The 72,089-nt window shown below is 33.0% G+C and overlaps 3 protein-coding genes across 3 annotated transcripts in view; all 3 read right to left on the bottom strand.

Annotated features, from left to right (window-relative positions):
- Positions 1–24,010: 24,010 nt before the first annotated feature.
- Positions 24,011–33,703, bottom strand: LOC128981921 (uncharacterized). Its single transcript, XM_054400915.1, has 5 exons — positions 33,634–33,703; positions 28,124–28,372; positions 27,338–27,585; positions 25,225–25,464; positions 24,011–24,145 (listed from the first exon to the last, which is right to left on the bottom strand). Exons 1-5 carry the CDS (start codon positions 33,640–33,642, stop codon positions 24,064–24,066), a joined length of 828 nt encoding a protein of 275 aa, XP_054256890.1. The 5' UTR covers positions 33,643–33,703; the 3' UTR covers positions 24,011–24,063.
- A 5,596-nt stretch (positions 33,704–39,299) lies between these two features.
- On the bottom strand, positions 39,300–46,845 carry LOC128981922 (endocuticle structural glycoprotein SgAbd-2-like). The gene is made up of 4 exons (XM_054400916.1): positions 46,766–46,845; positions 44,145–44,281; positions 40,726–40,841; positions 39,300–39,835 (listed from the first exon to the last, which is right to left on the bottom strand). Exons 1-4 carry the CDS (start codon positions 46,775–46,777, stop codon positions 39,675–39,677), a joined length of 426 nt encoding a protein of 141 aa, XP_054256891.1. The 5' UTR covers positions 46,778–46,845; the 3' UTR covers positions 39,300–39,674.
- A 22,840-nt stretch (positions 46,846–69,685) lies between these two features.
- The window catches only part of LOC128981923 (endocuticle structural glycoprotein SgAbd-9-like), an 8,342-nt gene continuing 5,938 nt past the window's right edge, over positions 69,686–72,089 (bottom strand). Inside the window, exons 3-4 of the mRNA XM_054400917.1 lie at positions 70,842–70,921; positions 69,686–70,015 (exon numbers count right to left, since the gene is read on the bottom strand). Coding sequence (XP_054256892.1) covers positions 69,846–70,015; positions 70,842–70,921 — 250 coding nt within the window. The 3' untranslated portion in view covers positions 69,686–69,845. The remainder of the gene's footprint in view (positions 70,016–70,841; positions 70,922–72,089) is intronic.

The raw sequence follows: 72,089 nt of genomic DNA on the forward strand, positions 1-72,089 counted from the left end.
ATACCGCAAATCTGAGCTCAAAAGAACAACTGTGTAAAAAATGACAGCCATTCACAATTGCTGATTCAAGAAATCTTTGAACGGCTGCCATTTTTGACTCCATCCATTTTAGGTCCGGTTTGCGGCATTGTATTTGGTTCAACAACACCTTTAATTCAACCTATGCTTACCTTTATGATTTTCAAATCACTTCCTATGGGCCGTCCCCCATAGGTGACATCCGATCACGAAGTACCGAGAAGAAGAAAAGCTTAAAGAAGCTTACCATTACCAGTAACGATATGTCAAATTTGAATGTGATATATTTTTATTGTGAAAGTTATAAAGTCTTAATTTTAACCCTGTATATTAATAGATTTGTTAACTGTGCTCCTGTCCCTTTGATATTCTCCCCCAACTTTCTCTGAATGAGAGAATAATATAAACGTTTTTATTTACATTAATTTTTAAAGTGCATAAAATGCGTACTTCACTGTGGACTAACAATTGACACAACGTAATTCAGAGCGAAATATCTGTTTGTATGAAAATACATAGTATCTGAGGTTTCCCGTTAGTTCCAATGTTACAATTGTATAACAAGCAATGACCCGATACTGAACGATCCATCTTAAATTGATTTAATTGCAGCGCTGGTCCATGCTCAGCTATTGGATCATTGGAATCGTGATCCATTCAGTTCACTCGTACTTCGTTCAAACGAGGAAGTTGTTAATCTCGTTACCTAATGAAACCATGCAAAACTACAAGTGGGCTTTCCTCCTTTTATGTCAAGTAAGTCTATAGAAAACAAACTACAACGTTTTCGATATTAAAAATAGTTATACCGTTGGTCGTAAAAAGGATTGTTCCTAGTTATTAGAAAAAAGTAACAATTTAAATGGCGATACAAATTTTAAAATCCTGTTAAAATTTAATGTGGCATCACTGTATAGTACATTACGTACCTAAGGCCAAAAATGAGGTTTTGCCGGTTCAAGATATTTTTAATATTTTTATTTTTTTATTGATTTTTTTATCCGGAGGCTAACAACTCTTAAAAATAATATTTTTTAAGTTCAAGACGAAGTCGAACTTTAAGAAAATAAACTTCTTTATGTCATAAAGAAACTCCTTAAGGTTTCTTTATTATAAAAGCAAAATAAATAGACCCAATAAACGGAGAAAAAGAGATATAACCGAAACTATATACAATTGTATACCGTATCCATGACCACATTTCCTAAGCCTTTGAAAACGTTCATCTAATGTTTATGCAACGTAATTTCATAACGTACTTCTCAGGTTTCTCAGTCCGATTCCTTCGAGCCAAGTTGATTTATTGCATCGTCCAAATATGGCAGCCTCAATTTGTCAGAACAGGTCTTCTTCTGGCATACCAGCGATTAGGACTATCCAGCCTAAGGACGAGCAGGTTGTACTAGATACATAGGTCTACATATTCAACTGTAATGATCGAGAAATTAGGCTTGGTAATCATTAGTTGCAACCCACTTTTAATTCGGGTCTTTTTGACCGAAATGGAAATGTTTACTTGGTTGGAATGGTCTTAGTAAAATGTGTGTAACGATATTTAGTTACGAAAGTGCCATAGGGATGGACAAAACTAGGGGTTAGAACTCAAAGTCTTTCTACTAGAGATCCTTGTTGTACCATGGTTTAGGGGTTTAATCCTCTCTTTTTGGAAGTTCACCTAGTATCTATAAATGGAAAGGATTAGAGTTGCAGATGAAGAATTTTCTCTAAACCACAGAACCTTCGAGAGCCACACAATATGTAACTACAACTACAACACTTTTGTTAAAAGTGCTTGTTTTTCCAACCGTGCGCATACAGAAACCTGTGAAAATTGTATAGATCAAATTAATATTGAACAGCATAAGTTTTAACTCTTTTAGCGAATTTCCCTATAGGGAAGTAGCTATTACCGTAGGTCTCATGGTAAGACCTAGGCCCGGGACCGATTTACTTTTTCATTTTGTTGTCCCCAGAGGCCAAAAACACCATTCGTTCAAATTTGTATATATATATCCGCACGATAACTTGAGTAATTTTTGTCCGATTTTGATAAAATTTGGTTTGAAGGTGTAAGGCGGGATAAACTTGAACGAGTTCGCAAACCAGCATGATCGGACTATGGGAACGGGGGTTTACGGGGGGTTTTATGGGGTGAAAATAGGTTTTTCCCATTTTTGACTCAAAAACATAAAATTTTGCAATTTCTCTCCAAACCATTTTGTAGAGCTTAAAAAAACAAATAATTTAGTATTATTTGGTTATGGAGAAAATTCCAAAAAAATGTAAATTATAAATTCCCATGTTATTCTTATGGAGAACAAGTAAACTGTTGTAGTTTGCTTGTTTACTAACATATTTTGATTAAATTTGGAAATTTTTTTTATTTCTTACTAACTATTAACATAAAAAAAGCAGTTTTACCCTCCCTGATGCAGCAAACCTAAGTACCTGTCAAACTAATTATATTTAAATCTTACTAATATTATAAATGTGAAAGTTTGTGTGTTTGTTTGTTTGTTTGTTTGTTTGTTTGTTTGAAGGTCAATCACGCTTTAACTACTGGACGGATTGGGCTGAAATTTGGCATGATGATAGCTCATATTCCCGATTAACATATAGGCATATTCTTATCTCAAAAATCCTTTCGGGCTCCGCCCCAGTGGCTCTGTAGTTTCCCATGTTAACCGTATGAGTATTCATATTTAAAGGGAATTAAATAATTTAGTCAGCTGTTTCAACTAAAAAAGTTGGTTCTATGATATGCAAAAGTATTAAAAAGTTTTAAGATTTACCAACAGGGTGCAGCACTATCATTTTTTTGCATTTATGAAAACACCTAATTTGAACTAAGCAGCAACAAAAAACTGTAATAGGCTATGAGATCTGTCAAAGTAGGATTGTTTACAGCTATGTTTATGTTTATACATAATTGCATGAAAAATTTGTGATATTTTGCGAATTATTAATAGTTTATTTTTCTATATTGTTTAGGCGAAGTGGTAGAACATTATGACTATAATAGATACTGTAAATTTAAAGAAGCAAATTTTATCAAACTTTTTCCTCCCCCCATCGCAAAGGCTAAGTTGGAGTATAACTGCAATAAGCATTTTACACTTATATGCCAACCCCTTACGAAGGACGGGTACTCTGCTAGTAGGTTATAAATGTTAAATTTTTAAGTAGACATTTTAGTGTAAATCCAAACAGGCAAATGGAAATTCGCTTAGTCTACGGTTTGCCGCGGCGGGGGTATTTTTATATAAAGTAACATACCTTGTAATTCATACGCCATAAATTCCTATTTAACAGTAAAATAAAGCTAGTGCCTGTAGGTATAGTGTTCTATACTTAGTATTAAATTACAAATACTTGAAGAAAGAGTTCAGGTTAATATTTAGGTTTTCCACATTAATCAGTTTCTGTGTGTTATTGGTTTGAATAGCTTATTTACAATTCATGCACGATGAAATGTAAAACCTATTTTCATCAATTACATTATCCCCAACCCAAAATGTCCTACAGCAGCTTCTATTAAGACTGAACCAAGACTATAAAATTGCAATCCTCCACGACCAGTTTAATCAATCTTCATTGTAAAAGTGTTTACTCTGTGTTCTCAGTACCAATTACCAGATCAGAATAGAGAAATGTGAAGAGATGTTCGTGCAAACTTCTCCAGTAATATAATCTTCACGATCACAATTTGTCATAGTTATACACAGGGTTTATACACTGAACATAATTTAAGATAGATTCTCTAGAGTTTCAAACTGTTTTTTTATCCATGCATAATTCACGTGTTTTCTTCTTCATAGACCACTTATTTTAGCAAATAACACTGGAGGAAGAGTAAAATTGATAAAAGTTTACTCATTCACGGCTGGTATCTCTTTATTAAATAATAGCTTACGTACATGACTAGCCGGATATAAAAACAATATCTATGGAAAACATCTAAACAGAATAACTCCTCCTTACCGATACCTGTTATTCACAATAAAAATCAAACACATAAGAAAACTACAAAAGGAAAGGAACTGAACAATAATTAGACAAGTTAAAAAAAAAAACTATTTTTGTAGTTTTTTGTACTTTTATTTGAAAGAAAATTACGCAAAACCATTGTAATTTATTTGCACATGATTCGTTTGCGTTGGATTTAACTGCAACTTCACGTAAGTCAGAGTAATTCGCAAGACGAAGTGGTGTCCCTAATTAGGTTTATCTAGACATTAGCCTAAAAGAGCAGCAATCTGCAGCTGGTCCAAGGGTGTTCGCGGTGCATTGAAGGTGACATCCGGAGAGAATCCCGCGGATGTCTTTTGTGGCGAGGTGCTTATGACGTCATAATCGTTACAGGACTCTCATTGGAGCAAATAGTTATGTCTCTGTTGGCCTAGACCTCATCTCCACCTTTCTTCAAGCTTGTTGCCTAACTGTGGTTTTAATCTTGCTACTGTAGATTTGTGCTTTTTTTATATTTTCATTTCACATCCATGTCTTATATCGGAAAAAAGATAATAATTTAAATGTCATTACGTTAACAAAGGTTTACTTCAAACTGATTTGTTCTCTAATTATCAGTGGAATTTAGAATTTATGGTTGCATCCATCCAAGATCAAGACTGCAACTCCATTAATCTCTCTTGAAACCACAAGCCTCTACAGGTTAAATCACATATTACTGCCGACACCGTTAATTTTCTGTTTTGGTGATGCAATAATGTTAGCCACTAGGCATTTCTAAGAGATTTTCAGAGGTTACGATTGTGGATGACTATATACGGTATGTGTTTGTTTAGCAGTTGATAATGCTGTTAAGTAATACTTAATTAACGTTTTTTACATTGTCTTATATAAATATTAAATATTAAAAATCATAAAAGCTATACCATACATTTTTATTATATGGATAAGCTATAAAACCCAGAAAATCATTTCCAAAATAGCATATGCCCCCATTGAAAATTACTATGATACCGAAAGTAATTAGATTATCCAACTAATTTTACAATAGTGACAAAGAAGGAAGAAGTACGATTTCGTAAATATTTATTGACAATACTCCCATAGTACTTTACAGTAACAGTCCTTGGTAATTATACGTTTGGCTGAGTGCATGCCTGAGGATATCGAATGTATTACATTTATGTTTTTGATCTTTGAATGCATAATAAAAATATTGTATCCATAATACGATGAGAACTACACATTCAAAACAGAAGTTTATTCTTCTCTCGGCAATGAGTTCCAATATTTTTAAAATCAGATTCTGTCCGTATATTCACTATTACTTGTTAAGGATGCATCTATTTAGTAATTTCTAAGGACTTCGTTCTTCTGTAAATAAAAATATTTGATTTGATAATATCCACTAACGCAACGTATAAATACTGTTACATAATAAATTGCTTCTAAATAAAACGTTTAAGAAAACATGTGTAAAAAAATTATGTATAAAAAACACAATTTTGGATTGAAATAAAAATCATTATATAATTTTTCCAGAGTAAATCAGTGATTGTGCTTTAGCTGAAAGGATGTATAGTAGAGTTCTGACATAATGTATAGTAGTGAGCTGCCGGTTCAGATATGGGGGAATACAGTAGCTTCTTGTGTTTTGATCTGATCCCAGCAGTTCTTGACATTTGGTCTTCCAAGGTTAAACTATTGAACTAAACAGTATAAAATAGGTGACTTGGGTAGTATATAAGTAAAAATCCACGGTTGTTCTCACAAACGATGTACTTGTCTTCTGTGCCTTCGAGGTGTTTTCGAATACTAAATTTTCAGAGGTTGGTATTGAAGTTATCAATCACCAGGTGTAATTAAATTGTGTAGGCACTACACAAGCCATCCCTTCTGAACTAAGGACTAAGGATTATGACTAGTTTTTGTAGTGTCCACAACAGTACCTGATTATGAAGGCCTACACATTCCCTGAAATGGAATCAAAATACAGCTCAATAACACGTTAACCCAAGACAAGTTAAATAGCATTTAAGACGTTTACCGTTTAATTAAAGTTCCATAACATTCTTTATAAATTCCCATGCCGTTTCCTAGAACTTCTGCGCTCTGCCCACGCAGACGCAGTAGATGGCTGCGGATAGCAGTGGTTTATGCGGGAGTTTGCCCTTCTGCGCAGGCGTAGTGCACTGCGCAGACGTACAGCGGCCACAGTGTTATCAGCCCATAAACAACGAGAGCGTCTCGTGTGACCCCAGACCTGCGCTCGTGAGCTCATAAACTAGCTTGGAGCTCTCGATGAGCTAATGTCCGTGAGCTGACGTCTGCGAGACGCATCTGTTACTCTAGGGCGGTGTCAGAAGAAAATTGAGTGTAATAGTTTGAAGATGAAAAATGTTTTAGCTGAACTTAACAGCAATAGTGTACATGAATTATGAAACATCAATATACATCAAGGTACTAAAGCGTTTCATTATTTTCTGTTTTATTTTTATTTTGTTACACCAAAAAAATTTAAATGTGTTAGATTTTTTCATACGATAAAGATTATACTTGTAGTCTCCAAAGATAATGAAATGATATTGATTAACAAATTTACCAAGTATTTATGTTTGCTCAACAGGTTAGTAATAAAAGATGTGAGGGTGTTCAAATAGATACGTCTAGATTGTCTTATAAGCCAAAGTGGAATAAAAATACATATTGTTGTAAAATAGCTAAAGTGTTGAATAATAATGGCGGTGGGCATAGTTAGATGACGTTTGATATAGTTTTAAAATTTCACTAGTTTTTACTGCAATCCATGTAATGATAATCATCGAATTTATCTATTTACTAAAGCACTCAGGTATGCTCAGTGTATTGGTATATTTTATTGTTGATGTTCAATCTTTTACTGTTTGTTTTAAAGAATATAAATATCATCAAGTGTCAAATTCTATCCCATCGTTGTCTTGAAACGATTTAAGATCTCTGTTCATGCTTAGATGGTGAGTTGACTTGCCTTCTTAAGCTTGGACAAGTAAAGGTCAATCAAATCAACAAGTAATATTTACATTAATAAAGAACTGTTTGATAACAATTTGAAAATCCACACAACAGTTAGTATTGAATCTCCATGTATGGTGCGATGCATTCCATCTTTCAAAATTGGCTTTCTCAATCATGAGTAACTGCAGCTAACATTGCAAAAATGACTGACTGTGGGATCATAAAAACAATTAAGGATATCTAATCAAATTTTGTTTTCATAAAGCTATATGTTTGAAGGTCGCCAATTACCAGAGGTTTTGAAACCTACTTTGAGAAAACAGACTGAAACTATGCTGTAGGGATCGCCACTCTATTATTTTCCAACGGATAACTGACCTTTGTACACTTACACTCCCTGTTCTGTTTACATACTTGGCACACTACCGGGTGTATCTATAATAGAACACTGCATATGACTCAAACTATATTACCTGTATGATGTTATGAAAAAGTCATATCACTAAAATAGAAGGCTATATTTCTAGGCAATGTAACTAGGACATGGAGTAAAATTAATAAGCTTTTACTGCAGTTTACAGAAATGAGAAATGTGCAATGGAACTTGAAGAATAGTCATAGAAGTTATGATTGATGAGTTGATTGTTTTAATAAGTAGATTCTCACGCATTCTACCTAATAAGCTTACGCAATATCCATTAGATTTGACTGTGTTTCTTGTTAACTGAGACAAGGCAATGCATTACAAAATTTAACAGAATACATTACGCAATTGATGAGTAATATCATGAAATGAGAAACAAGACGTACGTCCATGGAATAAAATCAATAAAATAATTTCCTTTTGTACGAAATTGTAACAATGAAAGCCCAGGGGACATAGTCCTACGTGATCGTAAAAAAAATTAAAAAACTATCAAGGCAAAAAAGGAACTAATTTTTTTTATTAGATTAAAGTTTTTAATGCATATAGGTAAATGACGGTAAAGCTTTTATTTATTTTGCTGCATGCAGCGGTATATATAATTTTCAATGAAAGCATCCTTATACTGTGCATTTTAAAGGCCACCGGTTGTATTCTGTGAAAAGTCTGCTGTCTTTTAATGTTCAAAACTTAAGTAAGCCAGCCATGATCATTTAAATGCTCTTAGCTAACTGTTTTTAGTCAGGAAAAAGCTAAATTCATATTTAACTTTAAAAAATAACCTGTTGTATCGCGCTCCTAAAGAACCCACTAAACATGATTTTAAAAATCAACCATCTCTAGCCATCCTGTAAACCTAATAAAATTGTTAAAGCTAAATATGAATAATTTGTAAAGAAAAATATGCAAAACATAAGAAACCCATATGGTTCCACTCCATATAGTATTGCAAAACTAAATGTAAGATTACAGGTGTATGGTGAGTGTAGGTGGTACAATGAAGTCATTCAGTTCGTGTCGCTTGTGGCAGTTAACATAACCGGGTGTAGGTGGGTCTCTGGTCAGCTGTTGGATCTGTAAACCTTTGTACCTCGAGCGACGTGGTGACATCGGCTAATCAGCTGGTTATATCATCATATAATCATATGACTGCTTTTATAAAGTGGATAACTACTCTAACAGCTGTTCGTAGTGTATTAGGTGTTGTATTAATTATAGGCCAGGGACCACTTACATTTCGGCTTGATGTGTTAGTTTGATGTGATATTATTGTGGTCTTAACCGTGTTTTGCAACAGATAGAAAATTTAACTCATTTAAGCTAATAAAGGAAAAGAGTTACGAATTACAACAAATTTCATATCAAATTGATAAACCCAGACCCGAGGGGTCAGAAACCTCGGAACTTGCTTGGCATACCCAGATATGGACTGGTCCATTAATGCGAGTATCAAGCAAGTTACGAATACCCAGATTTGAATTATACAGGGTTAGGCAAAAGTCTGGAACCCCCCAGTTAACTTTTTAACGCGTTGCAGTAGGAAAACCAAACTTGGCACATATTTACAACATAAGAATTTCCCCAGAGCCCAAAATGGGGTATTTTGGGGGCAGCCCTAAATTTTCAAATGCAAACACCTATCATGTGACGCCTCATTTTCAAGGGTTTATCAAGGGAAATTGAATGGCGCAAACTAGAGGTCAATATCGCATCACTGTTCAAAATGGCAGCCATTTCAATTATTTAAGATGAACAAGCAAGATAAAGTCTGGACACCCCCAGTTACCCTAAAAAATTTAATATTTTAATACTGACCAAAATGTGAGTTATCTTTTTTTATAAAGGTATGGTGAGTTTAGTTTTCCTCCTATAACCTGTTAAAAAAATAATAGGGGATATTTAAAAATGACTGCCATTTTGATTAGAGGTGCGATATTGACCTCTAGTTTGCGCCATTTAATTTCTCTTGATAAACCCTTTAAAATGAGGGGTCACATGATAGGTGTTTACATTTGAAAATTTGGGGCTACTCCCAAAATACCCCATTTTGGGGGCCGGGTAACTTACAAGTTCTAACTAAAATGAAAAAGTTTATTTTTAAATTTTGTAAACATGTGCCGAGTTTGGTTTTCCCACTGCCACACGTTATAAAGTTAACTGGATGTGTCCAGACTTTATCTTGCTTGCTCATCTTAAATTAAAATGGCTGCCATTTTGATTAGGGGTGTAATCTTGACCTCTGGTTTGCGCCATTCAATTTCTCTTGATAAACCCTTTAAAATGAGGGGTCACATGATAGGTGTTTACTTTTGAAAATTTGGAGCTGCCCCCAAAATACCCCATTTTGGGGGCTGGGACAGAGTTATAACTTTGACGAAAAAGTGCAGTTTTATTATGTTGTAAATATGTGCCGAGTTTGGTTTTCCTACTGCAACGCGTTGAAAAGTTAACTGGGGGTTCCAGACTTTTGCCTAACACTGTATGACAAGAACTGGTCTGGATCTGTCAAACTTTATCGAAAGAGAAGTTGTTTGTGGTTAATGATATCTGTAGAGCCAAATAAACGCGTATTATTTTAAAACGATTGTATCTCAATTATTTTGAGTCAGGATGTGTGAAGTGTAATATCGTGTAATATTTTGATTGAGATATAGTTTTTATGAAATTTCTCTTTGAAATAATTGTTAAATTCAAAAACACATTTTGTTTGTTTTAATTATCTCTTTCATTTGGACCATAAAATAATTTCCTAGAGTTTTAGATAGGCCTATACATTTTATATAAACTGGTAGACACGTATGGAACCTTCTTTATTATTTCACAAGGTTTGTGTAGGGATGCTGCATGTGCACGGCATTGCAGTGAGTAGTGTCATAACTCATGCAGCAAGATGCATGGAACCTCCCGTCAGATAAGGGCATTAGTTAGCATAATCACAGCGCCTCACGGAGAAAACAACATTCTTGTGACCAGATGTAACTGTTACCAGGCCACGAAACTGTTACAAGTGCTACAACGTTGCAACAATAATGCCCAAAATTTCTGTAACTGGTTATTTGATCGGTCGCATAGCATTTAAGGAGCCAGCGTAACCGTTACAATGCTCCGAGTAACTAAGACAAGTGTTTCTATGTTTCTATGCTCCGATAGTGATCCACTGTCATATTGAAACTAGTACTTAAGCGGTTGGACGAAATGCAGGTGAAGCGGTGCCTGGGTATAAGTAACTGTTACAAACCAGTTATATGTGATAAGGTATAGAAAAATATGTTCACCTTGGTAAGAAATTGTTATATAGTGAATGTTTAAGATAGTGGCTTTTAAATGTTGTAAGGAAGGGTGCCCATAACTGTTTAACATTGATTTATTTTAGATTACGCCATTAATTAATCAGTAGGCCTAACCAAATACTGTAGCAGATGTCACCTGGGCTCATCGTCTTCACATTGGATCGGACTTGTGACCCTAAGGCTTAAGGGTGGGAATACAAGTACTCAGACGATTTGAGAATAATTTAGAGGTAAATGTTGGAAAGCTGTAAAAATATCGCAGCCATTGGACCATAACAAGCTTTACTATTCTCTAACATTACTTCTTCTCAGGACTTGTAAACCTCCTCCTTGAGCTGTTCCTTGTAAGGTAAAGTAATCAGGATTGTAGCCTCTGACCTTACTGTGTTACAAAGGCTTGAAATAAAACTGGACAACTTTAAATGTAACATAACACGACGTTTTTGACCAACGAAGGGCCTAAGGCAATGCCAAGTAGGGATAGTTCAGACGGGAATGGTACAGGGATGTCATTACAGTATCAACTATTTTATGAAATTAATCTAATTTTTAATGAGTCAAAATCTGATTTCAATGAACAAAAAATTTGCTATTATAAATTCTACTTACATCTTATTATATCTATTCAAGCTGTCCTTTGTTTGAAGTTTATTTTAGGTGTAAGTTTACTTTAGTAGTGAGTACTATGAGTGATTGTTAAACGATTTTTAAAATACAAGTTTCGTGGTGTTTCTGGGTGATTTAAGACTCATTGGGGGACGTTCTCAATTAAATACGTAAATAAAACATAGTAAGTTATGTACAGAACCACAGCCAAAGCTTATGGGAATATATTTCTTTACACCACAAGTATATTTCCTGTTTTAGATAAGCTACATGAACATGAATTAAATTTTACTTTCCAATTATGAAATGTTAAAAATTGTAAATAAATCGACATCCAACCTATACTCTAATGAAGCAAAGTCTGTTTGTCTGTATGTCTGTAATATATATCTCGAAATCCAGCAGACGGATTTTGACTAAATCTTGGAATTAGAGACTTGAATACATGGACTTGGAATATAGAGCATGTCAGTGTTTCGTGTTGATACAATTTGAGTGCACTGGTGTCAACTCAATGTTTATGCAGTCTTTTTTTTACATAGTTTTGACTGCTGAATTCATAATAATTTTAAATTCCACCAAAACTTGTATAATGAAATCCTAAATTAGTCGTAAAATACGTAGGATTCTTTTATATTTCGTTTACAACCGAAATGAGCTATACCGAGCAATGACTAGGTCCCCTGGTACTTCAGTATAATTTGCTTGGACCAAGAAGAAGTATGATTATCTAAAACAAACATGTTATAAATATACTCTTACAAACAGATAACCGCTTTATGTCCGGTAATAACACACCGTAACTTAAACCAACGGTTCCAAACCTGAAACACTTTCCTAACGCACCGCAAATGCTATCACCGAACCATAACAACTCTGATCGACCAAAAATTTATTACTCAATACAAATTCCTCATTACGCCAATATTTGCCCCTCGGCACAACAGGTCCCGCCGGGGGTCAGAGGGCATAACGCCGCTTATATAACCGAACGTCGGGCGATTTGTAAATGGATCTGGGTTTTGGAGGGCGCTGTTAATGGACCCAGAATTACCGCGAATGGTTGCGTCACGCAGGTAAATGATGCACCGAGAAACCGGTCCAGAATGAAAGTGACCGAAGATGTCCCACATATCAAGGTCACCCGACAAGGTCATTGGGTAATGTGGCTGCTAAGTATACGCCTTTGTGTGTGTCTACGTCATCGCCCTACATTTGTAAACAAAGAGACTGAGGATTTGAAAAAGACTAATTTGGCAATTAGGATTTTCAGTTTGGTTCAGAGCAATGGCATTGAGCAGAGTTGTTTATTATTCAAACATTCAAAATAACACAACATTCAGGATCATTTGGTTATTTGAAATGTTAAAATCACATTTATTAGCTTTTTGCACATTTTTTAACAAACGTAAATACGCAATTTTGCTAAAAATATACGTCGATATTGAAATTACGTACAAACAACTAGTATACCTGTAAAACATCAGATCGGATAGGTAAAATATCCCGAAATTTAAGGTGAATCTTGCTTGTTAAGAAAATTATAAGATAAAATTAATGAAAGTAATCTAAAGTTGTAAAATGTTGCTTCTAATTTGATTGCCTAGTTGGGTATAATTCTTCGGGATCATCTGCTATTTTGTTCCGTAGTGTTAGGAATTTTTGTTTGGTTTAGGTCTTGACTTGAGTCAAATTTCAAACAGTTTTGTCATTGAAATTCACTCATGAATAAATAAATCATGTTGCCTTAGAAACGTTATCCAACATACTAACAACTCGTCATGAAACTGACTTAGACATTTCTCTGAAAATTTACTTGATGTTTGTAAAACCGCTTCAAGAATACCCTTGTTCAAGTAAAATTTTTACAAAAGGATGAATTTGATAATTTAATAGGCTATATAACGAGTTAGCCTATTTAAATACAGTGCATTATGTTTTATAGAAATACAAAGAAAAACAGTTAGCCAAATAGGTATTACTATTATATTAACTTTATATTCGTTTCAAAAATTTAAATAACAACTTTTTAATCACCATTAATAATAAATCTCTATCAATTTCGCAGCCCAGGATACATAACATCCTCCAACCTCCATTACCAATATTGGACTCTCGTTCAGGCCCACGATCTAATCAGTTTATACTTTCCCACTCATTTGCAGCCAGTCAAAACGTGTCACGTTTCCCTCCAATTCTCCCATCGCCAGTTAGGCACATCTGGATCAGCTGACTACTTGCCATCAGCTGATCACCTCTCCCGCGCCTTGGCGGCAAACGTATCAATTAGCATTGCGTCATTTGCAATTTCAGTTGCAGGAATGCACCTCTCTAAAAATCTCAGTTGCACCATTATTCAACCGATTCGCCTACTCTATATTTAGCACGGACGGGTAACTGTGCATGTACGGGAATCACAACAATTAGAAGCTGCAGTAAATTTAAATATAGAGAGGAATAATTGTAAGAAGAGATGTCCTTACAACGGTCGTACAAGAACTGGTCCTATATGAAAGCTGGATATAACAAGTAAAAAGCTACACATGGATGTAAACTCTATATACGCTCATAATTCGCCCAAATTTGTTAAACATTTGATAAAATCCTAGTCACGTTTCACTTCTTATCCGTTAGAAATTTAGACCAGGTTATGTTACGGTTGTAATTTTATGTTGTGTATGTATTTAAGTAAACGTTTCTATTTATGAATGAACCTGGCAGAACTCAAACGAAAACTTGAAGTTAGTTCTAGTACAAATTACAGTACCTTTTAACCATTGATAGCGAAAAGCTTATTTTTCCATTCACAGTTAGGCATTATCCATAGTGAATATGATGGTTGTATAAACATCTCGCTGTACCTTTTCTGCAGATTTTAGTAAGATTATATTGTCATGTATAATATAATTATTTACATTAAATTGTGCAAGTAGATTGTACACCCGATTATTTGTCAAATCTGGAGCCTGGTATGCGGGTTTTATGTGATTTTAGAGTACTCTAATGTCGATAAAATGTTTTCTCCCCTATTTTATGCAGGTTCCAGGATTTAAATTCGACTTTTAAGTTACAATAAATTAATGACAAATAGAACGTCATATGAAATTTAACTCTTAAAAAATAGACCCAGAAATAAATCATAAAAAACAAACCACCCTCTAGATAGACTGGACGGTACTAGTTTTAACATTGTGTGCTGCTAATCGGGGAGATTACTTATAAAGATGAGGGATTTTAAAGGAATGTTTATTCTATGGCATAGTATATCTGGTGAGAGAAAATGCACGATACAAGAAAAGTCTTTCTCAATTATAGATTTTACCACTTTACAATCTAATAATGCATTGGAAATGTGTTATACCCAATACCTGATCGTTACACACCCCATGCAGGAGAGTGTCTGAATTATTTATGACCAAACCACCAGTTGCTGCCAATCCCCCTAATAGCAGCAGACCTCCGCGCTTCTCATTGTAGTGATTGGGCGTTCGATCACAAATTTGATTTCTGCAATTCGTTCCATCCGGTTTGGCCTTGGACAAAGGATCATTGGGCCAAATGCGTGTTTTGTGGCCCACTTTGGATTTAGGTTTACCTCGTGGGATTATTACTTATGGATAAAAAATAATCGTTCTATCTCTCTTGTTCAAATACAGTGTGTACTTAGATACACATCATTAATATTATAAGTTAAGCACAGTTTATAGAACAGAGAGTAGTGTAACAAATTCCGGAATTTGATTGTTTTAATAATTAGGGTTAACCCAAATGTTGTTCTGAAGTTTTTTCTACTTATATATTGTAAGAGCACCATTATAAAAAAAATTGTATAGATTTTTATACAACGGTTAATTAAAATAAAATGACAAATATATGTGACCAACAGTGACATTGCCGGTGGTAAAACTAGTCATTGTACCGTATAAAATAACTATATTACAAACACAATGTCACACTAAGTTAAAATCAGGTTTTAAAATGTATAACCATTATATCATTAACTATATAATTAAACTATCTTTTTTGTTATCCTTTATGTCATAAAATAAATGTTCAGAAAATATAAGTTTCTTATGACGGGTTTAATATAATCAATGCTAACAGCATTATTGATGTTAGAAACTGAAAAAATATAAATAAACCTAAAAAATAATAATAAGTAGTAGAAGAAAAATCTGTGTGTTAAATGCAATACTGTATTCGTATTATATTTATCTGTGCATTTACACCAATTAACAAAAAATCTAATTTTTTGACTCCGAGGGGTCAACCGACTCCCCTTGTCCATGCATTATTCCTTGCTTACCTTTCTCTTACATCTTTAACACACATTTCCCGTTGGATTTATCTTCTAAGCATTCCTCTGCCATTTATACAAGTGATATGCTGCAGGATAGGGCAGTACAACAGACCTTACAAGTTTTTCCACAGTTTTGTACCAATTAGCTAGCAGTTCCCTGGTTCTTGCCACGGCCGCTAGAGGCGCTCTTGTCACGATGTCACTTTTTCACACAGTTTCGTCACTGGGAAGTCACGCCGTGTTTATGACTACTTGTGTGTTTTGTCTCTTATGTGAACTTTGACCCCGCTCTGTTCTGTTGACCTCATGGGTCATCTTCCACTCGTGGACCGTCGCAGAGGTATCTGATCATGTCATGGTTGCTAACTAAAAAATGTACCAAAAATAAATTTTGTAAAACATAACTGGTTAATTTCTACGAAGTTCAGGATATGCAATGCTATTCAAAGTGCACTCTATAGTTTTAAACTGGAAAATTCAATTCTTTACGTAAGTTCAAGTTCATAACCATGGCTGTTCCTGTTTAACAGTGACCTTTTTTAAATACCGGTACATAATTTTGAGCTATTTATGACCAGGCCTTAGAAGTAATGAGGTTTGTCTATGTGTTGAGTTGCTGGAAATCGAGCGGAATATGAATAAGCTGTTGTGAGTATAAAGAGATATACGCGCATCACTTTTCATGCAAAAGGGTTAAGAAGAAATACGTAACTCACTTTGGACTTTGGAACAGATCAATTCGATTTTCGATTTATTTTTTTGTTATATGGCTGAAATGCAACTCACAGATCTGGGACCAAGGAAAGATTACGTGGTTTATAGAATGTTGTAATATACAGATCTTCATATGGTGTATTATTAACTTTGTATAATGCGATATATTATATTTTTCAGAGTCAAACAGTGAAATGAAATACCTTATTTTTATATTTTAATTACTCAATACAAGAACAATCGATTTTAAACTTTACACCCAATCAAAAATAAATATACTTACAAATTTAAATTTCACTACGTCAATATACTATAATATTATTAGTAACAAAAACCCCAATACCAAAACCAAAATGATAACAGAAAATTGGGTCACATACTGTTAAGAGTTACTTGAAAACTCTATTCAAATCCTAGGTGTTTAGTAGTTTAATCATAACAACTGTTACTTTTTACGTGGCGGATGATAACTTCAGGAAGCAAACAAAGTTTACACCTTTCTATCAGCCTCTAAACACCACCTTGAGATCTAAGAATGTAAAGCCAATCAAGGGAATAGGAATGTAAAGATAATTGTGTCCTTGCAGGACACACAATGATTTATTTATCAAACCTTCTTCAATACAATTATTATATAACAGGGTTTAAAGAAACAATAGCTAAACAATGATGAAATTGTCAAGTAAAAAGACAACGAGACATAAAAAGCTATATAGCTTTTTGATGAATCTGTAGAAATTCACATAGCATTAATAATATTCAACTGATGATTAGGACAGATCAAATTAATAAACACACATTTAAAATGTACATAGAGTATACATACTTTATTCAGTAGGACATAACTAATTTTTCATTGGGTTATTAAGGTGTATGAGTTTATGTAGAGCTCTGCTCACTTCTGGAAATTTACCAATAACTACAATCTGCAAGGTAATGCTTTGACTGAGGAGTCCAGACAACGGCAAAAGAGATAAGTCTCTGTGGCAAATGGCACTTATTTTTTTTATTAGGAGATATTTCTACTCTTCCAGATATTCCAAAATAAGAAGCAAATCTGTACTGATTATGACCAATTTATTGTTACCTCATATTTGAAACTTAAACTTACAATTATTAGAATTATCGGGATTTTAAGTTATGCTTATGCTCCCAAGGAAGAAGTGCATGTTAAACATCCAGTCAATATATTGTAATGATAGATTGGTCTTGAAAACATTATTAAAAATAATAACACAATATACAATTATGTACCAATAAGTATTTTCACTACAATATCTATAAATTAATGTCTTAATTTTTAAGGATACAAAAAACAACGATAAATGATGTTAGTACTCTCTTACAAAAATATTTAGGCGATTCTTATTGTCCTGCAATCACAATAATGCATCATATCTTACATCTTTTCAATGCTAGTTGTGTTACTTGATTGTAGGCTGCCCAAGAGTTATACCATTTTCAATGGAGAAGTTACGCACTTTACAAATTGAATTATTCTTACTACCATGTATAATTGAAAGAAGATATAACATCAAGAGTTATATTTGAGATTCTTTTGATAAAAAGCAATACATTAGTTCTTGGCAGCTAAAAGGCTTCCACTATTATACCTCGCAAAAATACATATGTCCGTTCATTTTAAAACGTTTTTATTAGCTCGCTTTCTTGTCCAGTACAAATTTTGCAATCAATTTTAAACTAACTTCCCGATGAGCCAGAGACTTGAAACATAAAACATAGCTCACAAACGGATGACAATGCAATATTATATCATTTTATTTTCATATTTCCCTTGGGCTAAGCCCCATGGGCTTCCTAATTTTCCATGTTTACATTTCGGAAGAATGTAAATATTTCATTTGAAGTCAGCTGTAAATACTTAAATTTGATAGTTAAGAGCAGAGACTAAGAGGCACAGGTTCTGCTCCTGAGAGATTCTAAATATAAAACAAGCATTTCAATGTAAAGATAAATCATCTGATTACAGATAATAAGGTTTTGGTTATATATTAACAGGCCATATACACATATTTACACATTAAAGCCTAAAAAGTAAAAAATAATTTATAAATAAAAAGTATTTTTTTTTATTAATAACTATATCCTTCACTAATAACAATGAGTATTTACGTGTATACTCAATATCTTACTAATATTATAAATGTGAAAGTTTGTTCTTATCTCAAAAATCCTTTCAGAATCCGCCCCAGTGGCTCTGTAGTTTCCCATGTTAACCTTTTGCGGATTCATATTTAAAAGGGAATTAAAGAATTTAGTCAGCTGTTTCAACTAAAAAATTTGGTTCTATGATATGCAAAAGCATCAAAAGTTATAAGATTTACCAACAGGGTGCAGCACTAATTTGCTAATTTTGAACTAAGCAGCAACAAAAAATTGTGATACGCAATGAGAACTGTTAAAGTAGGATTGTACAATTATGTTTATGTTTAAATTTCATGAATAATTTGTGATATTTTGAGAATATTTAATCATTTTTTCTGTATGGTTTAGGTGAAGTGGTAAAACATTATTGCTACGGTAGATGTGTAATACTAAGAGTATACCGTAAATTTAAAGAAGCAAATTTTATCAAACTGTGTCCTCCCCCATTGCAAACGCAAAGATTGAGTATAACTATGCAATAAGCATATTATTGCCGTACGAAGGACTGGTAATCTGCTAGTTATAATTATAAGTTTGAGAGGTGATGTAACAGTAAGTAGTGGATTACAACTAAACCACCACAGTCTTTTTAAATAATATGATAATTCTTTTAAGTTCATACAACCAAAAACTGTTACGCATATTCAACATTTAAAATCACGAATAGATCTATGAGCTACACAATTATCAGCTTGCGAAAAGCAAATATCTTACCTGTTTGCTATGAAAATATTGTATAATACTACCAACCATAGATTTAAAATCCATTTTATATCAGTGTTTAATGAGGTAGGGGTGATCCCCCTACCTCAAAAAAAAAACTACTTTCAGGTAATAATTTGTTTTTAAGAAGAATGTTACAAATTATATGCCTTCAAAAAAGCGTCTACTTTACCAAAAAAGAAATAAATGAAATTTTCTGAGTTGGTAAAAACATTAGGGAAATATTTTTCTTATGTTATGATCGGGTTAAAACTAAGTTTTTCGACATTGAAGCTAGAAGTACTTTCGTATAATTTATAGTGAACATGTATTTTATATAATGTACTAGAACATAATTATGTTTTAGTACCTACTATATGATTTAATAAGGGAATTGATAGGAGTTATTGTAATATTGTAATACTAAAATAAAAAATCTTGATTAAATAGAAACTAAGTTTATTTTTATCTTTTGAGTATACAATTATTTTAATAGTGCTGAAGCTAGTGACCTGATCGTTTTGTTTGTATTCCACGCAATTTTATATTTTTGTATATACATATATACACATTAAGATATATTTTACCAGATAGGATTTCCGTTGATTTGTTGTCTACAAAAAAGTTGTTAAGAAATTCATAGAAATATGGACAGTAAAAAAATATTAATAACTTTGGAATCTATTGGAAAGTTTAAATTAAAACAAAACTGTAGCTAGTAATCATTTTTTCGTATTTAAACTTTATTTACTTGTATACGTAATTAAATCTGAGACATTTTACAACACTGGAAGGCCAACTACTTGGTGTCAAAAATATATTGGTTTACAATTTTAGAGACGGAAAATACTTATAATAAATAACTTGAAAATCACACAACAAAAATTAAATAAAAGTACCTATTGTAAAATTAAAGCAATATCAACATTTGAAAATTATCAAACTGCAAATAAAAATCGCAAACAAAAGATTTTAAACGCAAAAATTATGAAAGGTAAAAGGTGAGAGTCTCCCCATAGTGGTATGTAGGTCTTTACTGGGGTGATGGAAGGCAGGTATTTCCGTTTTGGTATCTAAACTGCGCGCCTTTTAGTATCCATATCGGTATATCCCTCCAAACCCCTCACCCCAATGCGGACAGTTCCCCCTGGACGTCACAGGGAGAACACCCACGCTAGCACCACAGGGATCCAAACACCCGGCCTCCAAGTAGCTGGATTACAGGACTACGCCACGAGTCCCGGCCGATAATGTGACGCAAAACAGATGTTCATAAGTTGTCAGTTGATCGATTTGTTACTAGAAGGCGCTAGATGTAAACCATTGGAACTCGTTCGTTACTCTGTTCAAATGTCCATTATGAGAGAAAAGAAATTGTTTTACGAAAACAAATTGCGGTCAGTTGGAATGGTTTAAATATTTTTAGTGTAATTGTTTAAAATCCCAATTACGTGATTTAAATAATTGGTTATCTTAGAAATTACTTTAAACATTCTAAGAGGAACTAAATTGTATTCCATTTCAGTTACCTATAACTATGGTAGAAAACTTGTTGGTGCTTCAATATAAAACTATGAATCAAAGCCAAAGATAAACAAATAAATGAATGATAATTTGTCAGCGCAATTGTGTTGAGTAACTAAGTTCTGTCAAGTACCTTATATAATCTAGAGTTACTTAAAGCTAATATTTTATTACAGTAATTATTGCAGACATTACCTATCAAGCATCGGTGAATCAACTAAATTCACGTACCTGAACCTGAACCTGACCTCAAATAAATGAAATTGCCTCAATCAAAAACATTTGTTTATTTTTGCGACTTTGCACATCCCTTCTACATGTTGCTTGTTTTCATTTCTGGTCGTTGTCAGAATTTGCTTGACGGACACGTGACCTTAGTCTCGGTTAATCCATTATCTTGACCTGAAATGACCAATGATTAATGGGTTCACCTATAGGTTCGCCTATAGTTTAATGCCTTATTTAAACATTTTTTTCTTATTTTGAAAACTTAACAAATCTCTTCATTATTTTTATTTTGTTATTTTCCTGCTTTGGCTGGGATCGTGTCTTGCTACTTTGAGGTGCTTTCTCATCTGAGGAATTAAATGGTTTTTTTTTTTACATTAATATATGTTTTAGTATCTCCTGAACTTGTAATATTGACTAACTGGTTTTACACTACCTGTTATCAGTTCCAAATTGTACCATTGATAGAGTTAAATGTTACGGTGAGCTGTCATTTTAAAACCGCTTGAATAGCTACGCTAATGGCTTAAACACACGACATATAAATAAATCATTTTCGTTAGATAGGCTACACACAGGTACATTGGTGGTACGCCTGGTTTTTGGCAAACCGTTTTCAACTTCTTTTAATCTATGCTAATACTTTGTCCCTGTGTACATAGAGACAGACACTAAGGCAAACACTAAAGCACTAAGGCAACACGTCTTAGCTTTGACATTCTTACTTTGTCAAAGCGTAGATGAAAATAAAAATTGTTATGTGGTCATTTTAAATGCTTACAAACGTAATTTATGTGGTTATTTTGTCACTTATAGATTTTATGTTCATTTACCAACAACTGTATTTTTATATAACCGATAGTTTTTATTCCTCACATACCTTTGGCTTAAACGATGTTAAATAAACCTGTTTTAAAACTAAAAAAATAAAGTGAATACCAAATAATAATAAAATTAAACTTGTGTCAGTGGTCTTAATATGATTTTCCTGGTGCCTTCAGTACATGAAATGCATGCATCGTCCATCCAAGTACTGTAAACGTATTAACTAAGCTTTGAAGGCGAAGCACAATAATATTAAATACAAAGTAAATACCAAGCCAAGGCTATTCAAATATAAACAGCTAACAAATTCCACTACTTATTTCTATAGACAAAAAGATTAAATTTTATAACACATAACTTACGATGCTAGTGGATTTTTTCGTCATACTAGTAATTAATTATTATTAGATTCCGGAAATCAAGAATAATTTGCATCAATAATGGTTATGATCACAAAGTGTTTTTTCTTGTTAGGTTTATGTATCGTATAATAAATCCATTGTTTACTAATATTTTAGCTTTTAATTTTTTTATTAAGTAATGTTTTATAATTTGGGAGAGTCTATAATACAACCAAAAATAAAACAATAGTGCGTAAGTGGTAACGTTAAAAACTTCTGATGGGACACCCCATGCCTATGGCAAGATATGAAGCCCGACTTCCCAATTAACAGCGTTGACAGTATAAAAATGTCAGGTTTGAAATGTTGTTGAAATATTTCGCAAGTAAGCCTTAAACAGGCAAATTATTTTGTGAAGGCATTTTTACATTTTATGACATGTTTTTTTTTATCTAATTAACAGTTCGTCAGTCTTATGCGAGGTTGTTTAATTTTTAGTTCGTACCCAAAATTTTTATGAGGCATGAGTTTTCAGTTCCTTGAGGCTTTTTTAGTTTCTTTTTATGATTATTAAGTATTAAGTAGAAAATGCTATGTATTCGAACGCAAATAACGATATTCAGTGTGTGGATTCCACACTCAGTGTTAATAAACTAATGGAATTTTATAAAATGTGAATGTAACGTAAAACATTTCAGATAAAAGTACTTTGCTAATGATAATATTGATTAATTTTCCCCCAAGCATTACCAGCTAGCAGTTTCAGCTAAAAATGAAATCATTAAATTTATTAAAAGTTATGGTTTTAACTTAAATTACTGATTATTAGTTTTGTGCCTTCATAGTTTAGGTTTTTAACGAGATTTAGGATTACTATACAAGATTGCCAGAAAAGGTTCACTTTAACAAGCTTTTATCTTTCTATCCCCAAGCTTATTTCCGTGTGAATAAACGAATTTTATGTGGATTTGAAAGCTCCTTACCTCTCCGACCGCAACACTGCGTACCCAACTGTACGTTACAAACATTCTTGGTTACAAGGCGCTCTTGACAAAACCATGAATTAAAATTAATTGTTTGCTAAACTCTTTCCTGTAATACTTAAAAAGTAAAATTATATGGCAAGCTAGACAATTGTACAGTAATATTTTGTCTACATATACACTGTGTATATGGATTTCCACATTTAATAACTACTTAAAAGGGTGATAAAGAATTCAATTGAGCTAAGGAAGTGTACTGAAGTTGAATAATCTCTTTCACACAAACCAACTTGTTAACTTCACAAAATATGCAATCTTTTGATAGGTATACATTTTGTAATGGCCCAATCCAGTATCAGTAAGAAGAAAAGGTTTTGGTCCACATAGATGGATTGTCAAATTCAATAAATTTAAGTGAATGGCAGTAGGTAGATTTTTAACTTAATACTACTGTGCTGTATTCTGTTGTTTTTTATATTTTTTGTAAGAATTATTATTTATAAAGTTATTTTTGATTTAGTATTGTTTTGTGTTTATCAAATTCCGAATTCAACTTGTTTGTCGTGATAAAATTGGTTTGCAAGTAAGACATTAGAATGTACACACATTTTGTTTCGCCGATATGTTCTAAACAACATTTATTTTACGTTTAAACTTTTTTAATCAATATGAATAAGTATTCATTTTACCATTATACTATTAGAATATTGCTTAATATTATATAGTGAGTATCTGCCAATTATTTTTTACTTAAAATTTTAATTATTTTTAAACAGTTTTATAATTAATGACAAATTCTTTTACAGCTTAATTTTGGTACTTAACCAATTGCAAAAAACACAACCAATCTTCAAGCCGGGTTTGTAATGCTACGTAATGATAGCTTGATATTAAGGTAGGATTAAAAGATGTTGAAAAAAGATGGATTTAATGATAAATATAGGTACAAAAGTATAAATTAAATGTTTGAACTGTGAGATCATGAAGAGAGGTTCCGGTAAAGTTCTGGATGATATTGTCCGTCGTCTTCGTAACCTGCAGCACCGGCGGGCTGGGAGGCTCTGTAACAACATGAACAAGTTTAATTTTTATAAAACGAAAATACCATCGTTGCAGCAAACCTGCTATCAAAGTCAATTTCTGGTGGCTATATTAGTATGTATATAACATCATATATATATTCAAATCATAACATGCTATAAAATATATGTACTGAACGATTAGACCGACCCTCAACATAGTTAACATTGTGCCTAAAGAAATTTGGGTTTTTGTTCTAGAATACTTTTTTATTACTGCAAATATTGTGTTCATTTCTTTATTAAGAAGAAGTTACTCGTAGAACCTCGTCTACTAGCAAAGCTCGTCCATCAATACTATTTACATTGTTCTGAACCCTCACAACCTTGACTTTCATCTATTCGTTTTGTTTCTTGACCTTTGTGACCTGCTGTAATTAAAGTGAGAGGAATCCTGAGAAAAGAATATCATCGTGTCGAGCTGAGATCCATGTTCTAGAATAAATGTTTTGTTAACAAAGGATGGTTGAGTGATGGCCCTGACAGTTGGCCGAGAGATGCAATTAAACTCACGATTTATATTGTGCACAAAACACTAAAGTAACTAGTTCATCTGATTGTAACCTTTGAAGTGCTTTCTACAAGGTATTGTGACTGTTCCACTCTCGTTTTGCTTGTCACAAATTTTAAACAGCTATTTAACCCGTATGTTAAATTTGACTATTTTATTGTGAGTTAACGGGTAGGCCTATAATTTACTAGTATGGTCGGTGCAATACAATCAGACATATTAAATTCGATCTGAACGTGAAAATGTGAGAAATTCTTGAATTATTGAAAAGTTTAATTAAACCAATTATTATTTTTGGGTAATGAAATGCTGTAAAACTCACGGTGATTGTGACCAATTGTTGTAATAATTGTGCACGTCAAATAATGTAAGTTAATTTTGTTGAGTAAGATAAATATTTAGTTTAATTTTACTCTGGAAACGTTAAACTACACAAAAAGTTGAATGGCTTTTCGTGGAGGTGGATCTTCAAAACAAATCCCCCCCGTAAGACACATACATCTATTTTACTGCATAGTTAAGAACACCTTTATAGCCATCATATAATTACCTAACTCTCGCGATGAACTCCAGACTGCGCGCGATCTCCTCAGGTACCGGAGGAGGTGTGGGCAGGTGCGCCCCCTCGGCTCGGAATCCATTCTCGTCCGCCGTGTAGTGCACTGTGATCAGCTGACCGTCTGGAGCAGTGTAGGAGTACGACCCTTGGACACTCGGACCCTCAGAGTCCGTACCCTGGTTGGTCATAACACCCCTCTCCTGGCGGGCGATGCCGTCAGCTGTCTCGAAACTGGAACGAAAATCGTTTAGAGTTGACATGCTTATCTATTATACACATATTTTACACTGATTCTATGCAAATAATAAACTCCATCCCTTAATCATTAATTGAATGGAAACTGAAACAAATAGGTGCTACAGGACTTCATATTCAATTTGTTATTTGAAGGTTTATTTTCAGTAGTCAACCAATTAAGTATGTTGAATCTGGTAAAAACACATTTTGGTGCTTGAGGGGTTGTTGATGTTTGAAAGGATCAAGGATCAATGTTTAGATTTAAATTTATTCGATCGGTTGATACACTTAAGATGTCAATACATAGTATTTTTTGTTTAAACGGAATACGAGTAGTGGATAATAGTTATATGGATGAGATCAAAGCTTTGTCACCGACTAAGATCTGGCAAATCTTGAGCAAAGCCAAATTTTAAAAGTCCAAATATCAAGGTAAATCGTAAATTCAAATAGTAATAATATATTATTAAATGTGGTCAAATGTGAACGAGCCTTACAGTGACCTTGCAGTTAAAAGCTAGTTTTTTTATTGGCACGTGAATTTGTTCACGTCGTTTTTTGTGTTGAACATTTGAAAATAATTTTATGTCTACAAAATTCCGAAACCTGGAATTGTCCTACAAGGACGAATTAGAGCTGTAACGAGTTTTTAGTCTTAATATTAAGACAATGTATAGGTCTTATAACTCAAATATAATAAAAAAATTTACCACGTTGAAACTACACTTTAATGAGTTGGGATTTTTAAAGCTGAACCTCTAAACTAATTTTCTATGCAACCTATTCTTTTATAAAACACAATGTATCCTAGAATCCTAGAATCAAATATTTCATAAACCCTAGCACTTATCCTACATTTCCCACGGTAACCACCAATCTCTGTGACCTTTGACGACCACAGCTGACGAAGTTCCAAGAACATCTACAGGGCGTGACATAAGTGGGCATCATGAGGCAACTGGCGTTTCCGTTCGCTTTCTGCTACAATCACTCATCCTTCCAAAGGCCTTACCTCCTCCAGGTTGGGCAATACAACCATCCCGATTGATTGAAGTTGTATTGTAAATTGTTAGTATAATAGTCATTGGTGGAACTACGGTGGCCCCTGGTATAATGAACTCCAAAATATTGCAATTTTTTTCTCACACAAACGTTTAATTTGATTTCTTATTGGTCTGATTGGTGAAATTACATTATATTGAAAATATTTTGCTTAACAATCCGTAACTAAAACATACCAAGGGAATCGATGGAACTCATTACTCGTACGTAATTTAAAAGTTGTAATATTTTTTGCCCTTGAGTTAGGTTTTGTATTTATTGTTTTATCCAACGCGCGATTAAATCCATCCATGTTACACATACAGAATAAGAGACCTTTTAAGGATATTCTAGTTTACTGCTATAATATTACGAAGCACAGATTAGAAGAATAGGAGGAATGTGAAGGTCATTAAAATTTCGAATAAATTAATGAGTAAATTAAGTTCATAAGCCGGCTATGTTTTATTCTCTAATGACATATACGGAACCTGTGACGTTACTATTTAAGAACATAATACTATTGACTATTGGATACAGAAGTTGTTATATTAATAGTCAAAGATAATACTTACGTATAAAGCTAGCATCAAGCAACATAAAAAAAATTGAAGCTAGTGCGTACTTCTTTATATTAATAATTTTATAAGTTTTCTGTATTACCCAGTAGTTTAAACATCATTAACTTTTTGAAGCTCACACAACCAACAGAGTAATTAAATGAGGTTTTATTGGATGATAGGACCCCTGAATTAAGTAAAATTAGTAAGTAAAGAAACCATAAAAAAGCCTATATGTATTCATAATTTGTATGTAAGATAATTACTTGTAGTTGTAAGATCCGTCGTAAGCAACGTCATTAGAGTATGTCAGTATAGGCACCACGTCCTTAGGCACGTTGGTCCTGTAGTCGACAGGCTGGGAAGGCACTCTGGAGTACGGGAAGTACTCGGGCTGCGCCCCCGTGGGTCGTGATGGTGGCGGGTAGCTGACGGGACCGGTGGTTTGGAGTCGGTAACCTGTGTCGTAGGTACGGACAATATCTGCAGCTTCATTGGCTCTTATAGGAGGCACCTGGTAGTAAAAGATGATAGGCGAAGAAATAACAATAATGTTTAAATCCAAGTTTCTTTCGATAAAACAAAATAATTTGTATTGTTTCACTTCTGTTTCTCTATTTCTATAATTTGTCTCCAAGGCCGATAAATTAAGTCAAGATTAGCTTAAATGGGAATAGTAGAAGTGTATGCCTTATAGGGAATATTTTAATTGTAAGGGTGGTGAATTCAACATCTCAATACATAATATTTATGATATTTTCTAGGACCAACTAAAAAACAATGGCGTATAAATTAAGGAATTGGCGTAGAGGCACATCGCAAGTTGGATCGCTGATTGGCTTTTTTAGTTTTCCTACATTGCAGTTCACAACACCGTAACCAATAATGGTGTAAAAGTTCATTACTAGTCCATATCCATATATAATTTTTGTGTTTCATATGCACTATCTCAGATTATAATATAGCAAAACACTAATGTAATATAATTTCTCAACCTACTAGAGTAACATGGTTAATACTAAGGTGAATAAGTAAACTCAAATATCACTTGCCTGAGTAGGGTAGTTTTGGGGATCGACAGGGACACGGTATCCCGTACTCTGGAGCCGGTAGCCAGTCTGGTAGCTCCTAGCCTCGTGAACGTCCAGGTCTTCGCCCCCCTGGACTGCTTGTGACCCGTGGACATCGTCTCCCAGGGGAGGCAGCTGAGTAGGCGCTATGGAACCCAGCAGAGGTCGATGATGGTACTGGGGTCTTGGCTTGGCTTGCACGGTGTACAGTGCCAACAGCAGTGTTATTATCTGTAAACAATATACTTATAGTCTACAGGGATAAAATATTGCAGAGTGAGGATCATTTGAATAAACCTTACTGTACATTTTGGATTGCAATATTAATCTTAGGAAGTGTTTGACCAAAATTACCATTACCATGAAATAGGTTTGGATAAAGCTCTCGTCCATAGAACAAATTTGCACGTACAACCAGGGGTCAAATACGTGCGCTTGTAAAAGTTATCTTGCTAGTTGCCCTAACTTGAATTTATGTGTATTTTGAATAAAAAATTGAGGGCTAAAAAAAGTTACGACACGAATAACGATAATGGTATTTTAATGTAAAACATAATACTTAGGATATGTTAAATATTGAACTATCTCCTTTATCATTTGGCAATAGTCTGTCCTCTCGTAATCAACCAAATTATTAGGCTATGGCTGGAACTAGATCGCTAAAGTTAAGTTTTACCATTGACTAACCAACGCAGCATAGTAACCGAGTAGACTTCTTATCCCATTGTAAATTTTGAAGCCCGTTTTTCGTGTATAGTTCATGTTGGTTACACTGATCGCTAGTGTCGACGAAATCTTCTCTCCATTATTTTAGGGGTAATATCATGATGCTTGGGGAGGAGCTATTGTTTATGATAAGATCATTTTATTTGGGAAAACGAGGTTTTTAATTAGGGACTGAAACAATAAGAAACAAATTGTAAACAAAACACGACCCTTACAGTGTACCGGATGGAAATAAGAATAAAATTGTCTTCGGCTGACCCATACGGATGAGATATATACTAAGGGAGTATGTTTTATATATATATGCTTTTACTTGCAAATTGTCATTAAGAGTTTTTAAATAAAATCATGGATATTTTTGAAATAATTTATAAAAGTTAAGCATTAATGGAAGCCCATGAGAGAGAAAGCCATCCAACCCAGAAATCGAAAGTGGTCCACGACCCGTTTGTATCGAGGAAAGTGAGTCACAGAAAGTAGATCTAGACTGAACTAAACTTGGCCTTACTCTCACTTTCGCTAGGTCGGCGTTCTACTTCCCGCGTTTCTGGCGTCGTTCCGCATCTTGGAGGGAAAGTAAAATTACATCAGACCCAGACCGGAAACTGGGACTGAAGTTCAAGGGCACTAGGACTGAAGAGATTCATGTGATCTAGGGATGAGTCCAGAGCGATTATATTGGCGAGAACCAAACATTTAACACTTTTAGCTATGTAATATACTCAACATTTGGTGGTCCAGTGCCCAAAATAAACTTATGGTAGGCCTAAATCTATATCAATGAAAAACAATTGTTATACTCTATAGGATTTCTTTACTTCATCTCAAGAATTTAATTCCCTATCTTTGCACAGAGAAGAACAATGAATATCTTCATCCACTTTGTAGTTTTTAGAGACATAATTAAGTATTCTTAACCCAAATTTCAACCAAAACTTAATGTCCAATATTATTTACATACGATTAATGCAAAAATATAATGTATTTTGTTTAGTACTAAAGATGTAGTTTTTGTTTACTTTAAAGATTTTAATGGACAAGTTATCGTGTAGGCGTTAAAAATTCAAATTAAATCAATCCTAATTCATCCGATAAAAAAAAAACTTTTCTTTTCCTGAGAGATGTATAAATTTCTTTAATAAGTGGCTTTGCAGATACTGTAATAGTGTTCTACTACAAACAAGGGCATAGAATTATCGCATACAATTATTAGTGATTGTTTGAATTTGATACTCGTCTCCTTTTTTTTGTTCTCAAAGAATAACCTATTCCATTATAAAAATTCAAAATCATATCAATTCCTGACAATATTGTAACATATATATATAGCCTATCTATTCAGTTGAATACCCATTGTCATTAAATCTTTCTCCAAAAGACTGCGATTGTAAATATTCCAAATCTTACCACATAGCTCAGTTCAGCATTATACTTCGTAATGAAGACGTCACATAGAATAACCAATGTCATTCAATCTAGTAATTCCCTTTCAATCAATCATTGACTAACGAACACACTGACAATCCATTGAGCGATGGACGAAACCCGGGCCTTGACCTCAGCAACAATGCTTTGAATCTTAGACATCATCCGCAGTATGCTGAATACGCTTTGTACCAGCTGATGACACAATGCATTGTTAGAAACAATGGATCAGCAAACAATACGTCAAACAACCACCGCCTTGTTGATCCTTGTCTTTGCATATTTATTGGAACTCGATTTGTAATGGGAGCTGAATGATGAATGCGATTTTGGTTGTTTGAAAAAAAAACTCTATACGTTTGGTAAACTATGTTTTGGTAATCTTTGGTTGAATATTTTTACCTTTTTATGTACATTTTACATGAGGGAATTATGTTGTTTGCATACGTAGGATATTCGTGAAGCTTAGGTTGGTTTACAAGAGCATGTGCTACAATAGGCTTCTACATACAATTTACGTTTTTCGAGAACACTTTAATTAACTATCCGTAGTTTGATGTACCGAAGATTTTAACAGACTTGAATTCTATTCTTTAGTCCCGGCTGGTGGTTTAAGAATACTTGCAAATTGTTCAATTATTTCTATCATGTACTATATAAATAAATAAAAGATACAGTACCTCTTGAACCAAACAAATGTACTATTTAAAACTGTGTTATCAAATTACTCAAAAAATTTAAAGTAATTTACACATCATTATACTACATTCTTTTGTACTTAGAATTAAGCTCTTTATTGAAACTATGTGTAGTGTGGTAAAAAAATCAAATATGAACTTAAATACTAATCTACGTCTCAAATAAGATGTGGTAATTAGTTAGCAATTTTAAAAGGATATTTATTGTATCATCGTGAATTCTCGTAGGGGTCAACTGAGGTGGACGACCCTTTGGGTTGATTGATGCCAAATCTCGACAGTCTGGCGGGAATTCACCATCTCACGTAGGTCTTTACACATCACGTACGTACAAGGCGTACAGACCAGAATACTAAGTAGGTTTGCATTGCTACAGAAATATATAGTGTTTCGAGGCTTATTTTTCATACCAAACTGCTTGAGAAGATTAACTAACTCGTAAATTTGTAAGAGTTCAAAGTTCTTTTCAAACGTCAAGTTTATTCTAGAGGAGTATTTTTTTTCTGAGATTTTGAACGGGTAAAAAAGCGAAAACGAAAAGATTTCCACTCAATCGATAACCGTAAAAACGCATTTGTATCACTTAGTTTGTAACAATAATGTTAGTAATTAATCGTATATTTTATAACAGCAGCACAAATATATTACCGGCAAACGATGATTGACTTTAACTGTAAAATCAAATAATTGTATTACTTTGTTGTAAAATCATTATATTGTCTTTGCTATTGCTTATCATCCACTCTGTATTTCACAGCTTTGGAAAAAAATAAGGTGTAAAAAAATAATATAAAGGGTATTCTTAGAAGGATACGACCTATATCAAACGCATAAGAATCATGTTAACTACCATGGTAAAGAATTATGAAAGAAGAATGAAATAATTTCAGTAAAGTAAACTTTTGTATTAGTTAAGCTCACGTATTTTAAGTCGGCGCGGCTCTAACTGCAAAAATATGCATAAAATAAAAGATATTGAGAGTGTATTTTGAAAATCAATAAATTTTCGCTGGATAACATAAATATATAAAAAACATACTAAACTGTTTTGTTTATATATATCAAAGGAAGTATTTTCTTGTATTTATGTTTACTTCAGAATGATTGCATAGTGAAAATAACACTCACACAAATGTTCTATATGAAAAGGAAAATTATTTATTTTGATATTATGATAGGGAAAATAAGCTAGTTTAAAATTAAAACGTTACTTTTCCAAGTTAGAAATATGTAAATGCATTATAATCTTTTTAAAGATGTTCGATAATACCACTATAAGATTATAATCACCTTTAGTTATAGATAGTCACCTGCAATGTGGACATCCTCTTTAAATTTTGTATCAAAAATCATCATAGAGCCGCGCCGACTTAAAATACGTGAGCTTAACTAATACAAAAGTTTACTTTGCTGAAATTATTTCATTCTTTTTAGAGCATTTGAAGTCGGTTGTATTTTTTTACCAAAAAAAATATTAAATACTGTACTAAATGGCACATAATTACCAATCAAATTAATTACCATGGTAAACAACAAAATTTGTATGTTTATTATACCACTTTTAAGTGTTATACCTAAGAAAATACGTTATATGTAATGTAATGTTCTTTACTGTTTGATTTAAAACCAATTTACTTAAACAAAATCATATCAGTTTGGACCGCATCCCGAAAAGCTTCTGTGTAACTCCTCTATACCTCCTTGAAAATTGTCATAGGCGTATAAAATAAGAACAAATTTTTACGAGATCAATATGCTATATTTACAAATGCTGGAAAGAGAAATATCGAAACGGAATGAAACCTACGCTAACCCTACAATGACCAATGAATGAGTGGTAGGTCAATGACAGCTATCTTTAGCAAATTGTTCACTTGTTTTTGTTAGTGGATATTGTATGATGGAAAGGAAAATCGAAAAAAAATTGGCTTTACAACAATATGAATTTAAAAACTATATTGTTTATAAACAATAATAAAACATTTTTAAAAGGGGGTTAGAGGTTATTTATTGAACATTTGTCATCCACAACCTTTAGTAAATTTGTAATGACTTGTAATGCAATTTGGATACGCATTAATTTTATTGTAAGATTGTAGTCTCGGCATTTTTCAATTTACTAATATCTATATTTATAACATGTATAACTGTTTTTTGTAAAACTGCCTTTAAATGGTAATATGGGATTTCATACAAAGTGTACTTGTGTATCAAAACTGTCAAAATAATAGAATAAGTTCTACTTTAAAATTGTTATAAAATATCAACAAAATTTAATATAGAATAATAAAATGTTTCAGTATAAACATTAATTGTAGATTATAAATATTATGTACTCTGAGACATTTCCCGTAGGATATGTACGGTATAATGAAGTAACAAATATTTAAATCAACTTTTTCTATTAAAATTAATTTTGTTAATCTTTATTTCGCCCCATATTTTCATAACATGCATACTTTAAAATACTCATACTATGAAATGCTCTGAAATTAAACCACATTGATACAAATATTCATAAAATTGCAATAATTAATTACGTCTTATTAGTATAGATGATTTATTATACCTCAACACAATCTAATAAAAAAACATAACAGCAACAATCCAAAGTCAAAACCAAATAAATATGGAATAACTTACCTGTTTCATGTCTAAAATCCAACCGATGGACAGGGCGGGACTGGTGAAATGGGCGTTGTACCTGTAGCTACTTATAGAGGATCTCCTAAACCGACAGAGGGACGGACACAATGATTGGTTGTGTCCAGTGACGTCATCACGCACACACGCACACTCACGCACCGTTCATCACGTGACCATTGTTGCAGTGATGTATCACATTACAGGTGTCAAGAGGTGACTGGAAGAACCATTCTATTCTGGACGTTATGATTGATCTTGGAAGATGAACCGATCTGCTGCAACCTTGGGGATAATTTTCATTCTTTGTTTTTGTTGTTTATTTAATCGAGATGGGTTTCGACGCTCTTTTTATTATAATGTCCACTCATGAAACCCTAGGAAATGTATTAAGTTGGAAAGAAGTAAATCTGTAAAAATTTTTATAGAAATCACTATTTTGTAATAAGAGTTTGAAGTACTTCATTGCCGCACGAGAACTGTTAATGGCCCCACGGAGCTTTAGTTGAGTGCGGACATACATTTCGAGAATGGCAATGATTTTATTCGTAATACACATAAGAATTTTAACCACCATAATTAACTTCACAGCACACAGATTAAATTTATATCTGTACGTGCAATGTCATTCATATGTTTTTTACAACGTTTTTATTAGCTCGCTTTCTTGTCCGGTACAAATTTTGCAATCAATTGTATAATAAGTTCCCGATTAACTAGACACTTGAAACTTGAAACATGGCTCACAAATGAATGACAATGCAATATTATATAATTTAATTTTCATATTTCCATTGGGCTACACCCCAAGGGCTTGTTTTTATTAACTCACTTTCTTGCAAATTTTGATACTTCCCGATGAGCTAGAGACTTGAAATTTGAAACATAGCTTACAAATGGATGACAATGGAATATTATATCATTTAATTTTCATATTTCCCTTGGGCTACGCCCCATGGGCTTCCAGATTTTCCATGTTTACATTTTTATCGAATGTAAATATATCAATTAATTTAAGTCAGCTGTAAATACCTAAATTTGACAGTTGTTCAAAGAGCAGAGGTTAAGAAGTATGCTCCCAAGAGATTCTTTATACAAACAAACATTTCAAAATAAAAATAAACATTCTGATTGCATATATAAAGGTGTTTTTAAGTAATGTCATTTGTTATGTATTTAGTGTTCTATAAAGTTAACAATAAATTAAATAGATTGATATATTTATAGTTAGTAGGTAGGACCTACATTCAATCTATTACATAATTATATGAAAAGAACCTAAAATAAACCTTAGATTTCCCACATGCCTCTGTCTTAATCTGATATAGATGCTTGAAATAGATTTAACATCCACACACATTAAAAACTAAAATGTAGAAAATAATTTATAAATAAAATCTTTTTTAAAAACAAAACGTTTTTAAACCACTAAAAAGTAGAAAATAATTTATAAATATGTGGAGAATATAAATACTTTTAAGATTTAAAACGAAAAACGTTGGGTGCATGCAATTGATAATAATACATTAGTTCAATAGGTGAAGGTTATTGTAAATTATCTATTGCATGCACCCCACGTTTTTCGTTTTAAATCTTACAAGTATTTATATTCTCCACATATTTTTAAATTATTTTCTACTTTTTAGTGCGTTTAGAAACGTTTTGTTTTAAAAAAGGTTTTTATTTATATTTTTAAGTTATGCTATTCGCTTACCTCGTGATATTGTTTTATAGAAACGCAAACAGTGAAATCAGCTGATAAATGAAGCGAAATGAACGATTTTAGGTACTTGTTATAGATGAGGCAATATCATAATTTCCATCTAGTGGTAGGAAAAAGAAGCTGCATTCAATTTTCTTTTCTGTCCTCTTCATGCTCGGGTTCTTTATCGGTATATCTAGCGTCTCTACATGAAGAGATTCTCGTCATTCTCATTTATTTACCTCATAGAATGATGAATGTCTAATGAGTTCTGAACCACTCTCGTTATTCCGTTTCATTGTTAGTATATTTATGTTTAGATGTTAAGAATTCATTTAGATAAAACAATCAAAGGACGATGAATGCCACTATCAGTCTAAACGGTAATATATTATGTTATTTTAAAATAAAAACTAAGTCATAGTAGTCCACAAACATAAACTATCCTTCCGGGAATAATTTCTGATGAGGATACATTTAACAACCAACATTATGACTTGAAGAATTCATTAAGATTTTACTTAATTGTTTTTAATCATTAATTGAGAATATCCGGAAGAGTTGAGAATATTTAGAAGTAGCCTATATTTTTCTGGGATCTGTCCCAGTGCTTGCATTCATCGTGTAAGAAGGAGATCAACTTGTAGCCGGATATTTCCCACTTTCATTTATGTCTAGTCTCATAGTGAATTCACCTTGGAAATAGTTTAACGGAAGTAATTTAATTGTGGTTATAAACAAGAAGTAGTATATGTATCTTCCTTATATGTATTGAAAAATAAAAGTAAAAATTATAACGCCCATAGGGAACGAGAGCAAATAATTCTTACGTTATTATAACACTGAAAACTGACTAAATCATAAAAAAGTTACTAAATGATAAAGATTTATGGCATTACTAATTTTTTTAAGGTATACAATTTCGTACGTTTCAAAGCAAAGCATGTTCATTCTACAGTTAATTTTATTACTTTAGTTAAACTTACTTTTAACTAACTACTTTACTAACTACTAACTACTTTTAACTTACTTTTACTTTAAGTATACATCAAATCCAAATTAAGCTGCTTATAGAAGGGGTAAACAGCAAGCCACTGGCTACATTACTCTCAAGTTGACTTACTGGATACTTACTAAGGAATAACCCTTTACACAAGGTAAGTGCAGCTGATGAGCAGTTGCAGCAAGCAACCTTGCCTTCCCTTCTTTACCCGTCTACAAGCCCCTTTAAATAAATATCAATATTCATTTGTTTTAGTTAAATAATTAATTATAACCTTTATTGTCCATAGTGAGTTAAGGATGTTTAAGCCAAATAGCTTTAAGCTTATTAATTGTATTACTTTTGTAAAAAAAAAAAAAAAAAAAAAATGCTGTAACACATGATGGTTTTAAATCACCAGATAGCTTTGGGTTCTATCTGCAGGCAATATATATTGATACTTTAATACTTTACTTTAAATGGCAACCATACGAAGTAGGTATTTTAAGTCAAGTACGAATGGAGATAAGTGTAGGATGAGTGTCACGATCTTGTAGTCTTGTTCTAAAACTGATTCTATATAACACACATCTCAATCAGTCTTGTTTTTACTGATTCTATATAATATACATATCAATGCAAAACCGAGCTAATAAAACATCTAGTGGACTGGACATATAAGTCCTTTACATTCATATTAAAAATTACTTATTAAGTCCATAATCGTGGTAAAAGCAATGGATATATCTTGAGAATGCATTTATTTTTTGTAATATTAAAACCAAAATATTTGCTTAAATTTATTTTTGTAGCCCCACGATTGCTTAAAATGACAAAACGGCTTGTCAGTCCTCGTTAGACCATCCTTATCTTGTGGGTAACGTGTGGTAACACTTGCTATAAATTTAGAGATCATTAGAGCTCCACCGTTAGACTAACAAAATTTTTTATACTTTTGTAGGAAAGATTAAAAAATTCACAACAGAACTGAACTTTATTTTTAACTAGCTGTAACCCGCGGGCTTTGCCCCGTTTAACTTCTTAATTTTCAAGATTATCTCGTTCGCATGGCTCAATCACGTCCTGGTTGAAGTTTGTTCGCTACGCTCACTCACCTTTAGGTTGGAGCTCGTTCGCTACGCTAACTCGCCTCCAGGTTGAAGTTCGTTCGCTACGCTCACTCACCTTTTGGTTGCAAATTAGCTGTTGTCATAAATGTAAAAGAAATAATAGTGCTGCACCCTGTTGGTAATCCTTGTAACTTTAATGCCTTTGAACATCATAGAACAGAACCAACTTGTTTAATTGAAACAGCTGTTAAGATTCAATAATTCCATTTCTCATAAGGTTAACATGGGAAACTCCAGAGCCACTGGGGCGGAGCCCGAAAGGATTTTTGAAATAAGAATATGCCTATATGTTAATCGGGAATGTGAGCTATCATCATGCCAAATTTCAGCCCAATCCGACCAGTATTTTTCGAGTTTACTTTTCCCATACACACATACAGCAACCACCTCTTTTTTATAATAGTATAGATAGATAGATGAAGAATGCAATGAAAATGTTGAATAGATTGAGAAAATGTTCCAATCTCCTACATATCTCTAACATGGTATAAACAACTAATATTGTTACTTGACATTTAATGAAATTTTTTTTAAATGAAAATATTACAATATTGAGGAATTGGAAATGCATAAAAACCCCCTTTTTACCATGAGGACACCCGTAGGAAATTATCAATGGTTGCAGTTTAGGTACAATTAATTCATGAGGACTAGTTCAAGATTGAGTGGCGAACGAAATGTATTTGCAAAATGCATGGGAACTTTGATCTGCATATTAACTTAGTGGTCACAAAGCAAAATATTTCGAAATGTATTAAACCTTAACCGTTTTGCTATTTAGGTAGGTTAAACATAAAACCATGGTAACGAGGTGTTTACCAATGTCAACCAATCAGTGTTTTTGAAAATCCATTTTACGTAAGTTTTGGTCCACTCCCTTCTTTCATTTATATCTTAAATAGGGTTAACATAAATTGGTTATCACAACGTTCCAGACTATCAAAGCTATAAATTATCTCTATCCATAACTTTATTAGATCTTTGATCAATTGTTTAACATCTTATTTTAAAAGATTGTTATTGTGTGTAATGAAATAACTACATGAATAGTGTTGGAACTGTCCACAAGTCGTGAGGGTATATCAATTTTTGGAAGTTTGTAGTATTGAAGTAATGCAGGAATCCGAATTTCACTTATATCAACACGATGATTTAATATTACAGACGTAATGTAGCATAGTGACTTTTTGTCTGATAATTAGATTATACATTGTATTATACAACTTTACTCTCTACGGCTACGTCCAAATTCACCAACATTTTTGAGGTCGTTTCTAATGTAAAATTCACCAACTTTCTACCTGGAGCAGGTACGATATTTCTCCCGGCGGGCGGGGAAGGAATTCCGAATAGTTTGTCCTCGCCTGCTCCGTCTCGCCTCGGCGAGAGTGTACTGCTTAGCCCTAATAGTACTGTTTAAGCTGTGATTGTTTCAGGCAGCTTTAGGTTAGGTTAGGTTAGGTTAGGTTAGGTTAAGTTAGGTTAGGTTAGGTTAGGTTAGGTTTGGTTAGGTTAGGTTAGGTTAGAGGTTACAGTACACTCTCGCCGAGACGAGACGGAGCAGGCGATGGCAAACTATTCGGAGGGAATTCCTTCCCCGCCCGCCGGGAGAAATATCGTACCTGCTAAAGGTAGAAAGTTGGTGAATTTGGACATTAGAAACGACCCCAAAAATGTTGGTGAATTTGGACCTGGCCCTCTCTACGTTCGTAGTCAACAAGAATATTATAAGGGGAACCCCTAAATAGAACAAATCGTACAGGACTTGCAGTACATTTATCTGTGATAGGTAAAATGACAATTTATTTACCACAGCTGTCCATAGACTAGGAAAAATAAAAAAAAATACAAACACGTTATAACTTTTTATTTCATGGTAAAAAAAACTTAAAATAACAAACAATACATCACTCGGATCACGACTGGGGTCGATAATTACAAATTTACATTCGAGTCCTACAAAAGCACTTTATACTAGACACAAATTATACTGAGCTTCATAAAACATTTTTACAGCTAACAAAAAATATAATTGGCCCCACTACAGACACATCTTACATAATATTAAGTTTATTTATTCATCCAGTATTTTCTTAATCTCATTCCAAATATTTTAGGCAACATTTTGCTTAACATATTTAGTGCCTATTATTTACAGAGTGCTCTTATAGAAGTCGTTCAATTAGTTACAAAGGTAACTGGTTCATATCGTGATTAATTTGTGAACTTATTTCCCTTGGAAAAACGGCCTAGGTCCAGGGGCTCCACCCCCTTGGAGCGCCAGGGACTTAGCGATAGCCTCAGGTATAGGTGGTGGAGTTGGTAGATGCGCTCCTTCGGCATGGAAACCTGTTTCGTCAGCGTACCAGGTCACCGTGATAGGTGTTCCTAGAAATAAAAAAACAGGTATAAATAACAGTTATGTATTTACTGTATCTTAGTTATGTTAAAGGGTGTTCTTTAAACAGTAACAAGTTGATTTTTAATACTGTTTTCTATGATCCTCTGATCATGATATGATTTTCTTAATGACATATTGCATCATTTGTTGACTTCATCCCTATTATGGAGTTTCGTGTAAAGCAACAGGACTAAACAACATTGTGAATTGTGAGCTGCATTACTCGCATCCTGTAGCATCATGAACATTTTATTTAAAGGAATAAACAAGAGTGACCAGTATAATAAGTGTGCCGGGACCTGGTGAAGGAATATCTTTATGAAACGGAAATAATAAGAAATAGTGATTTTGTATACTTATAATCCATAAACAATATTGCAAATTAGAGACTGTGGAAGTTAAAATGTTTACTAGTATAATTTATTAATTTCGTTTAATTTATTAGTATAAGGGCTATAATACTGATATTTCAAATGACCAACACTTTGAAAAAGAATGAACTTCCTTAATAGCCTCTTGTTGTAAAATGTAAAAATATAAGGTTCTTGCAAAAATGGCAACAATCCATATTTTATGGTGCCTTATTTCTGAATGTTAATCATTAAAATAACTCAGGCAGCATGATAATGCCTCACCAGAAATCTAAGAAAGCAATAATCTCTGTATTTTAATCTAAATAATCTTCAAAGATTTTCAAGGCAAGTTACCTTATAGTCTATAGATTTTATGAAATCATTTAACATTTGATTTAGAGTCGGAGTTATTCTCTTGCTGTAAGGCCAAAGCTACGGTACATGTTTGATTTATTACAAAATGTAAGGCAATAGTGTTAAAAATTTGTTATTAACTAAAACTTTTTAAGGACAAATTTAGTTACCATCAGGAGCGGTGTAGGAATAGCTTCCCTGAGCTGTCTGTGCCTCTAGATCTTTTTGACCAGGATTCTTCAGAAAGCCACTTTCTTGTGCGGAAATGCCGTTTCCAGTCTCGTAGCTAAAAATACATATTACAACGTTATAAGAAGCAAATCCATCGTAATGAAGACACGTGAGTTTATCTGAATGTTTTAAATTAGCAAAACATATTTCACATTTTCTTGTAAAGTAGATATTCTATTTATTTCTTGAGGTAAAAAGCTTAGTTAAATTGAGCCATCGATTGAGTTTTCTCATGTAAAATACAACTTCCTCTGTTTATATCCGGTAAGTTTAAAGTATAACTGCAAAGGCAACTTAACGTAAAGCTTAACAACTGTCTCTTCTCAATATCATCAAATTAGGAACTAAATCTCTTAAATGATAACTTCAGAAGGGACACACTCTATAAGAATCTCTGATAACTACTTTATGTTTCTTTGAGTACAAAATTAGCTGCAGGTGATCCATAGAAAATGGATGTCTACTTCCAGTGAAAGGTGATCCTACCATCATCTTCATATTTCATCTTGTAACATCATCATATTTTTAAAACGTAATTAAATACAAACTATATTTTCCTTTATGTTAATGGATAAGAGTTTCTTAATAATATTTCAATTCATATGAAAACACACAAAATATCTAAACTATTTCGTACTTCAAATGCATAAGCCATTATGCTAGTTCACAGTGGGTGTACAGGCTGACATGAATCGATATTCTATTGACCTATTTGACCTTCAACCTCCCTAAGGTTCTACAGGTATTGATGACCTGCCTCTCAAGATGATCCCATTGCATAACCCTACTTGGCGCAGTCTTTGAGAGTATGCAGGCAAATTTGCATTTGGGTTAAAGGCCAGGAGGTTATGAGAATCTGTCATGTGCGAGATTTAGGAATAGTTAATGTCCATCTTAAACGGTAGTTTACCGTAACAGGATAATTTGTGGGTAAAATTCTTCCCCTATAAAAAAGTAATTTCTGGCCATATATGGCCATATCAAAATTCCATATATGTTTTTATAAAGCTATATATGGTTTTGTATGGCCATATATGGAAGCAGATATGGCCAGATGTGGTTGTATCCATATATGGTGGTGTCCATATATGGTCATATATGTAGTCTATATATGGAATTATTGGCCATATATGGCCATACATGTTTTCTATATATGGAATGATTGTCCATATATGGCCATACATGTTTTCTATATATGAAATTATTGCCCATATATGGCCATAAATATCCTCCATATATGGAATCATGGTCTATATATGGCCATATATGACTCCCAGGTATGGAATTAAATTACTCATATACGGAATAATAATTTTCCATCCATGCTCATGTATAAATGAGTTTTTGACAATAACTGAAATTATTATAAGGAATTGTTGCCACATTTGGATTTTGTAACTGGACTCCCAAACACTTCTTATAATATATATAATATTATAAATCTTAAAGTTTGTGAGTTTGTGTATTTTCTTGTTGCTCTCGCAAGCACAAACTACCTACTGAACTGATTGAGTTGAAATGTGGTACAGTAGGGGGGCATAATATAGGCATTATCTTGTTTTGTGTGTGATAATATAGGCATTTCTCATTTAAAGTAATTAGTAGTAAAGTAATAAAGTATCCAGATTTGAACCCAGATGACAAAATCCTGTACATACATCTATTGTACAATTTTATTATAACGAAACAAAATCTTAAAACTGACGAATAATTTTAAAATTGTAAGTGTAGTAGGCCTAAATAAAGAGAATATTATATTAATAATTAATTAATTGTACCTTTACTATCAAACAGCCGCAAATATCTATGTCACGTAGTTAGGCTATATTAATAATAACATTCTTCAAATGACATAAAATGTCTAAGAAAATCTTGTTTTACGAGACCAAATACAGCTTCTCTTATTCGTAATGGGTTTTGTTAAGACAACTGATATGAAGCAGTTGTAGAGTAGTGGTCAAAGGGGTGAACTCCCACGCTAGAGTCCCGGGTTCGAATCCCAGTCGGCTACTTAAAAAATTTTGTTTTGAAATTTTCGAATTAAAAATTTTTATTATGGTTTTAATGCATAGTTTATACCATTTAATGTGAAAATATGTTTAATTGTAATTTTTTTATTTATTTATATATTTTTAAAAAAAAATTTCCATATATGGGGGATTCCATATATGATCATATCTGGCTATATTCGGTCCAAAACCAAATATAACCAGATAAAAAAAAATTTATATGGCCATATATAAACTTTTTCATAAGGGTTTACATTTATCTTTCCGTTTATCTTGTTATGCCGTTGCACAGTTTTTAAAAGAGAAGTATGGAAAGTGTATGTCAATTGTAATTTAAGAGTTCAACATATAATCAACATACTCTTTTCTAAAACTTTATGTTTCACCAATAAACTTTCAACATTCAAAAAAATATAAAAAGTCTGATAAAATGTATTTGAAGTTGTTTATACAATCGATACAAAGTGGCTATGAAGTAGTTCTAAATGTTATAAAGGGATAATAACTACAAAATATATAAATAAAAATATACAGTAAATTTTTTTTATTATATTTTAACATAATTTTTTTGTGACAAACCACTCCAACTCCAATCTCCTAAAAAAAGGTAAATAGCAATCCCAAATATTTACGTTACTGTAATCGTTTTTGATATATTTTGATGTGTGCTCATATTAAACTTTTTTAACCTTAGCGTACTACAGCCAAAGTTTCAAGTTAAGCTACAATTTGGAAAACTCAACCGCCGTATTCCTACAAATATGTGATAGCAAGGTATATGTTAGAGAGTCCAAAAACATTCCTTAGGATAAAATGTTTGACGGGTGTTTTTTAGTGTTTTAATCCTAATGGTTTTGCTACAAAACCATTACAAAACTCTAACCCTCGCATGCATCATAATGGACACATGTTACTATTTTTATTTGTTCATGACAAAATAACAAAGTTGTATACACATTTTTTGTGATATTTAAGTACATATATTTTATTTTCTCTCCATACGGAGGGTAGAAATTTTAAATTTTATTTGAAGTTTAACCAATTGTTTATCTTTTTTATATTTATGAGTAGTCCTATGTTAATCAAATCAAACTTGCAACTAAATTACCTTCTCTTATCTTCACTCTAAATGCACACCCTGTTGGGTCCGTATAGAATAATTCTAATTTAATCTAATCAATTTTTACCTTATATGGCACCGCCCCCCCCCCCCCCTAATGATGTAAATTGAAACAATTTCTATTTCTGTTTTTATCAGTCTACAAAAAATATTACAATATATCTAATCATCTTCATATCAAAGGCACACATCATTCTCATGACAAACTGACTTTATATTACCCCCTCACCTGTATCTGTAAGATCCATCAAAGTTGTTGTCGTTGACGTAGTTGAGGATGGGGACGATTTGGCCGGGGGCGAAGGCCTGAGGAGCTCCTAACCTTCTCTGGGCCACGGCACACCCCAACAAACACAGACCTGCAAGCTGGAAGAAAAATAAGTCATATAAAGTCAAACTAAATAAGTAATCAATCAAAATAATGTAACATAAAACTCGCTAGGAGATTATTAATCGGATTTTTTTTAAGGTGTAAACAAGTGCAAGGGTAATCTTTGTGGCCTTAACTTATCCTGTGGGATGGGTAAAGCCAAAAAAGTAACTTCAACCAAACTCAAAATAAGTTGTTTAGCTAGATTTTACGGGATATGTTTTAGGGCATAGTATAATAGTTTCCATCAAGGTACACGACAGTTCTTTTTACAGGTTGCAGTCTTGAAATTCTACATAGGACGTACAGGATTGTAAATAGTAACTTGTTTTTAAATTTTTCTCATAGAATACGATATTTTTCCTGAATTGTACAACTAAAATTTCATGTTCAACATTTTTATGTGTTTACCTTTGTTCAGTTCCTTTTAAAAAAGTGTGGTTTTGAGATACCTATCGTTACTATACTACAATAGTTTTCATACACAAGAATTACTAACAGTAATATATCTGTAGACCGTGTAGGCTTACATATATGCTGGCAGATCATAACATATTATTACCACTGTTACAATGTCTGCACTCTGTGATTCTCTCACATATCTACTCCGTGGTTATTGTAACCAGCTGTAAACACCGTGTTACAGCCCTGTTCACAGTAGTACCTCAATTAGCTTGCAACAGTGGCACCATTGTACTCTTGTGAACCGGACTTGATGTATTACTTCTGTCATTACAAAATAGTCTGCTTAAAGGTCACGACGGTTAATTTCAGTACCAACTGTTTCACAACCCAAAATGTGGTGTTTTTTGGAATATGTTGCTCTAACGTGGATCTTTATTTAAAATAATTCGGGTGAAGAATTTCGTTAAGTATTACTAGGCCTGGTTTCATAAAACATACCACTTATTATTTTTATTCAAAACAATTTTGCCGTAGCAAGATATGCATATACTCAAAATATTATTTATTTTTGAAACTTTATTTTGCCACAATTCAGTTAAGTAACATTTTAAGGCTGCATATTAAGAAGAAAAAAAATTATTAGCTTTGCTTTATAAATTCTTTTTTGAAGACAGTAACATTCTAGTTTGGGAAACTGGGATGTCGCCAATGATTGACATGGCAATAAGCCATAAATTTATTTTTGTTATCAAAAAAGCCTAACGAGTATGAATTTATATGAATGTAAATACTGTACCTCTCTAAATGTTAATAAAAATGTATAGATATTGCCTTTTTGTCGTACTCATTAATTTCGTGTTCAACGAGGTTTATAAGGTTAAAAAAGGTTCAATGTACAAATTGCATAGTTATCTTTTAACTATGGAAACTATTAAATTTTTTACAGATCCAAAATGAATTTTTCGTGGCTTAAAACAGGACCCAGCTGTTAATTTTCTTGTTTATATAACTGACCCCGGCTATAACCAGCTCATCTTAACCAATTTTAAAAGCTGTAATCTTATTCATTTAACACTAGATGTTCAATGGACTTTTTTGTTTTATTACAGTTATATAAGGGTACAAGTTATATTCTATATCCTATAGCACCATAATGTACAAGGATAGTCTATTACTTTTAAAGTTGTTGAAGCTTTTTGCAAATGTGTTACTTTTTCATAAATTTTGCAGGTTTAGTTTTATACACATGTGTTTTATTGATTCCCTTATTTTTCTTTGTGGCTAACCCTTATTCGGTCATGTATTAAATAAATGATAAAATAAATCATATTTTATATTGTATTTATTATGAATAAAGTTTAATGTAAAAATAAAATATAATAATCATTTTTAAAAGTTAAAATAGCGTTTTATTACGAAAATTATCACATTTTTGTTTACAGATTCAGTATGAAACTTATCGATCTTGAAGCTCGAGCTTTAAAAAGGACTCAGCTTTCAATTGTCATTTTAAAACTGGCCCTATCTATAACCAGCTTATCTTAGCCATTTTTAAAAGCTATAATCTCATTCATTCAACACTAGATGTTTTATGGACAATAGATTATTTTATTTGACTAGACCGATTTTCTACGAAAATTACGCACCCTAGTTTTGTTGCCACTAGAATAATATACTAATCTAATGTAATATATTTTTAGGCGTAAACCTAAATTAATACAAATCTTAAACTATTATTTCACCCCACTGTGTATAAAATAAACATGTTGTATATCTTAAAGTCCCAATGCTACCTATGCTGCTCAAACTATTCAAATTGACGTAACGCATGTAACCCTGCTATACTTCAACATACATCCTGGGGTCCTGGGTTCAAATCCCGCCAAATCACCAATGGATTTTATCTAAGTGATAATGCCGTAACCCCTAAGCCTAGCCTGAAGTAATGTGAAAAATATTTCCGGGCTCGTGCCTAGCGTCCTAGGACAAAAAAATACTCCAACATACCCCCCAACATCCTGCAACACATTCACTCCATCTCCTGTAATCCAACAATGGTGACGTAGTCTACTCACCAGTTTATACATTGTGACTTATCCTCGTCAGGCACTAGACACTACTGATAACCCAGGACACCCCGACCTCTATTTATATCAGACATAATGTTTCCAAAGTCGAGTAAGTTGAATATTCCACCCACCGCTCCCCCCCCCCCCCCCCGAGCTGACCTTTCTTTCATTCTTTCTCCCTCCAGGCACCTTTCTCCCTCTCAGAATCCGTTGTCTGTCAAATCTGCATTTCAATCCTAAAAAGTTAGGTACCGTAAGTTCTGTGTGATTTTTTATGTATAATTTTGATAAGATTATTTTGATTTATCATTGAATGCCTTTCGTTTTTTTCATACTGTTAAATTAGTTAAGGAAGTATTGTATTCAATTAAACTTAGATAAAAATAATGGTTATTTTTGGAAATTTAGATATTTAACTAAATACAATTTTTTTAGGTTACAGTAATAGAGTTTTTAATTTTCACGTGAAACAAAAACAGTTTAATTTTTTTCCTTCAAATGTGGAAGCCCAAAATTGCTAACAGTACTAATATACAATGTTTTTATATTTTATGTTAGGTAATAATTAGTTATCATACATTCCTGTATGTAAAGTGTGAAAGGATGCTAATTACATAATTACGTAAAAAGCTAAAGAAGCAGCTTGACATATGAAGGATTTTCTTTTTTGAAATGAGGCTTAATCTCCTGAAAAGGTCAACTTTTATCATAATGTGTCTAGACTAAACTATTTTTTTTTATATTCAATTTAAATAATATAATTTGGATGAATGTTTATGTTAACACGTGAAAACTATTGACACAGTTTTCTACGCAAGGTCCAAGCCATCCAAATAGCCATACAACTATTTGTCAAGAGGTCCAATTACTTTACTGCAGTTATCTGGAAATTTTCGAATTTGTATTGCGTGTTGCATGCTTAGTTCGTGTTTATGAAAATGTTAAGTTAGCTACTTATTATTAACACCCTGATAATATTGGATTTCAATATGTTTTAATATAGTATTATTTTCAGTTGAGGACTCAAAAAAATATCACTTTACTTTTTAAGTAGGATGATTTGGGGAATCCTAAATTTTACAATACTGATAATAGTTCTAATTGTAACAATGTGTTTTGTGTTTTTTTACGCCAGTGGCATTTTTACGTTTTGAAGGGAACGGTCCAAACTTGTTAAACATAACGTCAACATTTTTGTTAGAGAGCATCATTAATTTATAGCCCAATGACGAATGGCATCTGGGTCTGGAAACGTCTCGCATGGATTCGAACCAGCGATCTTCAGATTTGAAGGCGAGCACTATAACCACTCGGCTACCCATACAATCAATGTGTTTTGGTGTGTTTGGTGTTGTAGTGCATTGTACTATGAACTTCAGTATACATTGTAAAAAAAAATTACTCGTTGACTACAAATTGTACATATTATATCTCTAACACTCTCAAAGATAAAGCTGCTAAGTTTTATTACATAAAAAATTACTGTAAATCCACCAAAACAAGAAAGGAGCTATTGTCGAAATACAGCCATTATGGGTCAAAATGAATTGCTTAACAATGAAAAAGAAGATACATATAATACGTCAAGGTCATCAGGTCCATCCTCTGTATCGGCGAGTCTATTTGTGTTTGCAATTGAGTTTCGGATTTCCATTGACTGTTATAATTGAAAATAAACGTCTCACTATTACAGTAGGATAATATTATGTATATTATTATATATATTGTGTATTTTTCAAGTTTGCATCAAATTAACAACAACAAATACCACTCAACAGACAAACCTATCAACACACTAAAACAAACCTTGTTACGCAGTAACCCCACTTTGTTTACAATGTTAACTACACTTCCTTGTTCATCATTCAGCATTGGCACTTAATAGGAGGAGAATTAGGTGTAAAAATAGGACAACCGATAAAGCAAATGCCAAAAAGTGCATCAATCAAAACACGAAACTGACATCGGGTGAAAGCACGCTTACATAAACTTCGTGGAGTTTGACCATTGATAACCGAGGTGGGAATGATTTGATTGTGTAAGGCTAGCAGCTAATGTCAGGGGATGGGCCGAGCTGTTAAAGAGGTTAACTGTGGTATTTGACTGGGAATTAGGGCAAAAGTGTCATTACAGATCATCTCTAATGTACCTGAGTGATTGAGAAAGACACTTGCTTAAAGTTCCTTGCTGTGGTGTAGTGTAACGTATTAGATGTTCCTTATCGTCTTAAGCTTGTTATGATTATATTAGTTGTTTGACAATAGATCTAAATATTTGTAAAATTGTTTGGAGTCTGCAAAAACATAATTTTACAATTAGTCACAACAATTAAGTTAAGTTAGTCTTACTGTTGAAGTAATTAAGTTTTAACTAGTATAGTAGTAGTATAAAATGTTCAAGTTGAATTTTTTTGTAAAAATATTAATTTCTTTTTCATAAGAAAATCGATTTATAAAAATGTATAAGTACACAGTTCACACATACACGTAATCGAGGTATAAGTTTGAGTAGGATTATTTAAGAAATAGTAACAAATAATACGTGAACGGTGAAGGATATAGAGCATATTAATCAATCAGTAAATCACCTGTTCGAGTTTGCCACTTCCACATGAAGTTCATTATTTCGCTTGAAATAAACTATCCTGGATAAAGAAAGTCAATAATAAAACTATACACACTGAAGATGGAATATATCCCTGTCTAGTTGTTATGTAATGATAATACATCCTGTACAGTATTTTAAAATCAATAAATCTTCTCAAGGCGATTAAACACTTATTTACAATCGTGTAAACAAATATTTCGAAAATACATTACGTCTTGAGGTGATTACAAAAAGTGTTAAGAGTTCCCTATTATTGAGACAACATAGTTTTAAAGACAGCAAACTATTCTGCATAGCTGCTATGTCAACTGTTATACAGTTAGTGATCTAAAGTATTATACGAAACTTAATCGTCAGCATGACTTTTTGTTATCACAGATAGAAGTGCTGTAGACAGTGCTGTGGTGCATCAGGAGATGAGGTAGTAAGGTCGTCCGGTCTTATCAGCACTGCAACATAGATTTGGTTTGTCATTGTTGTATCATTTGGACCTCTATACTCTTTGACGATTGTGTAATGAGTCCATTTGATGAATTTTCAAACTAGTAATTAAGATTTGACTCATGGTGAAGTACCATCACATGTGATGTACTTTACAAATATAAGGTAAAGTATTTGATTTGGAATTAGAAATAGAACACTTGTCTTCGAGTACTATGATTTTTAATTAAATAAGAATTATCAAAAAAATGTATTAGGTACCATTTTAAAAGCTGTTGACTGGCCAAATCGGAATTACATATTAGTTTCCATATAGTACGTGTTAATAAGTTACTAAATAGTAATGGTACGTATACGACTGCAAAGAGTACTCTTATCTAAATCAATAGTTGGGTCAACATTGACATAATTCGGTGAAAATGGATAGGATATGACAACAACATGTGAAATTAAATCTATCTATCTATCTATCTATCTATCTATCTATACTATTATAAAGAAGAGGTGGTGTCTGTGTGTGTGTTTGTATGAGCTAATCTCAAAAACTACTGGTCGGATCGGGCTGAAATTTGGCATGATGATAGCTCACATTCCCGATTAACATATAGGCATATTTTTATCCCAAAAATCCTTCGGGGCTCCGCCCCAGTGGCTCTGGAGTTTCCCATGTTAACCTTATGAGAAATGGAATTAATGAATCTTAACAGCTGTTTCAATTAAACAAGTTGGTTCTGTTCTATGATGTTCAATAGCATTAAAAGTTACAAGGATTACCAACAGGGTGCAGCACTAGCACTATTATTTCTTTTACATTTATGACAACAGCAAAAGGTGAGTGAGCGTAGCGAACGAACTTCAACCTGGAGGCGAGTGAGCGTAGCGAACGAGCTAACCTGAAGGCAAGTGAGCGTAGCGAACGAGCTAACCTGAAGGAAAGTGAGCGCAGCGAACGAGCTCCAACCTAAAGGTGAGTGAGCGTAGCGAACGAACTTCAAAAAGAACCGAAATTTCTTAAACCATGTCCTCACTCATAACTGCTATAAGCATTTGATACTTATATGCCAACCCCGTACGAAGGACGGGTACTCTGCTAGTTAATAATAAAATGCTGCTTATTATAACCTGAATTATGAGGATGATGTAGAATGAAAAGAGATATAAGTTTCACAGCCATGAAAATGTATTTAAAAGCTGTCCTTGGAGCTGGGCTCCTTTTAAAAACATTAAAATACTATAGATGTTTTATGATTGAACTATCGACTGACTTAATACTAATCTTATGATTCCATTTCTTGCCTATTTATTGTATTAGGAAACAAAATCCAAATACAAATAATTATTCTATATTAGTCTAGGATTTCAAAGAACAGTCTGCTTTATAGCCTAAAATAAAAGCCTACCATGGATACAACGTGTTGGATTTATATCATAGTTCAAAGTATCCTTCTTTCTAGAATCTATGTAGCTTACCTCTCCTTCCACGATAAGGGATATTACTGCTGAAACGACCTTCATTTACTTCGTATGTATAATCGCAAACATATCTGACCCACGGGGGAATTTAAATCACGAGATAAAAGATCCCAAAGTTGAATATTCGATCTGTTATCAGGCCCTGGTGGTCGTGACCCCCGTTAGCACCTCCTCCTTCCACTAGACAACACGGGCCCTCAGTGACTTCACACCAACAATAGGTAACACAAGATTCTGAACCTGTAACCTTGCCATCTGTGTTCCTCTCACCGTCACATTCCTACAGTACGCATCCCGGAGTGAGCAAGATTTAGATGTAGTTGCATTACCATATAGCTACCCAGTTCAGCATCCTAATAGATCAGTTCAATAAATGAGGCTGTAAAGAATCGACATCTCCTTAATTGAGTAGGTTTATAGTGAAACGAGGGTGTAAAATCTAAGTTAATCAGCTGGTCTGTTAATGGAGTAGACCAACTAACAGTATCGGATATACATTACAACATATATCCTATCGTGGAGGTGGACTGTTTATTTTTAATTTACAAACATTTTCAATGCGTGAACAATGAACATTGATGATTTTCCAGTTGCTAGAGTCTCCTGGTTATTTGGTCAGTAAAATAGATCACAACATTGTAGGACCAATTAAGTTTTTGTTGCTTAACACAAGACTTTTGCGCTTGCTACTAAGCTTAGTGACTTGTTTAGTAAGCTTGCTGCTTTTAGCAGCTTACTGTGATGTAAGTAAATCAAGTGGGATTAGTAAGTTTATCTTCTAATGTTGCTCTCTTAATTATGACCTTTTAGTAAAAGGTTACACAGTTTTAGTTATAGCTCCCAAATTATAGGGGATAAAATTGGATGGAGCGCTTTATATAGATTCCTGTTTTTACCGTACGTTTTCTGTAAGTTGGGTGTTTTATCGAGTACGCTTTAGAACTCTTATTCAATATCATTTTTAGTTTTCTCCAGTACCCTTTTTATCCCTATTCACATGATATTGCACCCAGTGAATCTGCATTAGGAAACACCCACCTTCAGCTCTTGAAGAGAAAGGTGTACCAATCGAGATGGTTTCAAACCCATAAATCCCAGCTGTCAGTGAGATGCAAATTTGAATGGACGTCGCAAATGGGGAAAAATTGTATACTTGGTTGGTGGGATGGTAAACAAAGGCTTGCCCAACCTGAGGCCTTGACGTACCATTGAGGACGATATCCGGGCGAAAGGTTTCATGTTCTGATGAGATGGTTATCATCCGAGAACATCACTTTGTCTGATGTTGCAAACTTTGATTGTGTTCTATGGTGGTTATAGGTTTTGGCATAGGTAAGAATCCATGTGGGTAGTTGTAAGTTGTTAATAGTTGTGTATCAAGTTGTAGCTATTATTTGTAAGCAAAAATGTATTATTAAATTCATAGGGACTTAAAAATATAAGGTGGAGGTGTTTAAGGTATAAGAGAATGTGATTTCCAAACAAGGTCTTGGACATTATTTAAATGGAACTTTGTTGTTGGATAATATTATGACCGTGCAGTTAGGATCCCATCCTTATTACACAATTGTTATACTACCTATAAAGTTGGGAAGTTATTAGTGAATCGTTTGATCTTGAGAAAGACGCTTTTTACTGGACGAAACTGCAATTAAATCATCGAACTTTAATAAATGTCATGGTTATATCAATTTTAACAATTTAAATCAAGCATTTATTAGGCTACTAAACAATTGCAGCTGATATTGCCTGGACCAGTGTTTTATAATCTCTTTGTTCTGTAAATTCGCCTATCCAAAAAGAAAATAAGTATTAGTATTTGTTTTTTGCGTCAATAAAAATGTCTCTGTAGTTTGTAATAGACCTCACCAAGATTAAGATTTCACCAATCTTTAAAGTATGACATTTAAAATTTTACCAAAGAATTTTATAATCACTAACACGTATCTAAATAATGTTCTTTATACCATAATTAAGTAAAGGAACCGAAATAAATTACAAAAATCTTTAAGATCCGAGCCGAATAGACTACCTGATTTATACCACCTGATTTGTTAAATAGTCTAAGTGCACTATATTAGTTTTAGACTCCATCTAACTTAAAATAATAACATGAAGTAAGTAAGATTTGTAAGTGAGTAATAAAAATATCTACATCGATAGATAACATTCCACATATGTTCCCGTCCCACCTGTTGATACTCTGTGAATACTAACTACAGAGGTGCACTACAAAACTTGTAGACGTGAAAGATCACTATTATATAAACTATTTCTGAAATACCTCAAAAAACTCTCCTTAATCTCTTGCGTACTTCTCTCCTGCTCGTGATAGAGCACTCCCCATATGGGCCTGGTCCATATTCAATATTCATATTCATCAACCGTTCAATATTCAGTGCTTGCAGTTCAGGATGAATCAACTGAAATATGTTGCCCTGAACTTTACCAACGGTTCATAATTCGGATATTAACTCGTGACTTGGGTGTCATTGAGGCGTCTAGTCGCCGCCGGTGCCGTTCATCTTTCTATTACTAGCCTTGCTTTCAGTAGATGAGGATGGGGTGAAAACAGTATTCTCTATACTGATATGAGATTAGGGTTCATCTGGTCTCCATACCAAACAAAACCAGTCAAAACTTAAAATTAAATTGACATAACACACAGATAGATTATCGTACAGAAGATAATCACCGTTGTTAAGTCTGACCACCCAAATCTTAAGGCTTTGTTATTTTGTATATTTAATATTTTGAGTAGATCTTTTGGAAGTAGCTAATAATTGTTTTCTGTTACCCCAAAAAAATAAATACTGAAATATTTTAATTTTTACCCTGTACTGGTATGCATTTAGGTTGAGTTATTAATTTTATTCTACCCCTACACTAATTGAACTAAACCATTAATGAAGGATGGGCTGCAAAGTATGGTACAGAAATACTAACAAGTTTTTATTTTAACAAGAATCTGTAGATCAAATATTAGTTGTTTAAATATTGTACTTTCTTGGTTATAATGGAACAACCAGAAATATAGGTTGTCTTGATCTTAAAAACGTACGTTTATGATATTCATTAGTATTAATTATAATTATACAGATGTATATATTTATATATAGCTAATTTCGTAATTGCTCAAACATTTCTATAAAATTTGTGTATTTATTCCTTTTTGTTAGTAAATTGACATTTTATCAATGCATAAGCCTAGAAGATAGCCAGAATAATCTTCAAACTGATTGTACCTTACAAGGAATGTCTCACGTCAAATTTAAATCATGTGGATAAAAATAATCTAGACATCTAGGCACCAAACGATAAAACTCGTTTGTAAGGCTGTATCCCATTCAATAAACATTTACACCTTCAACATGATTTGTCTCATTTATTCTAAACTATTCCCTCCAAATTCATGAAGCATTTCTCCAAGGCCACAACACTCTGTGGAGACTTCATATCTTCATGTGTGTCAGGGTGAGTACAAAGTTAACCGTTGTTTGTCCAAGTCATAATTGTGAAGTGGCCTTTACTAATCGTCTGCTATTACCTGTATTACAGTTGAATGCACTTTCAAGAATAGAACCATCGAGATGGCTGGGGTTTCTAGAGTAATGCCCATTTATGTCAGAGTGCTATCCCCGGTCAAGGGATAAAAATGAGGTCATGTTAATTGTCTTGTACTTAGAGCAGTTTAATGTAAAGAGAGGTTATGGCTAGGTGAGAAATATCTTTATTGCATTTTCAGGCATAATGCAAGGGAATTTCAAAAGGAAATTTTGCTTATGTTTTAAATTTATATTAGCTTTGATTGTGGCAATTATGTTTGAAAATAACCAGATTATCAAGAAAACAAAACTAACAAATAATAAATAAAGAGTGTTTGAAAAACCAACGTAATCTCTCAATGCCCCTAAAGATTTTTTAAAATTGTTTTTATTTTTAACTATTATTTCAAAAAAAATTATTTAACCCCTAAGAGTTCGCATTTGGCTGTTTAAGCAAACTAGGGTAAGAGCCTACGTTAACACACCTAATGGTTTCCTACTAAGCTTACTTGCTAACCCTAAAAGATAGGAGGCCGTTTCATTTTTCGTTAGATTGATGAAATCTATTTTATGATATTTTGTACATGGACTCTACATGAACTGTTATAAATTTATAATCCATAACTACAACTTTTAGATGCAATATACTTATAGTTTTAAATATTAACAATTGCAAACTGGTAGATGATAACTAGAAGAGCCGTAGTCCACATAAATTATTGACAAATAGCAAACTTTTGGCTTTTATTCACGATTACAACACAATAACACCTTTTATGATCACGCTTGAAGCCAACAGAAGCCAGAATATTAAAGTATTACCACTTCGAATTGAGGATTACTGTTATAGCTTCCAAAGGTCTTTTATGTCTACATTCCCTCGAGAATCCATTACTTGCCAAAATCACACACTTCGTCCTAATAGCTGGTGCGACCTCTTTACCATGTTAGAATGCAGCTTTCAACCGTTGCAATAGTAGAGGAGTTCCCAAAACCAGTCATCATTCTAATGTGAGATGTTCGCTTTCAAGATGTTGATTCGAAGCATTATGGTAAGAATGTGATAAACGTCTTGCGTAAAGGAACCACCATCTCTTACAGAGTTGGTATATTTTCATGGTCACCTATGAAAATATGCTGGTTTTTTGTTTCAATTATATTAGGTCTAATTTCACAAAGGTGATACTACTGGTCGGGGGTTATAGTACTTGTCTGGTGATCAAAAGTTATCCGTTTTGATTCTCACAAAATAAACAAGCTTTTGGGATCAAAACCGATCAAAGTTTTGCTTGAATTGAGCTCAGAAAGGTCCTAACGAAAAAATCTGTCAATATGAAAAACCTACAAAAGCATCTCACGCCATCCTTAACTCATTATTTATACTCGAAGTATACTATTCAATTTTATGCTAATAATTTGAATTGTGTGCGGTATAAATACCTATAATTTGGAAAACATGCAGAAATCTTAATATTTAGAAACCCAATCAATCAAAAAATTATATTTGTTAAAAACATAATAAATATTCAGGTTTTCTATTTTGCTAATTTTTACTCTTTACAGGATTGTTTCAAAAATTTTAGTATCGTTACTTCAACTAAGCAGACAATATCTATCGCAGTTTAAGAGGGCTTAGTATTATACAATATTTGTCTATTGAGGTTAATAAACACAAATTTACAGTATTTGCAGGCCAAGATGAGTTTTTAGGTATGGATCAAAACATATTTCATAAAAAAAATACATAATAAATGATCATTATAAATATATCTTGACAAAAGCTTGAATGGTATGATCAAATGTGTATATCACAAAAAAACAAATGACCAATAACAACTAAGACTTGTGTGCATCGTGCCTACTTTCTCCTTAAATTGAAGCACCTTGTAGTCGGCAAACAAAGTAATCAAAAGAGCACGATAAGAAACTGTGTATAATTTGGTTACGTCACTGACTTAAATAATGATGTTTTGATGAATGTGCCTTGCATAATAAAGAGATCAGTTACACTTAGAATAGGCAACTTTGGTTTAAGAAATTGTACTTCTTATTTACCTACTCTGTAGCTAATAGTCCCCTGTCAAATGTACATATACAGGCTCCCGTGTGCTCCTTAATGAGGCAGGTGTGGGAGTAGTCTTAATCTCTTCGTGTGACCTTGGAGAAATACAATTTCGATGGTGGCACTCTTGAAAATGGTGCGTTTGAACGCTTTGGGTAAAAAACAAAATGGCCGCCATCACAAACTTGTTTTCTTACTTATATCAGTAACCGTTAGAGTTATGAAAAATTTGTTGATACCAAAATGTAGCTATTTTAAATCTGCACAAAAAAGGTTATTACAGTTTTTATGTAGGATCAACCATTCTTTCATAAAACATAATTTTATATTTTTCATCAATAAAATTAATCAGGGTGGATGTAATGTCCCAGGACAGTTAAATATTTCAAAAAGTAATAAAGGGTGTTTCAGTAAAGCGTGATGGGCTATGCAGATTCAGATTCTATGTGCAAAAATAAGTCGAAAATGTAGTATAACATTGTTTCGATTTCGGCTTAGTTAAGCCGAATTCCGCCATTTTGTATTTTTTTGAAAATAATTCATAACTCAAAAGCCCTTAGAGATATTTTTATGAAACTTGGTATAAACTTTAAGTCTACAACTATAAACATGCTCCGAAAAAATCTTTGATCAGGCTTATCGAATTTCAAAATGGCGGCCAATAAAATTCTTTATAGTCAAATTCCATGAAAACCAGAATTAAAAACAAAACTTTGAAACACAATATGTAAAGTCCTTTTTATTACAAACCGAACGACACTTTATTTGTGAAAATCGGATAATAAATAAAAAAGTTATGTAACTTTTATTATGTTTTTGTCACTAGTTTCTATGGAATTTAACTTTGTCATTTCAAAATGACTGCCATTTTAATAATTACTATTAATAATAAAAGTTACATAACTTTTTCATTTATTATCCGATTTTCGCAAATAAAGTGTCATTCGATTTGTAATAAAAAGGACTTTAAATAATGTGTTGCAAAATTTTGTTTTATTAGCTGGTTTTCATGGAATTTGACTTTAAACATTTTAAATGGCGGCCATTTTGTTTTTACCCACAGCGTTCAAACGCATCATTTTCAAGATTGCAACCATCGAAATTGTATTTCTCAAAGGTCAAACGAAGAGATTAAGACTACTCCCACACCTGCCTCATCAAGGAGCACACGGGTGTACATTTGACAGTGGACTATAATCACAGGAAAATATTACTGTTTGAAATCTGCAGGTATCTTTTTTTCTGTTTCGTCATTACGTATCTCATTCATTGCGGACATGAAATGTTGTGAATTGTATTTTACTAGCATTATTTATTTTTAAGGAGGGTAAAATATCAAAGGAAAGAGATTTTAAAAGGTTTGACAAAGAGTTTGATCTACTTTTTGGTTGAAAAAATGAAGTATTGGACTATAGAAAACAGATTTTTTTTGAACACGGAATATCAATATTCATCAGTATATTATTTCCACAATTATATTAAGAGATTGTCCACTTAAAGCCTTCGAACTTTCAGAGGGTTTAAAGAACGAACACATGCTTTCCTCCAGCATAAGTTGAGACCTCTAAAAAGAATTTATCCTCAATCTCAATCATAAATACGACAGCATACAAGTGAATTAAGGGGCGTATGTAGGCAGATGCCTTAACAACAAAGGCACGATGTAAATAAGCTGGAATCGGGTTAACCACTATTTACAGGGTGGTCCAGAACAATGAGGTATAAACATCGGGTGTGTCCGAGACGTGCAAGATCAAACGGCTGATGAAGTTTCATAACATGTTGCAAAAATATGCATCTCTTTGATGAAAAGCGGAGTGGTGAGGTCGAGGTTTAGTGTGAATCTTGAAAATGAAGATCTTGAATTTTGTGGAGTTTTTGAGATAAAAATGTTTCTGATCACGTAGTGTTCTCATCAGGCATGCTGCAAATCATTTTTATTTTGAAAACGGCCGCCGTCTTAAACAATTCAGAATGTTGGCATGTGAATGTTTGTTGTCTACAATGGTTTAAAGACTTTACAAGTCTTTTTTATACTCTTTCTTTAACTTGTATTTTGCTGATGATATTTTCTAGGCTAATAAATCTGAAGCATTCAAATTTTACAACAGAAGTATGATAGGGCGTAAAGAATTCTAAAGCTAGAAACTAATAAGTAAATAAGTAATCACTTCTGGGAATGTGATTGTAACTAATATAGTAATAATAAACTAAATTGTGGTTTGTCTGTAGTTTTTGAAAAACTGAAACTGAAAAGTTAAAACTCTGAATTACGGTTTCTTACTTTATAGGACCACCCTTATGTCTCAATTATTACAGTTTAGCCATTGTTTAAAATTTGTCTCGATACTTAAATTTATTAGAAAGTTACACGATGAGAAAGTTAAAACGTATTGTTTTTATAGTTAAAACTATTTATAACTCTAAAACTCTCAATGTCAATGCTCAATTTCAAAACTAATTTAATACCTTACAGTCAATGTCTTAAATTATAACATTGGTGTGCACTTCACTGAACACTGTATACGTCATTATCATTTCATGTTTACAATATTACAATAATATCTCCTACACATGCATTTCACATACAACTTATAGTTCTCAACTACACTCACTCTAAATTAAAAGTTATAATTAACGTTAGTATTGTAAACAGTAAAACATGTAGATGTCGCTCACTAATTGAGCAAACGTCGTGATTAATCTCCACAACTAACCGAATTGTTATGTGAAGGTAGTTTGAGTGGCGGGAACTGCACACAAGTCACTATCTCACATCAGTTTAGACTTGTGCGATGTTATGTGATACCAAACAAATCGCATAGATTGTTATGTTGTGATATTAATAATCAGGAAATAAGGTATTCCCTCGAATGAGTTTTTATTTAGTTAAAGGACCCAAAAACTTCAATATATATTTCACATCTTCCTCGTTCTTTTGACTTATTTTTGTATTCTTATAAAGTAGCATAGTAAAATAGCTGTTTTAGCAAATTTCCTATATAATAGGGAATAAGCTATTATCGTAGTACTCATGGTAGAACTGGACCCGGGACCGATTTACTTTTTCATTATACGAATTCTATTGAAGTAGGGAATAAATGTGATATTTTTAAGGAGGCATTTTAATGTAAACCCATTCAGGCACATGTAAATTCGATAAGTCTGCAGGTTTTCTGCGGCGGGGGTATCTGAGGAATTACGATGAGATCACCGAGCCTCCTCACCAAAGGCTTCCTCAGAGATATTGTTAGCTAAGTCGAAGAAGCTCTCAATTTTTTTATCAGTGGATCTAAGTAGGTACCTACTCAAAACCATAAAGGCTTGTATCTAAAAAATAAGTCAAATTGTAAAAATACCTTCTTGGTATTAATTTTACAGTAGGCGGATTTTGAAATAACTGTCAATATTCATCTTCACCGAGGTGACACATGACCAAATACGCATTTATTGAGGAAGCATTTAATGTTAGTGATTTATCTGGTACAGTTTTGCTCTTTGATTTACAATATTTAAAGTGAGGTTGAGCTATTTATTCCTTGCATCTTTTGTTGTTGTTGTAATAAATATAATGTCTTATATGAACGTAGCTAATTTGTGAACGACTATTTGTAAAAAGGTGATAGAAAATCAGGAAATATTGGTTCTAAAGACAATTAATTATCTAAATATTGATTAAGTGATATCATAGATGAAGTACTTCATCCATAGTAATACTTTATCTTTCCATCACTAGATCGAATTCATTTCATCCGTATAATCAATAATGAATGCAAAACAATTTAAAGTTTAATACGTCATACAATAAGATGAAAAATTACGTTTTATTTTAGCACTAATGTAAGAACGAAACATATAACACCAAACATCAGTGGTTATCCAGGAATCAAACAGAAAGCTCTCTACTGGAACCTAGACAATCACAATAGGTTTAATTTTCCCACCAATCTAGGCATTCCAGAAACACTGCCCCAGTGCCCCTTGTGGCTGCTCTCTGCCCCAGGAAGATGCCCCAGGTCGTGCCCTGATACACTTTCTGGTCGTGCATAACGTTGCCTCAGAGTCAAATATTACCAGGTTGGCGAAAGTACTTTGTTTGTTTTGCCCACGCTCTATGAAGAGGTGTGTAATCGGCTCAACCTATTGGTGGGAATCCAAGCCAATATTGCTCTGTTTAACTTGGAATAAAATAATTTATAATAAAAACTCATTTATCAAGTCCCCTATTGTATATAGTGTCTATTTATGTGTTTACATTTTAAGTCCGCGCATGTTTATACTGTCTGCAATCTTTTTGTTGTGTTCGTTGCAAACATTGTTGCAATGGTTTATTACAATGTAGCAAGACTTGCAAATTGTATCATTTGCGCGAAAAAATAAGGTAGGAATTTCGAAGGTTACTACGATAGTACCACTTTCTTTCTTGCTTTTATCATTGAATATATTACACTCTAAACTAAATACTTTATATTTATTGTTGATAACTTTCTCCTCGTGATTAAGAGTGTTTTAAAACATATTTCCTTAGTTTTTTACCTTTCTTGATGTTCCATAAGATTTTGAGATGATAAATGTTGATTGTAAATCATACAAAAATGTGCATGGTCTAATGACACAACCACTTTTACATTTAGTTGGACTGGTTTATTTTTAGGTATGCATTTTTTTTAAATTAATGGTTTCATTTTGAAACATTGTTACACTTAACTTGAACTTTCTTAACACGGAAATCTTGCTGCAATTTCCCTCGAAGTGGCTTTTACTCTGATAAATATTGTATTAGCAATAGTAACTTCTTGACTCTGATTATACATATTGTTCAGTCCTAAAACACATGGAGAGATTTTACTACTACCTTCACTTCATAAAAATCTATTTCAAAGACATTTAAAAGCCAATGTATTCATTTCGCCAGCTAATCACTGCCTTATATAACCGGGGTTTGTAAAGAGTGACTACCGATGCTTAACCTACATTACACACATCAGCTGGACTGGCATTTGCCCCTTGATCAGGTAATTGTTGGTTATACAACCTCCTTGGGTCAGTGGTGGTTACATCTTTGTTTTAGGTGTATAGTTAATGTGTCACTTGAGCAGCAATACATTTCAACGGTTGTTTTTTGTGTGTAAGTTAATTTTAAAATTAAAATATTTATCATGATTTAGGCTAAATAAGTAAGGTAGAATGAAAATTAGAAATAAGAAAATGGAGGTATAAAGGACAGTATAGTTTATCGTTTGAAGTATTGATCTAAGATCCTTCAACTTATGAAGAAATGAACTTATGAAGTTTAGCTCAGCTAATTATATGAAAGAATAAATCCAAGCTTCAGGTGATGCTTATACATTGAAGGAACGCAGAAACTCATCATTTGTACATATATTGCTACGCTAAAAACGTAGGATGCATGCTTCGCCCCAACGTTTGCGTAGTTGGAGGTTTCATGATTCAGAACTCAAGCCATGCGGTATAAATTAATTGTATGAAAGTCTCCACCTGGTTTCCCCTGTTGGAGTTTTTGTGGTTATGAATCCCACTGTTAGTGTCTGGGTTCGTACAATTTATATTTCCCCTAACACTTATGGGACTCTAAATCTAAACTCAATGAAGTCGTAGGAGCAGATCCAGTTCTTCCTTCGTCTGGCCCACGTGACCTTGACACACCGTGCAGGAACAGCCCTAGAGCAGACGGCTGATCTGGTACAAATGTCGTGCGAAGGTGGCCTTTAGTGTTCGTGCCGGAGCTGCGAGGATCACTATAATATCGTCCGTCGTGCGATCCGTCACCAGCACGCGTCATATGGTCGTATTATTGTTATTAACCGAGGTTTTGTCAACTATAAACCAGGGTCTGCATTCCTTCGCTGAAAGTCAAGGTGGAGTGATAAATGTTACTCATCCCTACGATTTGGAAGGGACTACGTTTATATGGACTTTTCTAGACACATTAGTTTCATAGGACGATGCTATAAGAACATTTACGAACAAATTATTTTAATGATCAGGTTTCTAGGTGCCAAACGATGGTAGTAAAGGTTATCCGAAAAAAATACTGTTAAGGATGTAAAAAAGTTATGTAGAAGTTTTTAAGATATGAAAAACAGTCATACAAAAAACTCTTGACCTAAAAAATACAGTATTGATGTAAGGTGCTTTTTGAAATAGATAATGGCCCGAAACGGTTATGTATAAACCTGTAATTGAAATCTGAGCAGACGAGACTTATGCCCTAAAAAATACTTTAAGCAAATTATTGAATCCAGTTTTTAAGGTTCTGTAAGCATTGATGTTGATGGCAATTAATACGTTGAATGAATACTTCAGCAAAACACGGAAAAAAGTAAAGGCAATCTGATCTGATCTTCGTGATGTTCCAATCCAGAGAGCTGAAACCCTACTGGACTGAGGCTGTTTTCAACATTGATAGACACAGGAAATGTTTACAGCCGAGGAAGAAACCATCGATATATATAGTCTAGCGCCTTGGTTTGAGAATGAGCAACTATCGAAAATTATACATCTGACCAGTTTGGTGAACAATGTTTCTTGTCATGCTGTGCTGACTCTCAAGCTAACTATTCAAGCCAACTCATTCACAACACGAAAATATCGTATTTGTTAAATAAATTATCTCCCAAAATTATTTTTGTCTTGGCTGTCTCTTATGATTAACTATAACCGTTTTTATAACAACACGTACAACTCTGCATTTAGTTTTTTATGGTAATAAAAAAAAAATTAACTGCACTACTTAAAGTTGCAGTGCCAGATGTCCTTCACCTTGGTTGCTGCGCGGTGTCATTGTCACAGTTACCTCAGTGCCACGGTTACATAACCGCTCCAGTTCCCGGGTCACTGACGTAGCTGGAACAGGTTCCGGTCATTGTACCGTATGTGCCAATGAACTCCTGCTTTACTTGTATTATTGTTATATTTTTTTAGTATTATTAAAAAACATTACAAAATCGAAGAGAGTTATTTGCAGTTATAACTTCATTTCCTACCAGTAAAAGAAATAAGCCTAAAAAAGGTAAAACTAGAGGAATGAGTGCACTAAGAAAACTCTCAAGAATTATAATTTTATTTATTTTTTAGGATACATTTTAGTGTAGGGCTAAATCCAATCAGGGAAATGGAAATTCGTAAAATCTGCAGGTTTGCTGCGGCGGGGGTATTTTTTAATCATTTTATTTATTTACGAAAGACGGGAAAACAACTACCGTAACTTATTACAACTTTCAATAAGTTTACACTTCCAATGTGTTGTTTATTAATTTAACGATCCACAACATTCACTTTTCCCTCGTAAAATAAATATTTACACGCAGTTGCATAGCTCTATATTAGTTTACAGTGTTTGACGAAAAGTAAGGTGGTCAAATAGTAAGGTTCGGAGATTCGGTCCCTAGGATCCTGGGTTCAAATCCAGCCAATCACCAATGTCCTTAGCTGTGATCCCGCGACCCTCTACGCCCAGCCTGAGAATAATGTGATAAATGGTTCTGGGCTAGAACCTGGTGTTCTAGAATCTAAAGTTAGGGCTAAAAAACTAGACTAATACGAATACAATAATATTATGACAAACCTTTCATGTTGAGTATATTCTATCATGTTAAATATATAACGGAATACAATATTAAATATTTGTTCAAGAAACAAATCCACAAAACGATCACATTATACCATCTCAAATTGGCCCATAACATATATAGAACTTCATATATGGAATATAGGATAGAGAGGTAATTTATAACCTATCTCTACATTGATATAAAATCACCGCCAGAAGACATTGAGGTGTCGGAAACTCAAAGTGGGCATTAAAAGGTGAAGGTTTTCCTCTCAAAATGTGTGAAATGTGATCACGATTCACCTACAGCTTCTGCGTCGTTAGCAACAAGATGTGCTAATCAGGGTCTCAAGTTTGTTTACTTTATTTAAAAAACTTCTCGATCAGCATCGTACGTGTTATTAAATTACCTGAAAGTACGAAAATAAGTCAAGTAACACTTGTAATAATATATTTACACTCTTTACTCACAAGACAGTAAATACATATAAAAGGCAGTAAGTGGTGATCGATTTTTATTGGACACTCCAATCGTCATCAGACCCAATAGGCAAATTTGGGTACCCATTTGTATTTTAGGGTGCTTTAATTAGTCAACTATTTTAATTTATGCCCATTCGGACCTTAAGGATTTTTCAAATAACATAATCAGTATTCCCTTGATAAAACGTATTGGATTGGGCTATTATTTTGATATGTTATGATTCATCACTTCTGTATTTTAATCTTTAGAACAACTACATCTTTATCGTGAAGATTTAGATATTTTAAGGTAGTAATGTTTTTTTCATTATATTTTTTTCAATAGCAAATTGTTTACGGTAAAATAGAGTATCACCTAAAAACCACTAAATAATTAATTGCATATAGAACATATTTTTGTATTTCTATTTATTTTTTCCATTGATGAGTTATTTGTAATTTTAGAATTTTACTTTGGTGTAGACCTACTTAAAAAATATAGAAATGGCATAAACACATTACTCCTGTTTAATCCATTTAGCTGCAGCAAAGGCAAAAGGAAACAATAAGATTCCTTAAATGAACCACATGTACATAATTCTGAGCGCGTTTAGGAACGTCATTTTACAGAATATTAGTTTTTTTTTATAATTGCATAGTTTTCGCAAACCTACAATCAATAGTTGCTACTTATTTAATAATACTAATTTATTATTACGTTCACATTTAAACCATATTAGGGTAGGTTTTACAATTAGAACTTTTATTCTATTTTATTCATATCCATACTGTTATTTAGCAAATAAAGTAGGAGTAGTATTGATAACGAGAAGTACACTGGTATGAATATACCTAGAGACTGGAAATAATGATACTCCTTCTACGAGGTAGAGACCACTACAATAACAGAGCAGCGTTCAAACTGCGTGTAACATATTGCAGGCGCTCAGGACAAGATGGTCAATCTTAACTGAGATAATAATATGCGCATATATCAAAGTATAGTTTTCTGTAGGGAAAATTTTAACAGAAAATTACTTTCCTTGGGTATGGCCATGATTTAATAACTTTCTAAAAGGTGTCAACATTATAACATAGCTATAATAGCCATCAGTTGTGTGTTTAACTAATTTCTAGGACAGAAATGTCTTTATTAACTGTGCCCCATGCCTGTAGTTACTCAACAAAATTATTGTTCTATATTAAGTTACACAATGAATAGTCACCTTAAGAATGTTTACGTGATGGAATTGTTGTAGTTTCATACTGTATTTGTTAGATTGTATGCTTTTACGGTGAAAGAAGATAAATACTTCGTCATAAACAAAAATGCAAAGAGTAATACTATTGTATACATTATAATGTGTATATATTTATTGCTGACTTATTGTCTGTTCTTTTTAAACACATATATTGTTTTGTTTACAATATTTATACTCGTATTCTGTTTTAGAGAGCTCAATATTTCAAAGTTCAACAGTTTACAGTGTTACATACTAATAAAAATGTATAATTTACCACTTTAGTTATTTATGTAACTAAGTTTAAAATACTTTAGGAAACAACAGTAATATAAACAAATTTGTGTTCCAAACACAGTGTAAGACTACAAATATTTTTTCTCGTTCAAATAATACTTTCTTTTAATAATATTGCTTTATTGAACCTATCAAGTATTTTTTCTGACTTTCATAAGTTGATTTATATTAACAGTTAAAGGATTTAAAATTTGTATACAAGGATATTTTATTACATTTCTGCACAATACGCTTTGAAATAAGTTACATAGTGCATATTAATCAAAGATATAAACTACACTACATAGAAAACTGTCACTCGTCCTTTTTATCTTTTTCTGGATTATTTTGGTGTCCATTAGAAACCTCCAATGTCTATAGTTGCATGGCTATTGATGTATGAGAAAGTTTCGAATTAAGTTGTCGAATTAACTGTACCCTCCTCCAATTAATAGTACCTGTAGTTGTTATTTAACATATAAATCAATAAAACAGTTAAATACATCAAATAAAAATCAAATGTATTTATTTGGCTTTTAATTCTTACAGTATTCTTGTAAGCTGTTACAGAAAATCTTTTATCTTTCGATTAAATTGTTTTATAAAGGGTTAACTGTTTAAATTAATTAATCTTAACCTCCAACTCATTAAACAGTAATTAACTAACTGCTACCGCTACTTGTCTTGAACAAAGCGTATTTAGTTTTTCTCACGAGGGTTCCGTGGCATAAACAAGATGGCGGCATTGAACTAAGCATTGTGAGCAAGGAGACTCATAAACTGCTTCTCACCTAGACATCTTGTTGTGCGATCACGTAATAATCAGCTGATCCGAGTTTATAAAACAGCTGATTCTAATTTATCCCTGGCATGTTACTTGTAACATTTACGTCAGTTGGAATCTCGGTTAGCCTCATCACATGTTGAAGGCTGCGCGATACATCACGTCTTTTCCGCTAAAAGTAGAATTAGTAAAAGCAATAATGGTTTATTTGTAGCTTCTTAGTGTTTATTTATTCTTAGCACCATTCGGTAATTGGGGATCTGTTGGCTCACTTTATCCTTGATTTCCCATTATTTTGTGAATTGAAACAGTTGACATCTTTAATTACTTTGCATTGTACAACAAATACAAATATCCCTAAAGATTTAGGTTTTAGAAAGTTATAAGTACCTTTCGTTATTTTGGCGAAGCATACATACAAACCAAGGTAGTTTTGAATGAAAAATGTATTTTATTAATCTTTTAAACTTTATTTTCTTTTTCTATGTGAGGAATGGACTTTGAAAAGTGAATTTGATGTTTTATTTTATTAATAGTATGTTTTTATATGAACTAGCTAAGTTAAAAAAAAATTATTTCTAATCCGTTCTCTTAGAATTAGACATGTACTCTTTTTTAAAACCCACATTCTTTGCAAGACCACATATTTTAGGTACTAAATAAGTATGTATATCTACCGTCTCTAATGATGTGGTTACATGAATATGTCATGACTCATAAATGTCATAAATCATTTTTCAATAGATATAATCATTGTTGTTGACAAGTTAGTAGTGGTTACGTGGAGGTATCCTTGTTTCCTGTTTATCGAAAGTTACCAGATGGAGTAACTTTATTCAGTATGTGATTGGTATCTACTACTCACAAAATTGGCCATCTGGCTCTCTGCTGGCCAGCTAATAAGAAGGGCCCTAATTTGTTGCGGGTAATTTCAGTAGGTTTTTTACTATCCCAAACCGAATATACATATTAGAATTATATAGACGAATGGATTAATGGAGAGATGTTTTTGGTCATGAAACAACATACATCCAATAGATATTGTCATTGTACATGTAGAGAAATATGGGATATAGGAATGAACTGTTCATACTTAGGTAAATTACAGTAACTCGAAACTATGGAATGAGTTTACGAATCTAGGCAATTGTCGTAGGAAAAGATTATTTAACCCTACATGATGTAGTGCCTTTTGAAAACTGTCTTAATCAGCCATTAGGGTAAAAAGACCACGTTCATATGAATTAAGTACCATGCTTAGTCTAGTGTGAGGTCTAGAGCTATTGAATTACAGTTTCTTGTATTGTTTCTTGGACATGTCTCATAGTAGTAAAATCTCGAAATTCTTTACAACCTCAACTATTTGGACTTTGATACGTGTGCATTGCTAAAGATACGGTTGGACAATGAACTTAGCCAAAGACGAAGATTACTCGACTCCACCATCAACTCACCATTCACACAGATATTGATTACAGTCCAATTGCATTCATGTATTGGTTGTTATTCTTTTTGATGTGTTATGTTCTATGAGAACGTGAAGACTGTTGATCCTGCTAGAATGAAAATGCATTCAAAGTAAGATCATAAGCCCAACAACACCAAAAGAACAAATCACATTGTCAATTTGCCCTATTTACATTTACAATGCTTTCATTTAGATTACGATATAAATTAATTGCATTCCGCCCCACATGTTGTTTTATTGAAGTAATGAAATATTTTTAAGCTATGTTGTAAACTCAGGATTTTTTTGGAGTTAATTTTTGCAGTTTGATTGTCTAAATGTTTAAACACTTGAGATATTTTCGTCTGCCACTTAACCTCATTTTAAAGCAAGATTAGAGCAAAAAGTTGTTTTTAAACAACAGAAAACAATTACAAATAAAAAACAAGCTATAGTGACTACAGGAGCTGAACAAAAATTTAGAACTGCTATTCCAATTTAGCTCATGTTTTTTCGTAGCACTCACTAAACTATAACCACTACTAAAGAAAATTACGCTAAGAGTAAATAGATTAACGTTATTTAATTTTGGTAAATTTATAAGCTTGCATTTTAGTTCACAGCTTACAGTTTCGTTTTTAAATGTTTCTATTACATTTATATTAACTAACAGGATTTTAAGCCATCAAGTATTTGTGACAGTTTCCATTTATAGTGAGAGCAGCTACGACAAATTAGATAAATTTTATTAACATTGCATACCACGAAGCACAGCTAAAAACATGTTAAATGTCTTCACTCTTAGATCTTTCCGAGACTTCTTCAACACCATCATGTAATTATTTGCAGTTGCTTTTGCGTATAAAACACAACTAACATTTAAAAATTATTTATCGAACTAACTTTCAATAAAGGTTACTGATAAACACACTTTAGAAACCATAATGAACCTGACAACGGATCAGTAATACCTTAATTAAACCATTCAACACCCAAAGGGAAATCAATAGACATATTGGACATCACAGAGTGTTTTATAAAAAAGAATTTACAAAATACAATATAAATAATGAAAGTGCCTAAAGTAAGTAAGCGTTATTTAATACTGTAGGCGTTGTACAGCCAGAAGGTAACGTAGTGTGCCTTGTAGCCAAGCCTGGTGGCTAGTGGCTAGGCTAGTAGTCGGCGCCTAGAGGCTTGGCTCTAGCCTCTGCTACTTGTTGAGCCACTGCCTTGATGATAGCAGGATGAATGTTAGGTCCGGTAGGTTGGTAGCCATGCTCATCAGCAATGTATTGTACAGCCACTGGTCCTTCGGGGGAGTTGTAGGAGTACTGGCCTTGAACTGGAAACGAAGTATGTTAAGGAACAATGTTAACGTATTAAAATGAATGTATCAATAATGCGATTGTTTTTTTATTTATATTATTTTGAATGGTATTGAGAAAGTGAAATGAACTAATTCACAGAGACGTAAAAATTTTTTTGTAAAGTAGTTCCTCAATTCGTAATCTACCTCTATCTAATTATTTTTAATTATGAAATGAGTTTTAATCTGTACCTTCAACAAATCTTAATGTTTTATATTTAAAATTTTATATACAATAACCCTCGATTACCCTAAACAATTTCCTCTGTAAAAAAAACACCAAGTGCAATTAATTTAAGGCAATTTAATTTAGTTACTTTACAATGGCTTTAAACTGTTCAATCTACTCCCCTGAAGATGGGAAATAATGTGGACAAATTTGGCAAAGAAGAGTCTTCTTTTGTCACTTTGTTAATACAGTGTTGAAGACTTTTTTAGATGCCTGCAGTGACTATAACAATGATCTTTAGTTTTAGATTTCATCTATTAGAACATGTTGTTTTAATTTGTTTTAAGAGACATTTTTTGACACTATTATGCAGTTTGTAACAACTGTCAAAAATTAAGACACTGTATTTGAGTTTCAGTTTGAGTATGAGTTAGCGTGTAACATTAGTTTATAAATTAGTTATGATTTGTAAACAAAAAGAAATAACATGCTTCTATGTTCTTAGAGCTTAGTTTTACTTGATGAATTAAGGACATTATAAAAAAGGTCTAAATTTCCTTAGTGTATGTTTTCTTATTCACACTGTTTTGTATAACGTTATAGTGTAATAACTTAAACAGGGCTATTCCATACCTCCCATAGCCTCAGCAGGGGTGCCTGGGAACTTGAGGGCTCCGTTCTCGTCCCTTGAGCTTCCATCCCCTGTTCGGTAGCTAAAACAAGGAAATTATTTTACCAGAAATACAAAACTATTCCTTTAAAAATATATATCACTGAAACCCTTTACAATTAATTATAAATAATAATATATTATTCATTGCATTAAAATACGTCAAAATTGGCAGTAACATTATTGAGTTTTCAAAAAGATTCCAACAGAGCATATTCGACCAATACGACCAAACTTCGAAAGCAAACAAGTTACCTTAATTAAAAAGTGTTAGAAGTATACTTTAATACTAAGTGGATTTAGACCTGAAGAAAGTTTACACGCTTTGAAAATATCTGTCTTTCTACTTTTTGCCTTAGCCTTGACTGTAACACACTACAATTTAAGGTTTAATTCAATTCATATTTAACAAATGCAGAAAATACTAATCGAGACTTAGAAAATGCTATAACTTCTTATGGATTTTAGATCCACCACGACACTACGTTATTACAATAAATTAGTTTAATGATGCATGGGTTAACACATAAACCATCTACATAATATTTTAAGAAATGCAACTGCATATTACATTCAACAAATTATCCAACGAAGCGGTTGGAAACTGAACTCTTTCGCGAAAATACCAGTTCCCCTAATAGATGAACTGGGCTGTGAACAGTTATTTATGGGCCAAGTCGTTATATGCTCAGTGTAAAATATTGACCCGAACTGTGGTGAATCCAGTATTTATTGATATTCACAAACCACCAACAAAGTAGCCGCCATAAATTTTGGACTTCAGCGCGGGAACGTTGAGACCTTATCATGGATACGTTGATATTGTGGTGTGAAATCGTAATCCAAATGGCAAAGATGAAATATTACGTCTGGCTGAGATTAAAAAAGCCCTAACTTGCATGAGAGTTGGTTTTATACAGTTTTGATGTAAGTAATTTTTATTTTACAAAATAGTCCTACAACTTTTGTTTTTGAACAATGATTCTTCTAGAGAACATTTCGTGGTACTCAGCAAACTACCGGTAATTACTGTTTAAGCCTGGTTACAAAAACCAGACTAAATAAGATATTTAGTATTACTGTTACTCTAAATGAGATTACTTGTGTTAATCTTGGTAATTACAAAACATCTTAAAAAATGTATGTAATGTTAAAGAATCCAACACCTTTAGAAAATCACAAAAATAGGAAGATAGGCTATCTAAAGAGAG

Source organism: Macrosteles quadrilineatus, unplaced genomic scaffold (assembly GCF_028750875.1).
Source record: "Macrosteles quadrilineatus isolate MER2022 unplaced genomic scaffold, UCM_ALF_1.0 Scaffold_57__1_contigs__length_777910, whole genome shotgun sequence".
NCBI classification, from domain to species: Eukaryota; Metazoa; Arthropoda; class Insecta; order Hemiptera; family Cicadellidae; genus Macrosteles; species Macrosteles quadrilineatus.

Excerpts from the sequence above, each read along its gene's own strand:
- LOC128981921 (XM_054400915.1), bottom strand. Across the intron at positions 27,586-28,123 it reads CCCAAAACTACCCTACTCAG|GTGCCTCCTATAAGAGCCAA; the intron begins GCAAGTGATATT and ends TTTTACTACCAG. Across the intron at positions 25,465-27,337 it reads GACGGATCTTACAACTACAA|TTTCGAGACAGCTGACGGCA; the intron begins GTAATTATCTTA and ends TTTTCGTTCCAG.
- LOC128981922 (XM_054400916.1), bottom strand. Across the intron at positions 40,842-44,144 it reads GATGGATCTTACAGATACAG|CTACGAGACTGGAAACGGCA; the intron begins GTGAGGGGGTAA and ends ATGTATTTTTAG. Across the intron at positions 39,836-40,725 it reads TTCCTACACCGCTCCTGATG|GAACACCTATCACGGTGACC; the intron begins GTAACTAAATTT and ends TTTTATTTCTAG.